We start from the raw sequence: 70580 nt of genomic DNA, 5'->3' as shown, positions 1-70580 counted from the left end.
AACTGAAATTTTTTTACATCCATACTTTTGAGGCTCATGTCATAAAATGTGCACCAATTTGGAAAAAAAGAATCAAACACATATCCAAAGTAATAACTAGCATACACGCACTACTGCAGACCCAAGAATTAGTACCGGATAAAAGGGTTGTACAACCCGCCTTTAGTACTGGCACCACGAATCCGGTACTAAAGGTGCCCACCTTTTAGTACCGGATCATTCACCCGGTACTAAAATATTTTGTGCTTAAAAAAAAATCTTGATAAGCTGGAGCATGTGGACCTCAAGAAATGATCAAATTTTTAGAAATATCAAAACCATAGTGCAGCAGTGCGAAGAATTTTTGGAAAATAATTTCTTTAGTGTTACTTAAGAAAAAAATACCTCCGTGACATCAAATCATTGCTAGAGAGCTTTCTGTAACTCTTCTTATCTCTTTTTGCCCAAAAAAAACCTTTTCTTATCTTGTTTAGAAGATGGAACTCATGATACTCATGTCGTACATGTATCTTTGCTTCTTGAGTCTGCAAAGACGAAGCAGCAGTGGCAGAGCTGTCCCCATCGTCAAATATGGCAACGTGATTGTCCTCCCTGTGTACCCATGGAGACCTGTCAAATATGACAACGTGATTGTCATTGCGACGGTCCACATCTCTGCATCATCATTGCTGTGTACCCGTGGAGACCTATCCGCACGACTAAGGTCCTATTTTGCAGGGCCCTAACCGGCTTCACCATCAGCTTCAGGTGAAGCCCTGCCAAAGGGTCATGAGCAAAATAGCTCCACCAAAGGAGCCCCGGAATCCCCACTCTCTAGAGTAGATCGGTGGATATGTGGATATGCTCACACAACCTTACCTTAACCTTATGACTGCACGCAGATCGACGTATCATATCTCTATGATTATATCTAAAAACTGTCCCGGCACATGGGATTATGAAGTTACCATATGCGCTCAGTACTACAAAATAGCTTTTTAGAGCCGGTTGAAAAGGTATTTGTTCATGCACACCAACCCACACATTGATGAGCTTGTACGCGGATGAAGCTATCAATCCATCTGAGCTTCTATTTGTTCATCTTGTCAAACATATTTTTTAGATGAAACAGGAGGGGATGATCCCCTGCTGGTTATATATTAATAAAAAGAAAAAAGAAACATACAATCTGGAGGGTACATCTCAAGAAAAAAAGAAGAAAATAAAAAAGATTACAATATATGCTCTAACCATTCCAACATTGGTTGTTTCCACTCCTCTTTTACGCGAAGGATAACCTGCGTAAAAATAGTCTTAAAACGCAACATAGCACCGTGAACTGATGGAGTGATTCCTCTGAATATCCAGTCATTCCTTGCCATCCAAATACACCAACTCATGAGAATAATGATTTCCATAAAGAACTGAACTTGAAGCTGAATTTTGAAGCTACTGAGGATATTGTAGGGCTCATCTGACAAGTTTGCAAACAGGCTTATATTGATCCAACATTCCTGAGCAAAAGGGCACTCAAGGAGGAGATGGAACAAAGTTTCCTCTCTGTTATGCGGGCATAGGACACAAGAGTAAGAGGGCAAATCCATATGTTTCCTTCGGAGAATATTTCTTGTACTCAGTCTGTCATCTAGGAGCAACCAGAAAAAGAATTTGTGTTTGCTTTGGCATTTAGATTTCCAAAGCCACCTGAAAACTGGGTGAACATGGCGATGTCCTAAAAGTGTTCGATAGGCTTTTGATGAAGAGAAGTGTTGATTGCCCCAAATATATGTCCAACAGTCTTGCTCATCATTTATTGAGATAAAATCCAAGTCGGCAGCTAGTTGTAGTAACTGATCCATGGCTTGTGCTGTTAGAGGCAAATTGAAAAGCTGGTGCAAATCTGATAGCACATAATCCTGTCTGATAGATATGTCTTCCTTTTTAATGAAGGAGTATAGTTGTGGATAGGCTTCAACAGGAACCATATTGTTCCACAAGTCATGCCAAAGTAAACATGTTACTCCATTATGTACTGTTACTGATGCTAAGCCCTTAAATTTGTCCAGAAGCTTGAAAATATCTCTCCACCAAAAGGATCCTTAGCATAATACTTCTCCCAAATTAGATGAACCCATGAAATATCTGCCCAGTTAAAGAATTTGTGGAGATATTTGAGTAGAAGAGTTTCATTTTGGGTCCGTAGGTTTAAAACACCAAGGCCACCCTCTTCCTTTTGCAAACATACAAGTTCCCAGGCTGCTTTGGGTGGCTCTCTATTATTTATTTCAGATTTTCTCCAAAGACAATATTTTCTATACTTATCCACTTGTTTGTACACTGTGGTATGTAATAAAAAAGTGCATATATGAAACATTGGCATAGCTGTGAAAATAGAATTTGTTAACTGAAGCCTTCTTGCATCTGATAGGAAATTCGATGTGGTTACCAATCTTCTCTCACATCTGGATATCATGGGCAAAAACTCTTCAATTCTGGACATCTTGTCAAACAGTTGATGGTTATTTCTTCAATTCACCTTGGTATTTCTTGTCAAGATTCCCGTTGGTAATGGACCAATAATTCAGAGAGGAGAAGCTGCTCCCGATCACATCGAGGGCAGCAAGTTACATGGTTGTGCTCACTCAGTCACTGTACCATCTTGATCAGCCAGGAATAATGTTACTGTGGGCGCGTTTGCTTCCGTTGCCTCCTCGCCTCGCCTCGCCTCGCCTCGTCGGCGCGAGCAACGAGGAGCTTGCCGGGGCGGACGAGGCGGCCCAAGTCAAATCTTGCCCGCACAAACCCCAAGACACTCAGGCAAGGGAATCAAGCAGGAGCGCGTGCTCGGTAGCCTCGCTCAGTGAGGCGATACAGGACCGAGCAAGGAAAGCAAACGCTTCCTGTGTCATTGTCAGGCACCAGCAAGCATCTATCAATGTTAGGACACTGAACACATGACCAGAAAAGGGAATACCAGACAGGTAGCCTGCGTGTTTCTGTCAGCTAGCTAGATGGGGCACCGCATGCGATGTTATTGTCATTGTCAGGAACAGTCCCGTCCCCTGCACGTGAAGCACGAGAAAGTACGATGGCTGACCTATGAGCACACCGGGCATCCTAGATTCTAAAGCATCGACGAATCTATGTTAGGATAGGCTAACTAGGAGGATTAAGCATAAGCTAATGAAAAACTAATTGCTGGAGTCTAATTCGCAAGACGAATCTATTAAATCTAATTAATCCATCATTAGCAAATGGTTACTGTAGCACCACATTATCAAATCATGGACTAGCAATTAGTTTTGTATTTAACCTTATTTAATACTTTTAATTATTATCAAGCATCCGATGTGATGGGTGCTAAACTTTAGCATCCTGAAGCTATCTCTATTTATTTCACGAGGTGCATGCGTGACAAAAAAAAAAGAGATAATGGCCTCCCTGTATTGTCCTTGCGACGGTCCACACCTATGTATTGTCCTTGATGACCAAACATCTCTGTAGTTTTCCTCTATCTCTGCAGCAAGCACCTTGAAGACGATGCACGACAAACACAATATATGTCCACGTTGATGACCAAACGCCTCCATTGATGCTCCCGCCTATTGTCGTCACCTCAGTTTTCCTTTGCAAGCAGCTGCAGCTTGACGACGATGCTGATCTTCAGACGATGGGGAAAGTGGAGGACATCTAGGAGCAAAGGCCATGGAGAAAGTCGAGGATTTCCTGGGTGCTGACTATTCAATGCACACCTAGCAAGCTAGATTTCCTAATATCCATCCAACTTCCAACATTCAATAAAATTCGAATCAAAGATCCTATACTAAAAATGGGTTAAAGTTAAACAAACATTGAAATCCCAACCACAAAACTTTTCGACATCCCTAATCTTAGAATTACATAAAGTTTTGCACTAAATTTAGAGCAACTTCCAAACCACATGCAGAACTCTCTCTTCGTGTCAACTTTATATCATATTTACAAAATTCCATTCTATATTTTTGAAAAGCTTTCAAATATCAAAAGCACAAAAAAGTTTCAAATATCAAAAGCACCTTACTTTCAGTTTCCTAACTGTAGACTTACATATAGTCGAACTTTCAACTTAAATTAAAAACACTTTGAAGTCACAAGAAGAAAATTGTCAACATCCAGACTCTATGGGTCCATATCCAAATTCCAAAACATTGCACTGAACTTTAAACAGGTCAAGATCCATACTTAGAAACCTTTAATTTCTGCATTCCCACTTTTGAGTCTAATTAGTATCGAAACTTTGTACAGAACTGAAAATTTTTTACATCCATACTTTTGAGGCTCGTGTCATAAACTGTGCACCAATTTCGAAAAAAAGAATCAAACACATATCCAAAGTAATAACTAGCATACAAGCACTACTGCAGAACCAAGAATTAGTACTGGGTAAAAGGGTTGTACAACCCGCATTTAGTACTGGCACCACGAATCCGGTACTAAAGGTGCCCACCTTTTAGTATCGGATCATTCACCCGGTACTAAAATATTTTGTGCTTAAAAAAATCTTGATAAGCTGGAGCATGTGGACCTCAAGAAATGATCAAAAATTTAGAAATATCAAACCCATAATGCAGCAGTGCGAAGAATTTTTGGAAAATAATTTCTTTAGTGTTACTTAAGAAAAAAAATACTTCTGTGACATCAAATCATTGCTAGAGAGTCTCTTTTGGCCCAAAAAAACCTTTTCTTATCTTGTTTAGAAGATGGAACTCATGATACTCATGTCGTACATGTATCTTTGCTTCTTGATGTTGGGTTATGATCCAAATTCTTGGGCCGAAGTGAAGCGGGCCGAAGTGAAGCGGCCCATTAGCGTTTAGAGGGACTACACCATGTATTAGTACCATATTGCTAATAGACGAGGTTGTGGGGGTTTTTCCTCCCTATATATATTGACCACCTCCCTCATGAAAAAGACGCACCATAGACTTCTATACGGGAAGGTCCCAAGTTAGGGTATCCCCAAGTTGTAAATCTCCATTGTAACCACACCCAGATATAGTGAAGATTGTTGCTGGCTGGCGCCCGTGGTTTTTCCCTCTCGCATTGGGAGGGTTTTCCACATTAAATCTCGTGTCTCTCTGCGATTGATCTTGTTTACTTCGTCGTTCCTCCGCCATAGCGTATAACAAGTGGTACCAGAGCTGAGTTTTTTCAGATCAGGGCAACGCGATGGCGTCAATGAAGTTTGATCTACCGCTACTCGACTACAAGACGAGATTCTCACTGTGGCAAGTGAAGATAAGGGCGATACTCGCCCAATCACAGGATCTGGATGAGGCGCTTGTTTGCTTCGGGAAGAAGAAGAAGGAAGAATGGACTCCTGAGGAGAAACGTAAAGATCGTAAGGCTCTGTCACTCATTCAACTTCATCTTTCTAATGATATCTTGCAAGAAGTGCTGCAGGTGCAAACTGCTGCAGAACTTTGGTTGAAACTGGAATCGATCTGCATGTCAAAAGATCTCACCAGTAAGATGCACATGAAGATGAAGTTGTTCTCGCACAAGTTACAGGAAGGAGGATCGGTGATGAATCACATATCGGTCTTCAAGAAGATCGTGGCCGATCTGTTATCCATGGAGGTAAAATTTGATGATGAGGATTTAGGTCTTTTGTTACTATGCTCACTGCTCGGTTTATATTCAAATTTCTGTGACACCATATTGTTAAGCCGTGATGAACTAACCCTAGCGCAGGTTTATGAGGCACTCCAAAGTAAGGAGAAGATGAAAGGTATGGTGCAGGGTGAGTCGTCGTCCTCCAAGAGCGAAGCGTTGCAGGTGAGGGGCAGATCTGAGCAAAAGTCCTACGACAACAACAATCGCGACAAGAGCCAGCATGGTAGAGGACGTTCAAAGTCCAGGGATAAGAAGTTCTGCAAGTACTGCAAGAAAACGAACCACTTCATCGAGGATTGCTATAAGGTAAAGAATAAGGAGAAGAGGAATGCCGCATATCAACAGAAAAATAAAACTGAAGGTAATGCCTCTGTGGTCTCTGGTGCTGATAGTATTGATTCAGGAGATTGCCTTGTCACATTTGCTGGTTGTGTTGCTGGTCATGATGAATGGATACTCGATTCGGCATGTTCATTTCATATCTGCATTAACAGAGAATGGTTTAGTTCTTATAAGCCTGTGTAGAGTGGAGATGTCGTACGCATGGGAGATGACAACCCATGTGAGATCGTGGGCATTGGATCAGTTCAGATCATGTCACATGATGGCATGGTTCGCACGCTGGACGATGTGCGATATATACCAAGGATGGCAAGAAATCTCATCTCCCTCAGCACACTCGATGATGATGGGTACAAGTACTCCGCTTCAGGTGGAGTTTTAAAGGTATCAAGAGGTTCTCTCATTTACATGGTTGGTGATATGAATTCTGCCAAGTTATATGTGCTTAGAGAAAGTACTTTGCATGGTTCCGCTACGGCTGCTACTGTCTCTGATAATAATACTAATCTCTGGCATAAGCGTCTTGGGCACATGAGTGAACTTGGTATGGCAGAATTGATGAAGAGAAATCTGCTGGATGGCTGCACTCAAAGTAAGATGAACTTCTGTGAGCACTGCATTTTTGGTAAGCACAAGAGGGTAAAGTTCAATACCGCGGTACATTGCTCCAAAGGTATACTTGAGTATGTACATGCAGATTTGTGAGGACCTTCTCGTAAGACCTCGTATGGTGGTGCAAATTATATGTTAACTATCATTGATGATTACTCTAGAAAAGTATGGCCTTATTTTCTGAAAGGTAAAGATGATACATTTGCTGCTTTTAAGGAGTGGAAAGTACTGATAGAAAGGCAAACTGAGAAGAAGGTAAAGCTGCTTCGTACTAATAATGGTGGTGAATTTTGCTCGCATGAGTTTAATGATTATTGCAGGAAGGAAGGCATTGTGAGGCATCGCACCATTCCGTACACTCGACAGCAGAATGGTGTGACTGAGCGCATGAACAGAACCATCATATCGAAGGCTCGTTGTATGCTGTCCAACGCAAAGATGAGCAAGCATTTTTGGGCAGAGGCCGCCAACACCGCATGCTATTTGATCAATAGGTCGCCTTCTATTCCACTCAACAAGAAAACTCCTATTGAGGTATGGTCTGGTACGCCCGCTGATTATTCACAGCTGAAAGTTTTTGGTTGCACTGCTTATGCTTATGTTGATAATGGAAAATTGGAGCCTAGAGCTATTAAGTGTCTGTTTCTTGGTTATGGTTCTGGAGTAAAAGGATATAAGCTATGGAATCCTGAAACAAGAAAGACTTTCATGAGTAGGAGTGTTGTTTTTAATAAATCTGTGATGTTTAATGACAGTTCTCCCATAGATATTGTACCAGACAGATCTGATGATGAGCAGCAGAATGTGAGCGTGCAGGTGGAGCACATGGATGATCAGGAAGATGAATTTGTTGATGACACTATTGATACTGTTCAGCACTCACCTCTTCTTTTGCAGCAAGACGATCAACCTATTGCACTTCGCAGAGCAAAGAGGAGTTGTGGGCCTCCATCCAGATTGATTGAAGAGTGTAATATGATTCATTATGCTCTTAGTTGTGCTGAACAGGTGGAGAACACTCATGAGCCGGCTACGTACACTGAAGCCATTGTTTCTGGAGATCGTGAGAAGTGGATCTTAGCTATGCAAGAAGAGATGTAGTCCCTGGAGAAGAATTGCACATGGGACATGGTGCGTTTGCCTAAAAATAAGAAGACCGTGCGTTGCAAATGGATCTTCAAGAGGAAGGAGGGTATATCTCCTAGTGAGCCTCCGAGGTTTAAGGCAAGGTTAGTAGCTAAAGGCTTCAGTCAGATTCCAGGTGTTGATTACAATGATGTGTTCTCCTCAGTTGTGAAGCATAGCTCAATCCATACATTCTTTAGCATTGTTGCTATGCGTGATCTTGAGCTTGAGCAGCTAGATGTGAAGACAGCATTCTTACATGGAGAGCTTGAGGAGGAGATATACATGGACCAGCCAGAAGGGTTCATAGTGCCTGGTAAGGAGGATCATGTTTGCAAATTGAAGAAGTCCTTGTATGGTTTAAAACAGTCTCCTCGTCAGTGGTATAAGAGGTTTGATTCATTTATGTTGTCAAATAGCTTTAAGAGATCTGATTATGATAGCTGTGTTTACATTAAATTTGTTGATGGATCACCTATATACTTGCTGTTATATGTTGATGATATGCTGATTGCTGCCAAGAGTAAGAAAGAAATCACTGCATTAAAGGCTTAGTTGAGTAGTGAATTTGACATGAAGGATCTTGGTGCTGCTAAGAAAATTCTAGGTATGGAAATTACTAGAGACTGTGCTTCTAGTTTATTGTTTCTTAGTCAGCAAAATTATATTCAGAAAGTACTTCATCATTTCAACATGTATGATTCAAAGCCTGTTAGTACTCCCATTGCACCTCACTTTAAATTATCAGCTTTACATTGTCCTAGCACTGATGAGGAAGTTGAGTACATGTCCAGAGTTCCGTATGCTAGTGCTGTTGGGTCTTTGATGTATGCCATGGTTTGCTCTCGTCCGGATTTATCTTATGCTATGAGTATGGTCATTAGATATATGGCTAATCCTGGTAAAAAGCATTGGAAGGCCGTTCAGTGGATTTTCAGGTACCTGTGAGGCACATCGGATGCTTGTTTGAAGTTTGGCAGGACTGAAAAAGGACTCGTTGGCTATGTTGATTTTGATTATGCTGGTGATTTGGATAAGCGCAGATCGCTCGCAAGTTATGTTTTTACCATTGGAGGTTGTGCTGTGAGCTGGAAGGCACATTTGCAGGATGTTGTTGCGTTGTCCACCACTGAAGCAGAATATATGGCTATTTGTGAAGCAAGTAAAGAGTCAGTTTGGCTAAAAGGTTTGTTTGCTGAAATTGCTGGAGTTGATTCTTGCATTAACCTGTTTTGTGACAGCCAGAGTGCAATTTATCTCACTAAAGATCAGATGTTTCATGAGAGGACAAAGCACATTGAGGTTAAATATAATTATGTTAGAGATATTGTTGCAAAGCGCAAGCTGAAGGTATGCAAGATTAGCACTCATGAGAATCCTGCTGATATGTTCACAAAGCCAGTTCCTGTTGCTAAGTTTGAGCTTTGCTCAAGCTTAGTTGGTATTACTGTTTAGCCCAAGAGGCTATTTGGTGCCGAAGGTGTTTTCTTTGTTTGTTTCAGGGTGAAGGTTCGTTTTATGCTACAAGAAGGAATTTGTCTCAAGGTGGAGTTTGTTGGGTTATGATCCAAATTCTTGGGCTGAAGTGAAGCGGGCCGAAGTGAAGCGGCCCATTAGCGTTTAGAGGGATTACACCATCTATTAGTACCATATTGCTAATAGACGAGGCTGTGGAGGTTTTTCCTCCCTATATATATTGACCACCTCCCTCATGAAAAAGACGCACCATAGACTTCTATACGGGATGGCCCCAAGTTAGGGTATCCCCAAGTTGTAAATCTCCATTGTAACCACACCCAGATATAGTGAAGATTGTTGCTGGCTGGCGCCCATGGTTTTTCCCTCTCGCATTGGGAGGGTTTTCCACATTAAATCTCGTGTCTCTCTGCGATTGATCTTGTTTACTTCGTCGTTCCTCCGCCATAGCGTATAACACTTGAGTCTGCAGAGACGAAGCAGCAGTGGCAGAGCTGTCCCTATCGTCAAATATGGCAACGTGATTGTCCTCCCTGAGTACCCATGGAGACCTGTCAAATATGACAACGTGATTGTCATTACGACGGTCCACATCTCTGCATCATCATTGCTGTGTACCCGTGGAGACCTGTCCGCACGACTAAGGTCCCATTTTGCAGGGCCCTAACTGGCTTCACCATCAGCTTCAAGTGAAGCCCTGCCAAAGGGTCATTTGCAAAACAGCTCCACCAAAGGAGCCCTGGAATCCCCACTCTCTAGAGTAGATGGGTGGATATGTGGATATGCTCACATAACCTTACCTTAACCCTATGACTGCACGTAGATCGACATATCATATCTCTATGATTATATCTAAAAACTATCCGGCACATGGGATTATGAAGTTACCATATGCGCTCACTACTACAAAATAGCTTTTTAGGGCCGGTTGAAAAGGTATTTGTTCATGCACACCTACCCACACATTGATGAGCTTGTACGCGGATGAAGCTATCAATCCATCTGAACTTCTATTTGTTCATCTTGTCAAATAGTTTTTTTAGATGAAACAGGAGGGGATGATCCCCTGCTGGTTATATATTAATAAAACGAAAAAAGAAACATACAATCTGGAGGGTACATCTCAAGAAACAAAGAAGGAAAAGAAGAAAATAAAAAAGATTACAATATATGCTCTAACCATTCCAACATTGGTTGTTTCCACTCCTCTTTTACGCGAAGGATAACCTGCGTAAAAACAGTCTTAAAACGCAACATAGCACCGTGAACTGATGGAGTGATTCCTCTGAATATCCAGTCATTCCTTGCCATCCAAATACACCAACTCACGAGAATAATGATTTCCATAAAGAACTGAACTTGAAGCTGAATTTTGAAGCTACTGAGGATATTGTAGGGCTCATCTGACAAGTTTGCAAATAGGCTTATATTGATCCAACATTCCTGAGCAAAAGGGCACTCAAGTAGGAGATGGAACAAAGTTTCCTCTCTGTTATGCGGGCATAGGACACAAGAGTAAGAGGGCAAATCCATATGTTTCCTTTGGAGAACATTTCTTGTACTCAGTCTGTCATTGAGGAGCAACACGAAAAATAATTTGTGTTTGCTTTGGCATTTAGATTTCCAAAGCCACCTGAAAACTGGGTGAACTTGGCAATGTCCTAAAAGTGTTCGATTGGATTTTGATGAAGAGAAGTGTTGATTGCCCCAAATATATGTCCATCAGTCTTGCTCATCATTTATTGAGATAAAATCCATGTCGGCAGCTAGTTGTAGTAACTGATCCATTGCTTGTGCTGTTAGAGGGAAATTGAAAAGCTGGTGCAAATCTGATAGCACATAATCCTGTCTGATAGATATGTCTTCCTTTTTAGTGAAGTAGTATAGTTGTGGATAGGCTTGAGCAGGAACCATATTGTTCCACAAGTCATGCCAAAGTAAACATGTTACTCTATTATGTACTGTTACTGATGCTACGCCCTTAAATTTGTCCAGAAGCTTGACAATATCTCTCCACCAAAAGGATCCTTTTCTTACTCGTCCTGGCAGCCTACCAGTAGCATAATGCTTCTCCCAAATTAGATGAAACCATGAAATATCTGCTCGGTTAAAGAATTTGTGGAGATATTTGAGTAGAAGAGTTTCATTTTGGGTCCGCAGGTTTAAAACACCAAGGCCATTCTCTTCCTTTGGCAAACATACAAGTTCCCAGGCTGCTTTGGGTGGCTCTCTATTATTTATATCAGATTTTCTCCAAGGACAACATTTTCTATACTTATCCACTTGTTTGTACACTGTGTTATGTAATAAAAAAGTGCACATATGAAATATTGGCATAGCTTTGAAAATAGAATTTGTTAACTGAAGCCTTCCTGCATCTGATAGGAAATTCAATGTGGTTACTAATCTTCTTTCACGTCTTGATACCATGGGCAAAAACTCTTCAATCATGGGCATCTTGTCAAACAGTTGATGGTTATTTCTTCAATTCACCTTGGTATTTCTTGTCAAGATTCCTGTTGGTAATGGACCAATAATTCAGAGAGGAGAATTGGCTTTCGATGCGCCCCCTTTTGTCCCGGTTTAAAGTTGGCCCGGGACAAAAGGGGGTGCGCCACGGTAGGCAAAAATGGAGGGGAGAGTTAGTCCCGGTTGGTAATTGCAACCGGGACTAAAGGCCCCCCTTTAGTCCCGGTTGCAACGGCTAGCTGGGCGGCGTCGGTGGCTGCACCATTTTATCCCGGTTGGAGGCTCCAACCGGGATAAAAGGTCCACCCTTTTATCCCGGTTGGAGCCTCCAACTGGGACAAAAAGTTTAGTCCCGGTTGGAGCTTCCAACCGGGACTAAACCTTCAACCGGGACAAAAGGTGTTTCTTTTTGTCTCGGTTGGAGTTTTTAACCGGGATAAAAACTCATCCCCATTATATACGGCCAAGATAGAGGACTTTTTTCCTCCTCCAGCCCGAGCCAGTCCAGCACATTGATAGAGAGAGCTGAGCTTCACCTACTCTCCGGTGGTGCCGAAGCAAGGGAGGTGCTGCCCGAAGTTTTTTCCCTCATTTTCGTGGGAATTTCACTCGGCCAACACAAGTGTTGTGAAGGTTGGCTACTTCATCCTCGTGTTATGCTTTGATTTATGCTTTGGAGATGGAAAGATTATTTGCTAGAATGTGATGATGAAGTAGAAAATAGAGAGGTATTTTGAGCTAGAATGTGAGGGAGATTGATGTGTCATATATATAGTATGCATTATTGCAGTGGTTTAAGAATGATGCTACCTTGTCTAGACGGTTTATGTTATCAAATTCAATATGGTTTTTCAAATCCATACTTGTTGAACTTGCATACCGTGTTCATCTCTGCGATGATGTTCTCCGCCGAGCAGCAACGTATGTCAAGAAGGAGGTTCGATTCTACGAGAAAGAGTGGATACGGACATCGTGACCGTGTCCCCTTTTCCGTAGCATCTAACCTCTTTCATGACGAAGTGCGGTGCCGCCTAGTTGAGAACATGCTCGCGAGATGATCACGGTCTTCAAGTTCAACAACTTCTGCAGTGGTAAGGAAACAATTTTTGTACATAGATGACTTCTGCTACTTGTTGAACTTATCAAATTCAATAAGGTTTTTCAAATCCATACTTGTTGAACTTGCATACCGTGGTCATCTCGCATAGGATGTTCTCCGCCGAGCAGCAATGTATGTCAAGAAGGAGGTTCGAACCGGGACTAAAGGGCATGTCCCGCGCCTAGCGTGGCAGGCCCTTCAGTCCCGGTTGGTGTCACCAACCGGGACTAAAAGTGGACCTTTACTCCCGGTTAAAAGACCCGGGACTAAAGACCCCCCCTTTTGTCCCGGTTGGTTTATCCCGGATGGATTTTCGGGAGATATGCACCCTACCAACCGGGACTAAAGGCCAATTCTCTACTAGTGAAAGTTACATGGATGTGCTGACTCAGGGCGCATTTGGATGCAGCGGCAATCCTCGTCTGGCCTTGCTTGCACAGAAGTCGGAGCAGCAAATGCATTTGGTTTGCTTGACGTGGTGCCTAGGGACCTGTACGAGCAAGTTTTTGCTCGCTGAAGCAAGCGAGCCGGAACGGCTCTCCGGCGCCAGCAAGGCTTGCCTTGCCTGGCAAAGCGAGGTGAGGCAAAGCTCTGTTTAAAACCAAATGTACCCTCAGTCACTCTACCAGCTTGATCAGCCAGGAATAATGTTACTGTGGGGCGCGTTTGCTTCCGTTGCCTCCTCGCCTCGCTTCGCCTCGCCTCGTCGGCGCGAGCAACGAGGAGCTTGCCGGGGCGGGCGAGGCGGCCCAAGCCAAATCTTGCCCGCACAAACCCAAGACACTCAGGCAAGGGAATCAAGCAGGAGCGCGTGCTCGGTAGCCTCGCTCAGTGAGGCGATACAGGACCGAGCAAGTAAAGCAAACGCTTCCTGTGTCATTGTCAGGCACCAGCAAGCATCTATCAATGTTAGGACACTGAACACATGACCAGAAAATAAAAGGGAATACCAGACAGCTAGCCTGCGTGTTTCTGTCAGCTAGCTAGATGGGGCACCGCATGCGATGTTATTGTCATTGTCAGGAACAGTCCCGTCCCCTGCACGTGAAGCACGAGAAAGTACGATGGCTGACCTATGAGCACACAGACGGGCATCCTGGATTTTGCTTCTTGGTTATTTACCTGTTCATCTCTATTCATTTCACGAGGTGCATGCGTGACAAAAAAAAAAAGATAATGGCCTCCCTGTATTGTCCTTGCGACGGTTCACACCTCTGTATTGTCCTTGATGACCAAACATCTCTGTAGTTTTCCTCTATCTCTGCAGCAAGCACACCTTGACGACGATGCACGACAAACACAATATATGTCCACGTTGATGACCAAACGCCTCCATTGATGCTCCCGCCTATTGTCGTCACCTCAGTTTTCCTTTGCAAGCAGCTGCAGCTTGACGATGCTGATCTTCAGACGATGGGGAAAGTGGAGGACATCTAGGAGCAAAGGCCATGGAGAAAGTCGAGGATTTCCTGGGCGCTGACTATTTAATGCACACCTAGCAAGCTAGATTTCCTAATGTCCATCCAACTTCCAACATTCAATAAAATTAGAATCAAAGATCCTAAACTAAAAATGGGTTAAAGTTAAACAAACATTGAAATCCCAACCACAAAACTTTTCGACATCCCTAATCTTAGAATTACATAAAGTTTTGCACTAAATTTAGAGCAACTTCCAAACCACATGCAGAACTCTCTTCGTGTCAACTTTATATCATAGTTACAAAACTCCATTCTATATTTTTGAAAAGCTTTCAAATATCAAAAGCACAAAAAAGTTTCAAATATCAAAAGCACCTTACTTTCAGTTTCCTAACTGTAGACTTACATATAGTTGAACTTTCAACTTAAATTAAAAACTCTTTGAAGTCACAGGAAGAAAATTGTCAACATCCAGACTTTATGGGTCCATATCCAAATTCCAAAACATTGCACTGAACTTTAAACAGGTCAAGATCCATAGTTAGAAACCTTTAATTTCTGCATTCCCACTTTTGAGTCTAATTAGTATCGAAACTTTATACAGAACTGAAAGTTTTTTACATCCATACTTTTGAGGCTCGTGTCATAAACTGTGCACCAATTTGGAAAAAAAGAATCAAACACATATCCAAAGTAATAACTAGCATACAAGCACTACTCCAGACCCAAGAATTAGTACCGGGTAAAGGAGTTGTACAACCTGCCTTTAGTACTGGCACCACGAATCCGGTACTAAAGGTGCTCACCTTTTAGTATCGGATCATTCACCCGGTACTAAAATATTTTGTGGTTAAAAAAAATCTTGATAAGCTGGAGCATGTGGACGTCAAGAAATGATCAAATTTTTAGAAATATCAAACCCATAGTGCAGCAGTGCGAAGCATTTTTGGAAAATAATTTCTTTAGTGTTACTTAAGAAAAAAATACTTCCGTGACATCAAATCATTGCTAGAGAGCTTTCTGTAACTCTTCTTATCTCTTTTTGCCCAAAAAAAACCTTTTCTTATCTTGTTTAGAAGATGGAACTCATGATACTCATGTCGTACATGTATCTTTGCTTCTTGAGTCTGCAGAGACGAAGCAGCAGTGGCAGAGCTGTCCCCATCGTCAAATATGGCAACGTGATTGTCCTCCCTGTGTACTCGTGGAGACCTGTCAAGTATGACAACGTGATTGTCATTGTGACGGTCCACATCTCTGCATCATCATTGCTTTGTACCCGTGGAGACCTGTCCGCACGACTAAGGTCCCATTTTGCAGGGCCCTAACCGGCTTCACCATCAGCTTCAGGTGAAGTCCTGCCAAAGGATCATGAGCAAAATAGCTCCACCAAAGGAGCCCCGGAATCCCCACTCTCTAGAGTAGATCGGTGCTGTGGGAGAAAAAAAACCGGCTCCCCGCGGCTTCATCTCAATCGCTGGGCCTAAGTCCCCGATTTGCCCCCTCCACGGCGAGCGTGGGGAACAGGCAGGCCTGGAGGCATCACGGAGCATGCACCAGCGTAGGGGTAGGTGCGGCCGGATGGTGCCAGCGTAGGGGAGGAGGTGCGGCTGGAGGGCGCCGGCAACGGGGAAGCAAGCGCACGCGGTGAGCGCCAGCGGTGTGTGGAGGAAGCAAGGTCGGAGGGTGCCGGCAGCAGGGAAATCGGAGCGGGTGCGGCGGAGCAGGGCCGAAGGGCGCAAGCATGGGCGCAGTGAGGTTGGACGGCACAGGTGGCACGGGGGAGCAGGAGAGGTAGGGGCGGCGGCGTGGCGTGGAGCAGACGGCGGTGCTGGCGTGGGGACCGAACGAGCGGAGAAAGAGAGAATGGGAAAGCAAAATAAAAGAGGAAGGAAAAGGAAAGAAAAGAAAAGAAATATAGGACAAGAAGAGAAAAAATAAAGAAAAAAAGCTAAGGGTAGTATGGACATTTCACACTATTACCTATTTTAAACAAGCAAGAGAAGCCGTTTTGCCAAACATTTTTCCAATCGGACAAGCCAGAGAGCTAAAAAAGCCGCTCCATCAGAGAAGTACAGCCGAAGCTGTTTTAGCCACAGTCATAGTGCTAACACACTGTCCACGTTGATTCCAGCCTGTAGTTTTCCTCTATCTCTACAAGCAGCTTGAACTAACACTGCCCACATTGATGACCGCACATCTCATTGGGGATGTTACTCCTCCAAACATGAAAGGGAAGGAGGGTAGAAGGGGAAAAATTTACAAACCCTCGGAGGCTCGCACACGTGCAACGTCCGTGGGATTCGAAATGGTCACGATCTCAAGCCTCACTCGAACTTTCCTCACCATCTCACTTACACAGTACATGTGATGGAGTTAGATATGTTTTCCTTTTCAAGTAATTCGTGGAAAGACTTTTAGTACCGAGCAATAACACCAACCTTCTACCATGGATTTTGGGCCTGTTTGGCAGGTCGAACCGGTAGGTGAAGCTACGGCCAGGCCTGATGGGGCACTGCGTGATCATCGGCACCCCGTCGACCCAGCAGCTGAACCGCTGCTTCACTCCATGCCCGCGTCATGAAAAGACAAAAAAAAATTGAAATTCATTTCGGAACATATTTCTGAATTGCCGGCATTAAGTTACTACAAGTCTTTCGGTGACCATATCCTAGTCAAGTCTGGATCAACACTTGTGTAGGTTTCCAATGAATTGTGATGTTGTGGGGCGACTTGTTGACGACACGAACGGCGACGGAGTCTCCCTCGGTGACCTCGATCGCCGGCCCCGGCAGCTGCCCGTTCACCACGGTGACCAGCGTCTCCTTGCTGTATGCGTCATCTTCATCTCGCTCACCTGAATATACACATGCATATAGTGATTGTGCCTTGTGTGTTCTTCAAATCAAGAGAAATACGATGAGACTGTGATGTAACAAATTCATGAAAGAGATAGGGCATCGTGTGATTACAACGAAGGTGTGCTCGACCAGCTCCGCAGCCGCAACGGAGAAGAAGAAGACGAAGGCAGCAGCGGCGATGACAGCAGCGGGGAGATTCCGGCGGCTCTTCATAGTTTGCAACTTGATCATTTCTCTGGTTTTTGCTCTGCTCTGCGATGCACGTTCACGTAACATTATATATCGAGTAGGTTTTTTGGTAGGAAGAAGGTTAGTGGTACGATCGCCTTTTATTACAAAATGAGAGCCTCGCGTGGACAGCAACGTCGAAAACTAACGCAACACGCAGAACATTTGGTGATCGATCCAAACCAGACGAGATGTCGTTACGTGTTCACAGTTAGTTGATCACGATCGATCGAGCGAGCCCAAACTTTGGACACGATCAGTGAGCAATCATAGTACATCATCCAAACCCACACGAACATACAAATCGTTATATGCATTGCACCGACGGCGATGAGGTCGTTCAATTCACTTGTCCGGCGCCGGCTTGGCGCCGCCACCGCGGCCGACGAAGCTCTTCTTGCGCTCCTCGATGAAGGTGGAGGAGCGCTCGTTGATGTTGGACGGCACCCGCAGCACGGGCGGTATCCGCGGCCGGAGCCCGCTCCGCCTCGGCACCCGCTGCTCGTCATCTCCTCCGCCGCCGACCGACGACGCCTGCCGCTTCTTGAACAGAGACCTCTTCCGCTCCAGCGGCGCTGCCGGGGCGCCGCCCTCCTGCTCGGGCAGCCGGTCTTCCTTGATCGTCACCGACTTCCTCACCTTCGTCTCCTCCACCGCCATCGCCGCCGGCGCTGGCCCCACCGGACCGTCAGCGGCGGCTCCCGTCTTCGGCTCAGGAACGTCCCTTGTCGTCGTCGTCGTCATTGCGGCGCTCTCCTCAAGGATGGTCGCCACGCTGCTGTACCCTCCGTCGCCATGGCCGCCGCCGAACTCGTAGTCGAACTCGGCCCTCTCGATTGGAATGGCGAACTCGTCTTCCTCCTCGCCCTCCTCTGCCCCCTCCATCGCAGGTTGGCCGGCGCCGCCGCCATTCTTCGGGCCATCGGCGATGCTCTTCACCCTGCTCATCGTCAAGTTCCTGGTCAGGAACGTCAGGAACCGGTCGCACATGCCACCGGCCGCCCTCGTCGCCGGGTCGTCGCTGCCTCCGCCGCCGCCTTTCTCCATTGCTTCTTCTTGTGTGATCCTTGATGCGAAGACGGAGGACGTACACTTTATAGATGCCTCGACATGTTTGCGTTCGGATAGGGAGCAACAAAGTAGCCGACAGGTAGCGTAGGGACGAAGCAGGCCGTGAGCACAGCAGCAAAGAATCCATGCGTTTCTTGCACCTGCAGTAACAAGAGCCGTCTGATGTTACCTGATGAGTCTTCAGGAGGCAAAAGACAGCAAGCGATTCCAGATGCCATAGACGGCCATCCGTTTGGAATATTGCAGGCCAAAGCGACGCAAAGTAAAAGGAAGGTATGTCGTTGGCCACTGGAATACGGCAACAAGCACCTCCGGTGAAAAGTACTCGACATTTTAGGTAAAAATCCCATCAAACTTTCAAAATGTTTATATAACTATCGAGTGTACAATGGAGGTCATGCCATTTTATTCATCTGATTTTATTATTCATGCCTTTTTGGTAAATAGTTGGTACAACATTTTTGTTCTGTGCAACACTTTGGGGGTAAATAGTTCATACAACACTTAAGACTTTTGAGGTAAAGATGCTATGGTATACAACACAGCAACACACACACAAGAGAAGCTTTCTGGGTAACAAAGGAGTTGATACTGCGCACAGATTTATTTCCCTTCTGAACCTAAAGGCCTGTGCAGAGGAATGACAACACGGGCCCCGCTCTCCGCCGGGTCCTCTCGCTCACCTTCGACTCCTCGACTAGGAGCTTCTTCAGCCTGGAGCAGCCCGAGATGATGGTCGCCACACCGGCGCTGGTGATCTGCCGGCAGTAGACCATCTGGCATGACTCCACCTGCAGGCACCCTCTGACGAGATGGTTCAGACCGACGTCAGTCACCTCCGGGCAGTGGGAGAACGCGATTTCTTTGAGCATTGGGCAGCCTTCACCTATCTCAGCAAGTGCTATGTCACCTATGATCTGCATGTTGAAGCAAGATTACATGTCATCAGAGAAAGGATGGAATAAGCATGCTCACGTTGCTATATGTATGGATAGCATACAACTGTTTATGAACACATTGCTGTATATATAGAACAAAAGCATGATTCCTATTCCGCTGTCTGTGGATTATTAAAAAAGAACTGTCTACTAAAGCAACTGAAGAACTGGTACAGTTTAAAAAATATAAGGGGGATCTATCATGGAGGTTGAGGTGAACAGGTTCTTTTCAAACGAGCTACAAGTTTTTAACACCTAGACTTGCTGATGATATTGCTGATCCCTTGCATGAAATTGTTTAGTCCAATGCAAGATTTGCTTGTTGGGTGATGCAGAAGAAATCATTTCTTGAAAAAAAATGTATTTGCATAGCTGTTATATTGTCTCAAGACTGTTGTAGTTTTACAGGGAAGAAATCCATTTGTGTTTCCTTAATCGTCTTATTCGTTATTTTCATGTTTCAATTGCACTTATTAATCCCCTATAGATGCACAGGTAACTTTTTCAAGTTACAATATTTGTGGTTTACTATAGTGTAAGCAGAGCCAAGGTATAAAACTAGTGGGTTTTTACCAGGTTTAGTACCGTGAAATGTGCTTCAAGTGTTCTTCGGGGCAAAATGGAGGTAACTTTCTAATTTGAAATCCAAACAGCTTGTTCTGTTGCCGTTGCAGTATACACAGTTTACTCAGAGTAAACTGAAGGAGGGGATTCTTTTTTTTTACTCAATTTTGGACACTTTTCAAATAAGGAATACAGTGACATAGCTAAAGGACATACCCGGAGAACACTTATATCCAGGTAGACTAGTTCAGGGCATCCTCTGGCAATTGCAGTCAGCCCACTATCAGTAATTAGGGTGCACCCGCACAAGTTTAACTTATGCAGAGAGCAGTTTTCCGCAATTGCAGACATCCCTGTATCAGATACCCTGAAAAGGATGTTGAAGATTCAAAACTCAAAATAAAGGGACGATACACATGGGAATGCCAAATAAATAAGACATGGCACATCATACATTCATGATTAGATTTACCTCTCACAAAACTGGAGTGTTAACTCTTTAAGCGATTTACAATTCTCAGCAATAGATATCAATGCTTGGTCTCCTATCTGCATACCAAATGCATAAAATTTAAGCATACAAACAGAACACCATTCAAAGTTCCAAACTGGACAGAACCAAATAAAGACTGCAAAGAAAATATTGTTATATGTCACTATGCATGCTAGGCTAGTGTCAAGTCAATGGAAACTTGGAAAGTACCTCATAACCACGCCGGATAGAAAGTTCTGTTAAGTTCTTACAGCCTTGAGCTATGTGGCACAAGGCACTGTCACTTATGCTTGAACAGTCAACCAAATAAAGAGTCCTGAGAAGGGAGCAGCCTCTCCCAATCTCCAGAAATGCACTATTTTGGATCCTTGGGCAAAAAATTAGAGAGAGCTCCAAAAGGCCCCTGTTTGAATAGGACCCCGCATCATATACCGTTGTTGTAACAAAAGTTATCAATACTGCTAAAAAACCTCTAAACAAATGAAAGAACTGTACAAGCAAAACAATTGCATTTTCACACACATATATAAAGTATGGAAGCCTACATTGTTCAAAACATGATAGGCAGGAAAACTGTGATTATTTTATGCATTCATTCTGCGAACATATTTTTTTAATCAGTCCCTTCTGCCCAAAATACAGTTCCACTTATTTGAACTACAGCACATCTTATTAATATAAGAGAAACTGTTCCAGAAAAGGATAATGAATGCCTAGGACTGTTAACTAAGGAAATTTACATTGTCACCAACAAACTTGCGGACCACTTACTTGAACTAAAGCAAAATTTATTAATATAGAACTGTTCCAGAAAAGGAGAATAAATGCCTACGAAGTGTTAACTGAACTAAGGAAATTTCAATATATCAAGTTATCACCAAGGAACTTACGGACACCATCGCCCAATGTGCTCCAGTGCAGCAGTTTCCATGTTCTGACAACCATTGACCTTCAACCGTGCTAACTTTTTGCAGCTACGAGCTACAAATTCAAGGCTGCTATCAGTTAGTAACTGGCAATCATTGAGAACAAGATCTGTGAGGTTCTTGCACCCTTTGGCAATGGAAGAAAGGCTCCTGCAGTTACAAAAGTTGGTCATCAAATCATTAAGGAAACTCACAAACTAGTTGAAGCACATGGTACAAGAATACTTGATTCCATGACAAGCATTAAATAGGGATACATAACATCCTAGTTAAGATGGGAAATATGACAATATACAAATTTCTTTATCCTAGCACATAGAGACCAATCAAAACTGATACTGGAATATAAAAATGGACTTCAGCCATTTATAAATTGTAATATTTGATTAGAGAGTGCAACTAAACTGACTACCTGTCTGTAAATCGTTCAAAGTTGTTGAGTGACAGGCTTTCTAAAAGCGAACAAAATAAGCCAATAGAATCTAAGGCCTCATCCCCAGCACTAATACACTGTAGCTTTAAAGTTTTTAACTGTCGGCATCCTTTAGAAATAGATATTACTCCCTCATCTTGAACACGATCTGATTCCACAGACAGAATTTCTAGGTTAGGGCAGTGGGATCCAACAGCACGCAAAGATGCATCAGTCAACCAAACACAAGTTGCAACTGCAAGAGAGACCAATGATTGCCCACAGCCTTTTACCAATCCAATCAAGCCTTCATCTGTGGTGCCTTCAACAAATCGCAAATTTAAATTCTTAAGTTGCTTGCATCCTTCCCCGACAGCAATGAGTCCTGGATCTCCAATATAGCAAGCCTGCAATTAAATTTTTACTCAAGCTTCAACCAAAAATATATACTAGGTCCACTTAAGAAGAGATATATGGATTGAGATAAATGGAGAATTGTGGATGGAACTAGACAAAAGGACATTTGTATCAGATTGAAAAATGTGTCATTCAGATAAGTCTTTTCTTTTAACTATTAAATAAGGAAAAGCAATAATCTGCAATTCACCAGGAACAAAAACTTCAACCAAAATTTTCCATACTGTTGCATTACATATACCATATTACATGGATCCTCTATAAGTACCCAAAAGAAAAAAAAAGATAAGACCTGGATACACAGCAAAATCTGAAGAATAGAGAACACTGAATTACCTGGAGATCCAAAGAAGTCAAATTCTTGCAGTTCTCTGCTATCCTCACCAAGCCTGTTGAGGATATGGCAGAACACCATATTAGACTTAATTTCTCGAGGCCTCTGCAACCCCTTGAGAGATGAGTCAAGCCAACATCAGTCAAACAGCTGTGTTCTGATCCATCATCACCAGCTGGTTGGTCCAATGGGAATGGGGCTATATGAACGGAATTTGAAGCAAGGGGCAGCCTCCTCCGGCGCCGAAATGGGCTACTAGTAGGCGCCTGCATTCAAGACAAGCACTATGTGTATCATATAACACAGGAGTTAAATAGCTTCGAGAAAGACTGTATTATACATTCCTGGCAAATTGGACTGCACAAGGCTTTGAGAAAACTATATTAAGAATTCTTTCAAATTGGACTGCAGCAGGCTTTGAGAAAGACATATTTAAAAAAAAAATCTATCTGGACTAGAAGAATGCCAGCAAATTAATGTAGTATGTCCCAACCATATGCAGCTAAGTTGTTTCTACTCTAGCAACCTGGCAATTTCTTGACAGCCAAGGTACATTCAAGCTAGTTAGTGAACAGACACCAATAGTTCCTTGACCTGAACAAAGTGCATTAGCATTACTGTTGCATAGCTATACACTACAAAATTCCTCTGTCCCATGGTTGAAATTTCAAAGTCAAGGAATTGTTTGATGTCTGGGGAATTGGTGTCAATTAAAGCAAAAATCCACTACATTGACCAAGTTTCCCATATATAATGTAGAACCAGCTCAAAATTCAGAACTTCCTACATATCGAACGATCCCGGATCCGCATCACTACAATATCGCCAAAAGACGCAACATTTCTCGCGATCCGCGTGCGGCAGCAAGGAACCCGGCACCAGATCCAGAAGGGACGAGTTGACGTACCTGGCGCGGGCGGCGCGACCTGGGCACGGCGCCGACGACTCCGGCCGCGGTGAGGCGCTCGTCCACCGACACGTCGGCGAGCGCCGGGAACCGCTCGGCGACGAGGCGCAGCACCTCATCGGCGCGCTCCCCGGACGCCGCGAGCCTCGCGGAGCGGCGGGAGGCGCGCTCCAGGCGGCGCCAGCGGCGGCAGACGAGCGCGCAGGCGTCGAGGTCGCGCTTGCCGCCACCGGGGCCCGCGCCTACGCGGCGGATCACGTCGTCGAGGAGCTCGTCGGGGAGCGCCGGGTTGATGAGGTCGGCGCCCCGCATCGCCGGCGGGGGGCGGGCGATGCCGGCCGGTGTGGGGGGATCAGGACAGGAATTGGGGAAGCGGTGGGCGAGGGTGTGGAGTGAGGTTTCGAGGAATTGGAGGGGGCGCGGTGGAAGAGTCGCGAGGCAAGCGTGCTCGCGCGGTAACGTATTCGGCGGTGGTTTTCGGTTTAGTCCTCAAGGTATGTGGAAACTTCAATTTTAGCTACTACGAGGACTTGATTGGTGAATTCTCGGTCTTGGAGGGTACTTCTGTATCAAATATTGAAATAATTAACACCTTACGGGTAAAAGTCTTCAAAACAGCTGGTTTGCCCGAGTGGTTAAGGGGGAAGACTTAAGATCTTCTGCACATAAGTGCGCGTGGGTTCGAACCCCACAGCCAGCAAATTCTATTTTATTTTGTTTTTCTAACCTTTCCGTGTTCTTTTACTAAACAAAAAAAAAGTCCTCTTGTTCTTTTACTATTCTTGTGTGTAGGACAGTCCGTATGTTCGCCAACATCAATTTGATTTTATGTTCTTTTTTAACCTCTATTGTTTTCTTGTGTGGAAGACTTTTTTTTAAACCATTTTGTTCACCAACATCTTTTGCGCTCTTTTTTTTTGTTTATTTTGCCTATGATTTGAACTCATTTATACATTTATTACCCACCCACAATAACGGAAGTTTAACTCTTTTTTCTCCAAGCCGTGGACTTGGATTACCATTTCTATAACTCTCTAGTGGCTAGTACAGCTGTTGCGAATAGTTCTATTTGCCTCGCAATGTTTTGTCAGGATATGGCAAGGATATAGGATGCGTTTGGTTGGAGGTATGCGATGGAATTGCAAAATTTTGGTCGTTGACTGTGGCTGAGCTGAGCATGCATGACATTTGGATGCAGGCTCCGATTTGGCTCATCCTGGCCTGCATGCCCACACGCAGTTCATTTTTTTAGACAATCATGGTCAGATCTTACGTGGCCGATCCATCCCCCAAATTTTAACTGGCCAATACCTTTGGTAGGGCACGCCCCTGACATGCATCCAAACGTCCCATAATTAATCTAAGTGGATGCCTATGCAGCATGCCGCTAGTTTGTCGAGAGGCAAATGCCAGCTAATGTTAGGCACAATCAAGTATGCCGAGTTTTTGGCGAGCCCTGATCAATAACCTCGGTTGCACAAATTTTTGCACTTATGGTAAATCAGACTTACATCTCTCGTGGTAGGGGGAGTACCATAAGTGGTTTACCACCACAAACATGGATAGAGTTCACCTCTTTTCTCACCTTATCATCTTCTCTTCTACTTTCTCGAGAGCTCCTATCTACTTCTTACTCGACATAACCGCTCCATGCAGCCATGCCACCGCCCATCTCCACCACCACTGATGGTTGGCGGCGCTCGCGACTGCTCCTTGACCTTGACCTTCCTAACCAATGCTCCTCCTTACCCAGACATCCTACCCTGCACAGCTTTGGAAGTGTGTTGGGTCCACTTCAGCCCAACATAGACATCGCTAAAGGTTGACATACCTGCCTCAATCCCTTCCCAACCAGCATCTCCTACCACCTCATTAGGCGGTGCCGCCAATGTCCCACCTCACCATTGCCGTGTCCGCCCCACAGGAAAGCTGGGCCAACAAAAGGAAGTCTTCAAGGAAATGGAGAGCAATCTTTTGCAACAGAAAGACGTCTTCATGCTCCCCAGCGCGATGCAAACCTCTCCTCTGCACCTTTGTTGTGGCAGTGAAGCCCGGGGGAGGCTGGAGTTTGGGTTGGTGACGATGCAGCCGCCTAGCGGGATAGAAGTGGTTGAATTGTGGAAGGACGTCAATAGGGGCTCCAAGAAGCAGGGGATGGTGACACTGGAGCCGCCGGCGTTGGGTGGTAGAGGCACAGCACGCAGACTTGTGAGTTGGTGGCATAGATGTCTGAGCGGATTGATTGACCCTTTATTAATAATGTTCAGGCAATATATCATCGAATATATTACATATGCCCTACATAGCAATATGCTATACAGTCGCATATCTATATTGTATCGCTAGTTTCCAAGAGCCAATTTATACGTTGGTTAAATACACTTGATGTGGGCATGAATGTGTAGACAACATATACAACAAGATAATATCCTTATTTATAAAGTAATACTGGAAGTTTTATTGCAAGATCGAATGCATTTCATGCATGCATGGATAGGTAGATACCCAACATGCAGAAAAATGTAGTACAAAGCTAGCTCCTGGCTCTGTGTGTGACACAACAATGATGGCCGGAATCATCTTTTTAGGCTCCAGTTACGTCCGGGATTTCGCTTTTTGTAGATCGGATGTCAAATTCATCCGCCACAGGATTGTTTTTACGGTAACATGTCAAAAAATCCGCTGGTGGTGGAGGGAGTGACGTGTTGACTGTTGGCCCATCCTCTACTACAAACACCGCGGCCATTCCCATCGACAGGTGGAATGAAAAGTGGCAATGCACGAACCATGCACCTGTAAAATTCACAAGACAGAACTAAATTTGTAGCTTTACTAACTACATAATAACCAAATAGACAGGTCATGAAATCTTGTATGCATGTACCTGGATTGTTGGCGACGAATCTGACAGCAACCCACCCGAGCCTTGGGACGAGGACGGTGTTCCTCACCGGTGGATCCACGAGGTTGTACTTCGCCACGTCCGTTGCTGCATTGTAGTTGCCGAGCCCTTGCGCGAGCACGAACATGTCGTGCCCGTGCAAGTGCATCGGGTTGGAGTCACTCTGCCACATCGCCGTGCTTTGGAACACCACCTCCACCACGGTGCCATGCCGGAACCGACGCACGATCGTCGCCTTCGACGTCGCCTCTAGGCTTGCCTCCCGGGGTCCTGATGGTATGAACGAGGGGTCGGTGAAGTTGTACATCCTCGGTGGTCGGTCGGGAAGCTCTCGCAGCATGTCCAAGCTTCCGGTGTTGTAATAGTGCGCTTCTAGGAGCGGTCCCGCCGCCGTAGCCGCAGGAAGCTCGAAGGAGATGTTGTTCATGGTTGCCAGGGTCAATGTCTCCTCGCTCTCCCCCCTCTTGCAAGACTGGCCTCGCTTCTTGCACACGGAGCCCAGGCCAAGCGCGATGAGCAGGTGCTCATCGACCCGTGCCGGCACCGGCAGGGACCGTGAGGGATGCAGGGCGGTTAGTTTGCCGTGGAAGTAGTACGATGTCATCGTGTCGTGTTCATCCGGCATCTCAGGTGCCACTACTGGAAGATTCCGGGATAGAGGTCCTTCGGCTCCTGGACCTGAGCTACCTCCATTGCTATGGTTCTCGTTGGTATACTGAACTATGCCTCTCGTGGTGAACGTTGGGTGCTGGAAATCGGGCTTAGGAGGCTGGTTGGGCGAAGCGACCATGTAGTACCTGCCTGGGGCGGCGTTGGCGACCACCAAGGCATCCAACGTCTGGCCAGGCGCGACTGCGAGGAGGTCTGTGGTGAGGGGGCTGACATAGTTTGCGTCGGCAGCGACCACCGTGAACTTGTGGCCTGCAATCCTGATGTAGTACTCGTAAAAGAGTGCAGCGTTGATTATCCGCAGCAGGTAGGTCTTGCCTGGCTCCACGTCCAGCGCGAAGCCATCTTCCTTGACACCTTCAGAGATGAAGCTAACACTCTATTAGTATTCAACAAAAGTAAAGCTTCATTTCTTATAAAATTATGCATGCATGTAGAATAGTTCATTACCAGAGCAGTTGTAGAGATCCCCAAGCTTGCCATTGATTGTGGCTGCACTGGGGTCATCATCAGCCGTACTGTCCTTGATGTCCATCGATGCCTTTAGAAGATCCATCTGCCACCACTCCCCTGCCAAATGAAGATCAATCACAACAACACTTCAGCTCACAAATTGCTGGAAAAACATCACGAACCAGGTAGCTTGTTGTTGACAGTGCAAACGTCGAAATTTTTTCCAAACAATTCACAGACCTAGAACGATGGGAATTTCCCTATGAGGCTCTGGAAATGGATACGAGCTGACCCCATGTCTTGGCCGGATGATGATGGCGCCATGCAAGGTTCCTCGGAGGTACGCAACATGAGCATGCCACCACAGGGTGCCTTCTTGTCCAGTGACGTTGAACGTGTAGGTCAAGTTGTTGTTTGGCCCGATCGGGCATTGGGTAATCATTGGAACCCCATCGGCCCAACAGTTCAGCTGCTGCTTCACTCCATGCCTATATAAGAAGACACAGAAAGTAAAGATTGAGTAGCAAACAAATCAATTTTTCTGTTTCTCAATTATTGCTGAAAACTAACCTATATATGTCTGAAAACTTTTTGATTTTAAGTCATTTAGTTACCCAAATAATGGATCAAATTTTTAGACAAAAAGGATCAAAAGGAAACTGCATGCATTTTGCGTATCCGTGTCAGCTTCATGGTGCCAGCCACGGTATGGATGAGATGCTCTCTAGTATTTTGTGGATATCATACCCCAACTATCCACACCCTACATATGATATGTATTGTTAGTATTTAGATCCCTATTTTCATCTCATGGCTAAGAAGCTTGTTGTACTCCAAGTATTGTGCCCTTACATTCACCCTCAAGTCCCACTCATAAACAACACATTTGTGCCGATCTCTGATGTTCACACACAAATTAAGCCTACTAAAAATTATAAGCATATTGTATTAATGGACACAAGAGAGTAATTGTTTACCAATGGATCGTTATGTTGTAGGGTGACTTGTTGACGACATGAACAACGACAGTGTCTCCTTCAGTAACCTCTATCACCGGCCCTGGGAGCTGCCCATTCACAACGGCGACCAGCATCTCCTTGCACAAATGTGTCATATTCATCTGGCCCACCTACATATATACATACAAGTTCCATCAAATTATTGGGCGCATTTATATGTTCTTGTTGCCTTGTTCAAATCCACAATGAATGCTTGTTAGCAGTATGAGGAATGGATCAATTGATAGAAAGAGCATCAGGCTTACAATGAATGTGTGCTCGACGATGGCCCCGGCTGCTGGTTGAGCCGTCGCAGAGAGGAATAAGATGACGGTGGCGGCCACCAACGCAGGGAAGCTCCGCCTCTCCATGGTCTGCATCTTTGTTGATCTGGCTTTCTCTTCGTTTGCACTTCTATGAGTATATATATAGATCTTTTGCCATGCAATGGTTGGGTGTTGACGAAGAATAGGATGCAGATCGTGTCAGCGTTGAAGAAGCTGACACATCCTTAAGCTGCTTTAATTGTGTGTCACTCTTCCAACCGACAATTTAGCTCTTTAATTCGCTAAATGATGGTTTGGAAGAATAATTCAGCATGCCTGCTTCGTGTTATTTTGTTATTTCGCTACATGTGTGATCCGATCTGATCATCAGTAGTAGACTTTGTTATTTAAACATTAAAGTATTATCAGTTGTCATCCAAAGAGCATGTGCGTCCACATTCGTCTGGCATTCCACTTAGGGATCCGAAGCAAGATGACAACAAACACACAGTACACAAAGATATGACAGGCTCATTCTGGATCAAGATCTTGGAAGATGGAATCACTAATCACGAGGAGAAACATCTGATGGTTTCTTTATTTCTCCACATGACACTTCCCAAGGGAAGATATTGAAAGGACCGTTGACCATTAGCATTCCGTGGCCTCGAAGGTTAGATCTCCCACCATTGATTTACATTAGTGCAGTGGTTTACTGCACACATGAACATACACACCATCACCATGTATGTAGGCACTTGCTAATATTTTTCGGTAGGTTCACTAGTGAATGCTGCAATTTTAGATATGTGATTTGGATGCAATTTAGTTTTGGAATAACCACTGCAGCCGTTTCTTGGTTCAAACGGAATAAGACCCTCAAGAGATTAAACTCTTACGGTTTTTGTTACAAACCAGTTGTGATGCACCATGGGTAAGTCGGTTAATTTGGGAAAAAAATTCGGTCAGTGTCTCTTGTTACCACGCCTGCTTCATGGATGTTGTTTTATTTTTGGCTACATGTGTGATCTGATCTGATCTGATCTGATCGCCAGTAGACTTTATTATTTAAGCACTAATTATAAAGCATTGTTACTTGTTATCTAGTAAGTGGCTCAAGCATGGCTGTATACTAAATGTTTAGGAAATTAAAAAACTTTGGATTAATTAGCTGGTCGATCTTGCACAGCTAAGAGAGTTTATGCAGAAACCTGAGTGTACACAACTCTGATCTTATGGAGGTTGAGAAAGCGCTTGCCATCGTTGGGTGTCTATTGCCACCATGTATTTTCTTATCTGGGACTCTTTTAAGTACCGGTTTTTGTTTTCTTTTAATATAAAACAGGTAGGAAGAGCTTTTTTTATGTCAAAATTGAAAAGAAAAGGCGCCCCCAGTGGACCGCGTGCGGAGGAATGAAAGAAAGACGAGCGTGGAACATGCACGCGCCGCGCCGCGACAACAGTTGAATGCCACCGCGGGTACGATCCTGCTCATCTCCGACGAAGTGTCCCTGTAGGCTGGATGTAGCACAGCTAGCCTGTGTGACTGCATCTGCATGGATGCAACTGGCCTGGTGGAGTGGTGTGGTCACGGACAGGTTTGGCGGATCATGACCACCGAGCACACTGCCAAGTGCCAACGATCACTACTAGAGAATTCACCTTCCATCTAACCCTTTTTATCTCGGTTGACTTTGGACCCGAAACTAAAGTGGTTTTAATCCCGCGTCAAAAATGAGTCACCGAAGGCTACCGACGGGGGAGCTTTAGTCCTACCCCCTTTTATCCCGGTTTGTAATTCCAACCGGGATAAAAGAGGGACCTATAGTCCCGGTTGGGACTAAAGGTCTCGTCTCGCCAATCAGAGCCTTTAGTCCCCCCTCTCTCTCCACCTTATCCTCTCCCCTCCCTTATCTCCCCTCCCTTATCTCGCGTAGCAGTCTCTCTTCTTCCTTATTTCTCTTCTCCTCTTCCTTTCTTACAGGCAGAGCGGACGGCGCACGGGCGGCTGCGAGCGGCACGCCGCGCGGCCGGATCCATTTTTTTATTTTTTAAAATATTTTTAGTCCCGGTTGGTAATACCAACCAGGACTAAAGGCCTCCTTTAGTCCCGTGTGAATGACCTGGGAGTAAAGAGAGCCCATTTTATTCCGAACAGTTAGTCCTGGTTATATCCTTTACCAACCGGAACTAAAGGTGAATTTTCCAGTAGTGGATGGATGCCCAATTATTCTCCTACCAGCAGTCAATCAGACGTGTGCACCCAAGAACGGAACAAAGCTTGCCATGTAGTAACGAGATATGGCTCTTGTATCTCTCCTCTTCATCTCTCCTCCACATAGGATAATTAATGACATGGATTATCTCTTGGTGATCGACATGGTCTTGTTGAAGGAGGCCGCTCGCCGTGGTGCCTGCTAGCGCGATTTCGTATAGTAAAGTCAAAGGCCTTACTGAAAACCATGCCATTGCGCAATTAAAGTCAAAATACATGCGATAGGTACTTGTGCGGACATTAATTGATTGCTTGCACGGATACTTTCGTTTGCTGAACCTCCAGCACAGATACTAAGGGTTTGTTTGGGAGGGGGCTAAACTTTAGCCTCCTCCTTTTAGCCAAATTTTAGCCCTTCTCATCCACACATCAGGCTAAAATGGAGAGGCTAAACTTTAGGCCCCCATAATCCATTAGCCCCTCCAAGAGGTGCTAAAATGGACTAAAGAGACTAAAAGTGGTCCCCTTATCCAAAATTCCACCCCTTGCCCTCCCATACTCCCTTCTCTCTCCTCCGCCTGGCACGCGCGTTCCCTCACTCCTGTTCTCATCCTGTCTCCCGTTCCTCATCCCTTTTCTCCAGTAGCACGCGGGCCGCTATCTTCTCCCCCACTCCCGTTCCACATCCCGTCTGGATCTCGCACCTCCGCTTCCCTCACCGCGCCCCCTCCGCCGGTGCGCCTCCGCCATCCTCTTCCTTCCCCTAACCGTCGTCGTCCTTTCTTCCCCACCCTGCCGCCTTCCTTGCGTTGCCACCCCGCCTCCGTCCATCCCTCCCCACCATGCGCGGCGGCGTCCTCCCCACCCCACGCCGATCCAGATCCAGAGGCCCCCTCCTCCCCCCCGAAGAGCACCGCGGAGCTACTCGCGCGTGCTCATAAACGGCCACGGCGACGACGCCTTCTCGCAGCTGGATCCACCCTTCCCTGCCAGCGGCATCGACTTTTTCTCTCAAGCGGAGTCGTACCAAGGGCCACGGTCTGGCATGCAGGCCTTGGATCTGAACTCGCAACTCAACGAGTTCCCCGGCATCACCTCGTACTCCGACTTCCTTCGGGGTGATGGCGGCGGAGTTGCTCCAGGGCGCGGCGCTCGCACCCTCAGGCTTCGCGTGCCTCGCAATGGCGGCGGAGGCAGCAGAGGAAGTGGCGGCACGAGAGGTGGCAGCGCAGGGGGTACCAGAGGAGGCAGCACCGGGGGGAGCAAGGTTCGCGTCACCGGGGGAGTAGAGGAGGTGGCGCCAGGGGAAGCAGAGGTGGCGGCGCAATCCGTGGCGGCGGTAGTGGCTCCAGCAGAGGTGGTGGGCGCGCGACTAGGTCCCTGTTAATTGGATCCACGTCTGATGGTGGTGCCAGCGGCGGTGGACGCGGTGGTGTACGTGCCGGTGGGCGTCGTCGTGGTGGAGCCATTGTTGATGAAGAAGGTTTCTTCGACGTTGACGAAGGAAATGCTCTAGATGTTGCTGATGGCGTCGGAGTGATCTTTCCTGGCTCTAAGGTATTGATCTAAACTTGAGATGCAGCTTATATGTGTATGCAATTATGCTGTGTTGATGCTTGAATTGATGGTAGTCAATGTTCTGATTGCTGTGTTGATGCTTCAATTGATGGTAGGCAATGTTCTGATTGCTGTGTTGATGAATTGATGGCAATATACAAAATAGCGGGCTATAGCGAGGCTATAGCGACGCTATAGCGTTTGATGCTAACTGCCACCACAATAGTGTTGTACTAATTAGCAGGCTATAGCGAAGCCATAGCGGTTGAGCACAGCTCTACGCTAAATCTCATAGCCCGCTATTTTGTACATTGATTGATGGTAGGCAATGTGTTGATTGTTGTGTTGATGCTTCAATTGATACTAATCTAAACATGTTATGTGCTGATTGTTGTACTCAATTGATACTCATGCTTCAATTGATACTGAAGGTGGTATGCAATGTTCCAGCAGTACTATGCAATGTTTATGTGTTGATGCTAGTAAGAGTAGCTAAGATGTCTTGTAGACTTTTTTATATCCTTGTGTGTATGCACTAGATTAAAGGTCACAAGGCATCTTGGTCAGAACCAAATACACTTTTGTTCTGTAATTTGTGTGTTGAGCAAATTAGAGAAGGGAATTATCACAAAGCTACCATGTCCGCAAGAGGTTACAAAACAATTGCAGAAAAATATTTCTTAGCAACTGGATTGAAGCATGAAAGGAGGCAGTTCAGGAATAGGCTACATGGATTGAAAACTTTGTACACTTTCTGGAGGGGCTTGCAGAAAGATAGTGGCTTGGGCTGGGCTCCAAATGGTACTGTCACTACTCCAGATTGGTGGTGGGATCATAACACAAAGGTAAGTACCATTTCAATGTTGTCCATTTGTTGCTGCCTTATGGAGTTTCGTAACCTGAACATATACTTGTTTTGCAGGGCTCCAAATCAGAATGTAAAAAATTCAAGTATGGTCCTCCAGAGTATATTGATCAACTAGAGGAGATATTCCATGAGGTTGTAGTAGATGGGTCTACCTCCTTCATACTTGAAGCAGAAGATGAAGAAGAGGAAGAAGGAGATGAAGAACTTGATGGAGATCAGAGGTTCCCTTTTGATTGTGATGACAGCCTAATTAGTACAAATAGCAGGAAGAGGGTTAGTAGTACTAGCACTAGGTCCACCGCCACAAGTCCTGGAAAGAAGTCCAAGAGCCCTATGGTTCAGGTTATGGACAAGCTAGTGAGTAAATGGGTTAAATCTGATGATAGACATCACAAAATATTGAAGAAGAAGGTGGACGAGAAAGCTACCAAGGAGTTGAAGGGAAGAGTAGAGTTGAAGAAGTGTCAAGAATTGGCCTTAGAATGTGGTGCTGCTCCTGATAGTGTTGAGTAGTATGCTTGTCTGACCATTTTTAAAGAGGGATTGCACAGAGAGTTTTTCTGCAATATACCAAGTCCTGAAGCTAGGCTGATTTTCTTAAAAAGATGGTGCGAGGAACACAAGATGTATTAGTTTAGCTATGGTGATCATTGTTGGAGGTGTCGTAATGTTAGTTTTATCATGAACTGAGTTGTTTGCTGCTAAGAACTGTTTGAATGAAATGAATAGTGTGTTGCTGTCTTAGTGATTGATATGTGCTAACCTGATGCTCTAACAATACTAACCGTTGCACTATTTATGATTTAGGAAGCTAATTCTTCAACTGAGTGTTCAAGTGATGATGAGGATAATCATACTAGGGAAGATTTCTCTAGTGAAGATGAAACTATGGAGTTCATAATGCACTGTCATAAGAGGAATCGGAAGTTCGCCAATTTTCTATTAATGTTCGGTATGTACTACAAATCTTCCATACACAAAGCTCCAAGGAGGGTTGCAACTGTGATGGGCATTGAATGGGTAAATGAAACACTGTCAAGTATGACCTCTTGTTATAGCATGTTTAGGATGAGTTGCCCATTATTTCATCAACTCCATGATTTATTGGTTGAGTCATATGGTTTGAGGGCAACTAGAGATATGTCAAAAGTGGAGGCCTTAGGAATGTTCCTATGGATACTTGGTGCACCGCACTCACTTAGGCAAGTTGAGGATCGATTTGTGAGGTCATTGGAAACAATAAGCCGTACGTTTGACAAAGTGTTATACACTATTCTTAAGCTAGAAATAGATAATATTAGGCCAGTCGACCTTGAATTTAAGACGGTGCACAAAAGATTATAAAACCCTCGCTCCATATTTCAACAACTGTATAGGAGCTATAGATGGCACACATGTACTAGTTGCGGTGCCAAGTGATAAGGTGGTTCAATATACAGGGAGACATGAATATACCACACAGAATGTGCTAGCTATTTGTGACTTCGACATGAGATTTATATTTTTTGTTAGTGGATGGCCTGGATCGGTCCATGATATGAGAGTGTTCAGTGATGCCATAAAAAAATACGGTGACAAGTTTCCACATCCTCCTACAGGTACACTAGTTTCTATACAATACAGCTTATATTTGTGCATACATGTTGTCTACTTCATTTACCTAACAAGTTTGTCTTCATTTGTAGGCAAGTTTTACCTAGTTGACTCAGGGTATCCTAACCGTCCCGGTTACCTAGCACCTTATAAGGGTACGAAGTACCATCTACCAGAGTTTCGTAATGGTCCAATGCCCAAAGGTATGAAAGAGCCCTTTAATTAGGCACATTCGTACCTTAGAAATGTTATCGAGAGGTCTTTTGGGGTTTTGAAAATGAAGTGGAGGATACTGTTGGGTATACCAAGTTTTCCAATGCACAAGCAAAGCAAAATTATTGTAGCATGCAAGGCAATTCACAATTTTATTCGAGATAATGGTATTGCCGATAGGGAATTTGATTTGTGCGATCGTGATGAAAATTTTATTCCAATGCTAAGAACATCAAACTGTGGAGGAGATGGGACGAGTACCCAAGGAGGAGACGAAGATAGCAACATGAATGCATTTCGAGATGGAATAGCTCATGCCTTGTACAATAGGTCATAAAAAATTGATCTAAGTGTTGTAATGATAATGTATTTTTAGTTTCATTTCATGGTTGTTGGATATTGTAATAGATATAGTATTTCCTTCTCTGTTTAAATCAAGAGTGAAAGAGAAAGAGAAGAAGAGAGAGAAGAGAATAGAGGAATCGATATGTACAAGAAAGGGAGCTAGCGACCAGTGCATGCATGCGAGCATGGATGGGCCACGGGTGCATAAAAATCTCCGGAGGGACAGCGCGGGAGGAGGAAAGGAGGGGTATTGGAGTCATTTTGCTCATTAGGTGCTAAATTTTAGCCACCCATCCAAACACCCTAGATGCTAAACTTTGGCCCCTTCATTTGAGTGGGCTAAAGTTTAGCCCAAGCCCCCCTCCCAAATAGGTCCTAAGGCTAATCCTAGTGGAGAATTTCATTTCGATATTTTCAAGATAGCCACATATCATCAAGAAGAAAATAAAATTATGTTTAAAACTACCCCTCCAATACATAATTTCATGTTGTTGTTTCATAGACATCACATAATATTTAATTTCATGACGCATTCAGAGTTGGTTTTGGTGCTAAGAGAGTTTCATCGAGATGAAACTTGTTCCTTCTCTCCTCTCTTAAATTTACTGTCATGTCACCATATTAGCTGATGTGGCACTACATTTATTGTGCATGAAACTCTTACGAAGGACACGGCACATCCTTGTAGTGTCGGTGAATAGGCCGGGATAGATGGGCTTTCGACAATAGTGTTATTGTTGGGCCGGCACGGATTGGACGACATGGATGAATGTTTCTACAGCAGTGATAGGCGGATGACAATTTGAGTCACCTATGGAAATGCAGGGGTCTGTTTTGAAAAATCATTTCTGAAGTAGAAAAGGAACATGGCGGATGGTTCCTTCCTTAATCATTTTTTTCTGGTGCATTCACTGTCAATGTCAGGTTTATTTATAGATTTCTTTTATTGCTCCAATACAAAAATAGTTATGGTGCATGCGCGCGCGCGTCTATGTCAATGCTAGAAGATATAAGCACATGGCAGATGCGTGGGCGAAGGAGAGCTTTTGGATTAAGACGTGATTAAAGAACTATCAGAAACAGATCAGTAGATCGGATCTCTGGCATCTTGTGCTAAGTCAATGCAGCCACATCCCACTTGCAACCTAACAGGATTCAAGAACCTAATACTGCACTACTACACACAGCACATCACAGAGCAAGTCAAGCCAAACAAAGCTACCAACAATGACGAAGTGCTAGAGGAGCATCCACCAGTAGAAAAACAACTTTCCATCCTCAACGAAAAGCTTGGTTGTTTTTGGATCCGGGACTAAAGCCGGCTTTAGTCCCGGTTGGTAACACCAACCCGGACTAAAGGTGATCTTTAATAAAAAGCTCGTTCGTGGAGATACCTTTAGTCCAGGTTGGTGTTACAAACCCGGACTAAAGCCTCCGAGGGAGAAAACTATATCAAGAATTGTGACAAATTGGACTGCAGCACGCTTTGAGGAAGACATATTTTAAAAAAAACTATCTGGACTAGAAGAATACCAGCAAATTAATGTAGTATGTCCAAACCGTAGGCGGCAAAGTTGTTTCATTCTACTCTAGGAACCTGGCAATTTCTTGACAGCCAAGGTACATCCAAGCTAGTTAGTGAACAGACACCAATAGTTCCTTGACCTGAACAAAGTGCACTAGCATTACTGTTACATAGCTATACACTAGAAATTCCTCTGTCCCATGGTTGAAATTTCAAAGTCAAGGAATTGTTCGATGTCTGGGGAATTGGTGTCAATTACAGCAAAAATTCCACTACATTGGCCAAGTTTCCCGTATCTAATGTAGAACCAGCTCAAAATTCAGAACTTCCTACATATCGAACGATCCCGGATCCGCATCACTACAATATCGCTGAAAGAAGCAACATCTGTCGCGATCCGTGTGCGCCAGCAAGGAACCCAGCCCCAGATCCAGAAGGGACGAGCCGACATACAAGGTGCGGGTGGCGCGACCTGGGCACGGTGCATTCATGCCGATGCATTTCGGTGTTTCATGAGTACAAAAGTTTAAAAATGTGTTTAGAGGACCAGATTCTTCTCAAAATTTTCCAGATTTTTCTGACAATTATTCTCATTTTTCCAGAGCTAAATCTATTTATTAGAGGGATCTATAATCCTTTTCATGAGCTCCAAGTATTTTATTTGGATTCCTGATGTCCCAATCTCTAGGAATTTTCCTAGAATTTTCGGGATTTTCAGAGTATTTTTCGTGGCTTAAATGAATTATCTAGATTTTCTGGACTTTTATTTACGTCGGAAATTAATTCTAAAAAAGAGAAAACTTCCCTATAGGCCTATAGGGCCGAGCCGTGGGCCTGACCTACCAGCCGCTTAGGCCCACCAGCTGGCCCAGCGAAGGCCCATCTGGGCTAACGACCGCAGCTCCTGTGAGTTGCAGCGCGCCGCCGCCAGGCCTTGCCTTGGCGTGCGTGCCAAGGAATGTCCCGCGCCCCTACAAATAGTTGCGTTACGGGCCTCGCATGCCCTGTTGCTCGCCCACTGCCCTTCCTCGCACGCACAGCACTGCCACCAGGCACCGCCGGAGCAGAGCGCTGCCACTGGCCCCTCTGCCTGATTTCACCGGAGTCGCTTCCCATCGGAGCAAGTCACCGGCGCCACGAGTTTCGCCAGGACAAGCTGCAGCTCCGCCGTATGTCGTCGTCCCCCATCCATGGCTTGAGCGCCGGCATCGGCAAGGAGATCGCGCTGACCGCCGTCGACTGCCGCCAGCCAAATTCTGGCTGAAATCCATCCACCCCACCACTGGTGAGCACCTCCATAAAGTCCCCTCGATCTCCTATTCCAATCCCCGTCCTTGCTGCTGACCCTAGCCGCCAGAGCGCTGAGGATTTTGCCATCCAGCCATCCAGGAGCCCATCTGTCATGGATGCTGAGCTCTGGTGCTTTTGCGCATTGGCCCCTAGAAGCTCTATAAATAGTTAGTATTTCCTTGTGTCTTATTTCATTTTCATCCATGTCCCTGATTAGATTGGATCCGTGAACCAAGTCCAACCTGAGCACTTTAACGGATCTAACCCTATGCTTTGACCTAATGGCGAGCTCTATTCCATGTTGTCTAGGGTTAATCATGACTAGGTCCTTGCAACCTTGTTTAGCTCATAGATTCTACTATGTTTTAGCTTCGTTTCAATAGGTTCTTGTTGTGTTAGATTCATATCAACTTAAATTACGCATTAGAAGCAATGCTGGTTATATTCTCTATTTTGTAATTTATTCAAAATATTAACATGATCAAATACTTATATATTTGCTTTTCTAATTAAAATCTAATTAGAGTCCAACCCCGCGTTTTCATAACTATTGTAAATTTGGTTAATTCTTATTTAAACAACTCTTCCAATTAAAAGCTAATTAGAGATATACCTTAGCTTTTTATAAATTAAACTTAATTTGATTAATGTTTATTTATTTGTTTTATGAATAAAAGCTACATAGGTTGTATCTCAATTTTTCTTTAATAAATATTAATTTGACTAATATGAATATAAATGTGTTTTTAATTATATTTGGTTAGTTCAACCTGAATCATAAAGCTATGCGCTTAGATGTTTACATATACCTTATTTTCAAATTAAATGTTTAATTTGCATAAATTGTACTTGAATGTTTGTAAATAAAATTTGACTAAGTTCTACATCATCTTTTCATATATAAATATAACTTGCTAAGGATGTTTCTCTAAAATATCTTTACATTGTTTTCTTTATTAAAATATATGAAGCACGTAAGCTTTTCTCCTTCTTTTATAATTCAAATCTCTCGATAGCTTTGTCTTTTCAACCATAGTTTCGTTCCCAGCGTTTCTTTCATTCGCGTGACCTTAGATTCGAGCCTTATCTTTTAGTGCGCTCTTTTAAACCTTTCCTATGATTGATGTATTGTTCTTAGTTGGGATTGCTATTTTTTTATATGCTTGTGCCGATGATTGTTGCGAGTAAAAGGAATGTCGTTGAGAGCTTTTAAGAACAAGAGCTGAAGATAATCTGAGCAGGTATATCTTTGAAGAAAGGCTGGTGTCCCTAGCCATCCTTCTATCTATGCTTATTTACAAGAATACCTTGTATTAATTAGAACATGGAGAACCACCTAGGAAAACAGTACAACTACAAGAACTATATAGCTCTAGTCTTGGCTAATTAGAGACTCTAGTTTGAAGTGGTCTTACCGAAAGGGCAAGAGGGGCGGCAGCAGATGGGGTATAACCTAGCCCTTAGACTGATTTGCTCTATGGTAGCTTCATAGTCCTGAGAGAGGTTTATGCTCTACTACGATCCGAAAACCTTAGTGGGCTACTTCGGAATCTTTGTAAAGGCCTTGTAGCGTCCCTATGCAGTCACACCTCAGTAGTGTGATGAGTGCCTGATCAGCACAGCATGGTTGGATCTAAAGTTCTTCTAAACTTTTACGCAACTTGTGGGTAAATATGTACAACCTCTGCAGAGTGTAAAACTAATATATCAGTCGTGCTCATGGTTAAGAGCGGCCTTGATCCTCACATGATAATTGAACTTGAAGATGGACTTAAATCGTTATTCTGGTTATTTCTCGTGGCCTTGCTAAGTACCAACCATAAGTGTACTCACCCTTTCTTATTGCTGCTTAGAAGAATAAGGTGTGTGAAGTTTTCTGAAGAGATGTTGAGTTCTAGGCGTACGCAGCCCCTAGTCAATTGCCTGTGAAGTTTGGAGCCTCCGTTTCCAAGATTGAGCTACATATCTCTGATAGACTCGTAAATCATAAATTTATATTCCTTTACGTGATACTGTTACTGTTATTCACTGATGATGTCACTATATGTATGAAACTAGATCCGGGCATACCTATATGTAGCACTTGGTTTTGTTTTAAAACCGGGTATGACACAAGCCATCGACTAGGATTACCATTTCTATAACTCTAGTGGCTAGCACAACTTTTGCGAATAGTTCTGTTTTCTTCGCAATGTTTTGTTAGGACATGGCAAGGATATAGGGCGCGTTTGGTTGGAGGTATGCGATGGCATTACAAAATTTTGGTCATTGACTATGGCTGAGCTGAGCATGCATGACATTTGGATGTAGGCTCCAATTTGGCTCGTCGTGGCCTGCGTGCCCACATGCAGTTCCATGAAGACACCTTTAGTCCGGTTGGTGTTACTAACCAGAACTAAAGGGCCCCCCATGAGTTACTACAGTAGGATTGCATTCCCTACTCAGTCAAATCTGTTGTGTAGGTGAGATGTTAAGGAAGCTTCGTGCGAGGCTTCAGGTCGTGGTTTCGAATCCCACGCACCGCACACGAGCATATTTCGCGTGAAAAATTGCGTGACTTGTCTTGCGATGTACGCGTGTGGGGGGGCCTCCCGGGAATTTCTATTTTTTTTATGTAAAACCCTTTAGTCCTGGTTGGAAAAAAGACATGGCTTTAGTCCTGGGTGAAAGACTTGGGAGTAAAGGCTGGGACATTTAGTTCCGAATGATTAGTCCCGGTTGGGAAAACTGAGATCTATGAGGTTTCCCAACCAAGACTAATGCTCATTTCTCTACTAGTGGTCCCTGCAACAGTTGCAGCAATTGTCGCAGCTGCCATCTTCTTCCTCTCCGACATGGCTCCGATAGCGGTCATGGCAGACACTGTCGAGCACACCTTTGTTGTAAGCATAATGCTCCTCGATAGTGGTGATGTTTTTCATCATGCATATCTTTAAAAATAAATTTAATATTAATTTGATTAATGTCTATTTGAATGCCTTTTCTGAATGACAATTTAAGTATCTCTCACATAGTTTCCTTTAACTGAAGTCAGACTTTGATATTTGAATACCTCGTAATATTTTTAAACTTGTATGCATCTCAAATTTTTGGTACAACCATTTTTTGAATAATATTAGAAAATATTAAGTTACATTTGCAATTGTTATGAAAAAACACGTTTTTATATTCTCTATTTAGGTGGAAGAAAATAAGACATATGAAAATGATCCAAGAAATGGCAATTAGAATACAAACAAATGCCATTAAATGAAATGTTGTGATTTTAGAAAAATGCAGGAAAAGGAATAATAAAATTTGGAGTTCTTATAAGGAAAAAATACCAATTGAAAATTTTAATTTCGATTAAAAAGGAAAGATGAACTATACCTCTGTTCTTCATTATTGGGGCACCGTACAAAGCAACACGTACAAAAGGTTTTCTTACCAATTATTATCACCACGGGATGTCTGTTGTAGTGGTAAAGTTTGTTGCATTTGCAAACCTGCAACCGTGGTTCGAGCTCCGTTTGCTTCCACAATTTAAACCCCCATCCCAGAGCGGTCCCCCATCCGAGCTCCGCCGGACGAGCAGGTCGTGGCGTTGGTCACGCGCCTCCGCCCGGGCTACACCGCGTCCGACCTTGCCGCGGCCATCTCCACCGAGCCTGACTCGGACCTCGCACGCGCTCTGTCGCTGGGCCAGGCTTTGCTCAGGGTTCCACCACGCGCCCGAATCCTACTTCACGGGGGCCTGTTTGCTCGACCTCCATCTCTTCAATGCCTGCCTCCGCTTCTGTTGTGACCGCCGCAGCCTATTCCCGCTCGCCTTCGACATGTTCAACAACATGCCCGCAATGCCCGCGGTCGCCGGATGCCACCCCGACATCGAGACCTACACGCTCCTCCTCAGCACCGTCGTGCGCTGCCCGCCGGCGTCGATGGTCTACCTCATTGCCGTCCGGTCCCTCTCCCGCCAGTCCGGTCCCTCTCCCGCCAGATGAAGGCGTTTGGCGTTGTCCCGGACACCTTCCTGCTGAAAACATTTAACAGTTCGAGAGCATAAATGATTTTATGACTGACCCTTATTACTAGAAACTAGATGCTGCTTTTACTTTTGTCGTTATAAGATAGTTCGTCTAACATCTCAGGGATACATTGTTCTGAATCGGCCGTGGGTATGTGTTCAGTGGCTCCAGAAGGCAGACATAAAGGAAGAGTAAGTTTACTGTAAGTTTAGTTGATAATCAGTGATGATTCTCCAGACTCAATAGTTCAATTAACTTTATACTATGTGCAGGTATATCTTGATGGCAGAGCCTGATCATATTATTGTCAAGCCTATCCCAAACTTGTCAAGGGATGGCCGCGCAGCAGCTTTCCCTTTCCTCTATATTGAGCTGGAGAAAAATGAGAAAGTGTTGCGTAAGTTCTTCCCTGTGATAATTGAGAAGGTGAGATTTCCGTAACTAATAGTTTCTCCCTGATTTACTAGGAATCTCTTGCAAGGATTGCACATACATGGTGAATCTCTTGCAAGGATTGCACATACATGGGTGAATCTTTCAATTGCAATGAAAAAAGATCCTGATGCAGATAAAACTTTTGGTTGGGTTCTTGAAATGTAACGTCCTGCCAAATAATTTCTTTTTCCTTAGGTTGTTTAAACTTCGATCTGGACTTTTAGGGTGTGTTTTCTTTGGAGACGAGATGGGATAGGTTGGTCTGTCCCAGTTTTTTTGGATGGAATCGTCCCACTGCCACCGAATTGGAGCTTGCCTCGGCCCAATCGAGCACCAGTGCCGCCGAATCGGGCCCCGCTGCCGCCGAATCGGAGCTCCCCGCAACCGAATCGGGCGTCGCCTCCGCTGAATCATGCCTCGCCACCGCCGGATCAGTCACTGCACCGGATCAGGGGTCGGAGCAGGCGCCACGCTGCTACTGCTCGGCTCGTCAGGACCGAGTCCGCCACCATTCGCTGGGGCTGCGATGCTGCTCGGCTCGTCGGGGTGGAGGTCAGGGCCAAGGCTGTGCTGCTGCTCCACTCACGCCAGGCTCTCCGCTCGTCGATGCGCTGCTGTTTGGATTTGACAGAGGAGCAAGCTGCTTGCTTGACCGGTGAAGAGTTGAGCAAGAGAGAGAAAGGGGCAGGCTGTTGGTTTGCTTATTGCGTGAAGAAATCATAGGGGGAAATAGAAGGGCCGGCGGCGGTGGATAAAGTGAAGAGGGGATAGAAGGAAAGAAATAAAGGGAGACTGACACATGGGTACCAATCACAAGGGTATAATATATTTTTCACAATAAAATCATCTATTTCTAGAGTTGGATCTATGCTTTAGCCAAGCATGTAGACAACTCTATAATTTTTCTGGAGTTCGTAGGGTGGAGTTGAAGTGGAGTGCTGCCAAACATCCCTAATTAATCATTTAAAAGGTAGTAATAGTCCATCCAAATAAGGTTTAACCTAAGCCACTGTACCTACAACGGGATGTGCATGATGGATAAGTTTGAGCACGCCATCTCCTATTTGATGAAATACTACGGTGCATGTGAAAAGATATTACATGGCCAGAAGGACTAAAGAACGTCGGTGGCCATCAGAGACTAATTTAATTCTCTTGCTTGAATAATTTTTTTAATTTAATAGGTATTTGAGTTCAAGAAAATAATTAAGTCAAAATTCTTTCGGTTTTCTTTTAAATGTGTAGACATCCAATAGGTGGAATAAAAATTTAGTGATGGAAATAAAAAATATTATTAGTTTGAAAAACACAATTGATCTTTTTACCATAGCAACACATGAGCATTTTGCAGTACTGAATAAAATCACAAATGGAGGCATAGCTCGGTGCTAAGGAGTGCTTTGCTATGGTTATAAGTCTTGGTTTCGAACCCTGTCCGCTTTGGTTAAATTCTAGTAGGAGTCCGCGGCCGGTGACATGGAGCTGGCGGCGGTGGCCTTGTGGTCGCCACGCGAGCAACACAGCAAGAGAAATGTAAGGAAAACAATAAATAGCAGGATAATGAAAAAAAAACAACAAGTAGCTCAATTGGTAAGTCTAATGCTTCGTAGTAGGGAGGTTCCAGGTTTGATTCTTGGCCTCCGCAACGTGACGTTCTCCGCAGTGTGGGAGCCTCTGGCTGTTCAAAAAATTCTTTATTTTTTGAGCTACCGATGGTTAATACCAACAGGTATACTAATAGGTACCCTTTAGTACCGGTTATTTTACTCGGTACTAAAGGAGGCTTGTACAGAGTACATATCACCTAGTACTAAAAAGCTCCTCGTGTCTTTAGTACCGGATCGTAATTAATACCACCTGGTTATTTGACCCGGTGCTAAAGGAATGTAGCAGTACCGGTTGTACAACCGTTATTAATGGAGGATTTGGCACCGGTACTAAAAGTGGCATCCCCGGTGGTGCTACTCCAAGATTCCTCAGTGGTGGTACTCCAAGATGCTAGATTCAAGATCGATCAAATAAATTATTGTGTAAAATACATTCATAAAGAACCGACCGAGGGCATCTTTGTTTAAATAAGTCTACGGGCGTGCTCCTGACACTAATTAGGTCACTACAATTGCTTAATGCCAAATTATTAAACATCAAATTGTACTGGTGATCGGATCTGGTCAGACAGAAGTAAACTGTTATTTCCAAAAAGAATTTCTAGCGAATAAAATGACAGAATTGCCGGTTGGTAAACTGGCATGCAATTAAATGATGTGTCATCAACTTCAACTCTGACAACTATCACGTAGTCATGTAGCATGTGAGACAATTATTATCTTATTCTTAGTATAAAGCACCTGCCTTGGTGGCTTTAATACCGGGTGATAATTAATACCTCCCAGTACTAAAGGAGATGTAGTAATATCGATTGTGCAATCGGTACTGAACGAAGTTTGGCACCGGTACCAAAAGCGGAATTCTGGGTGGTGGTACTCCAAGATTCCCCAGTGGTGGTACTCCAACATGCTAGATTCAAGATCGATCAAATAAATTACTATCTTATTCTTGGTATAAAACACCTACCAACGGCTCGGCAACAAATGGCCAGACTACTTCCCTAGCATTGCAAGATTGATACCTTCTTATCTTTCCATTGTACGATTTTTCTGGATGGACGGCTCTTATTGTTTCCAATCATCGTAAAAATCCTCAGGTACATCACCGATAAAACTATTTGGTTAAAGTTACAGACTATGAAGTGGCTGAGTATCCACGGCTCAACCATCAGCTGGGGCCATGGGTCGAGCACACACATTCATTGTAAGCATGATGCTCTCCCGTTTCTTGTTTGATCCCCACCATTGATCTCCTCTTCGTATTCACCTTTGCGAATTCGACGTATACGGTGAAAACTTACATTTGCACACACTAGATTCGATGGAACATATAAATATGTAGGTGAACCAGATGAACATGAAGCGCTTGTGCGAGGAGATCCTGGTCACCATGGTGAATGGGCTGGGATAACATGGAGTGTCGAAGGCGTCACCTGGGCGAGAGCCTCACAACTCACTACTAGAAAACAGACCACTCATCCCTAGCTTTAGTACCGGTTGCATTTGGAACCGGTACTAATATTAGTATTAGTACCGGTTCCAATGGATACTGCCTGGAGCGTGCCACGAAGACCCCTTTAATACTGGTTCGGGGCAACAACCGGTACTAATGCCCCACCCACCCTCTGCAAACAATCAGTACTAAAGGGGCACCCTCTATTACCAGTTGCTTCCACCAACCGATACTAGTGTGGCACCCCCCTCTAGTACCGGTTTGAGGCACCAATCGGTACTAGAGGGCATACCTTTAGTACTGGTTGGTGACCCCAACCGGTAGTAATTTCCTTTCTATAAATACCCTCTTTCTTCCTTCAGCCCGAGCCAGATCCTCCAGCTCGAGCTTCACCCTGTCCATGGTGCCATAGAGGGAGGTTTTGCTGGATTTGTGACCATTTCTTGAGGATTTCACTCATTCAAGTGTTCTAAAGGCTAGAAACTTCATCCTCCGTTGATACCTGGATAGTAATTAAACTTTAAAAATCAATCCATGTGTATATACTTAGAAAAATTAGACTAAGTATTTCAATTCATTTTTCTTATAGTTCAAAGACCAATCCATTTGTAATATTTTGTAGATGGATCGGCAATGGATGTACAACGCAAACAAACGTTCCATGGAGCACATTAATGGCTTGCATTGTTTTCTCGATCAGGCAGAATCCAACAAACTGCTGTCTGGTTTCATTTGTTGTCCATGCAGAAATTGCAAAAATGAGAAGGATTACTCATCCAGCAAGACTATTCACGCCCACATATACAGTTCTGGATTCATGGAAAACTATTTGGTTGGGACCAAGCACGGGGAAAGAGGAGTTATTATGGATGATGATGAAGAAGAAGAAGATGACAACATTCTTGACTGGAATTAAGGAAGTGCCTTTGTAGATGCTCTAATGGGCGAGGCTGAAAAAGAGATGGGCGAGGTCGAAGGTCCTCTCAATGAGCTAGGTCACGTGTTGCGAGATGCAAAGGAAGGCTGCGAGAATGTGAATCAGTCAAAACTGTTCGATCATATGTTAGATGATCATAATAAATTGTTGTACCTAGATTGCAAACAAGGGCAGAAAAGTTGGGTACCACACTGGAAATGCTGCAATGGAAGGCAAGAAATGGAGTTTCTGACAAGGGTGTTGATGAGTTAAAGAAAATCATAAAGAACGTGCTTCTCGAGGGGAACGAATTGCCGTCGCCAACGTACGAAGGAAAAAAAGTTGTCTGCCCTCTGGGCTTGGAGGTACAAATGATACATGCATATCCTAATGACTTTATCCTCTATCGGTGCAAGGAATACGAGAAATTGGAGGCTTATCCTATATGCAAAGTGCTGCATTAAAGATCAGGCGAGATGACCCTGGTGATGTTGAAGGGGAGGCCACCAAGAAGAAAGTTCCTGCGAAGGTAATGTGGTATTTCCCTGTAGTACCCTGGTTGAAGCGCTTGTTCAGGAACAGGGCACATGCAAAGTTGATGCGTTGGCACAAAGAAGAATGTAAGAAAGATCAAATGATCAGACACCCCGCTGATGGGTCCCAGTGGAGAAGAGTTGATAGAGAATTTCCTGAGTTTGAAAAGGATGCAAAGAACATACGATTTGGTTTAAGTACGGATGGATTCAATCCATTCGGAGAGTTCAATAGTTGTCATAGCACTTGGCTGTGACCTTATGTATATTCAACCTTCCGGCATGGTTGTGCATGAAGCGGAAGTTCATTATGATGCCGATAATTATTCAAGGCCCAAAAAAACCTGACAACGACATTGATGTTTACCTAAGGCCGTTTATTGATGAACTTCTACTGTTATGGAACGAAGAAGGTGTACATGTGTGGGACGAGGACAAAAAGGAGACATTTAATCTATGAGCATTGTTGTTCGTAACCATCAATGATTACCCGCGCTTGGTAATCTGTCCGGACAGTCAAACAAGGGATTCCGAGCCTGCACGCACTGTTTAGATGATACTTGCAGCATGTATTTGAAGCACTACAAAAAGATCAGATGATCAGCCAAAGTGCCACATTGTTCTTCCAAGGAAAAGAAAAATCATTGGAGTTGAGGACAAGACTGACATTTTAGAAGATTATGATTAGTTCGATGATCTTCCTCTATTTTCAGTTGAGGTTGACCCAAGCATCCTATTAGCCAAAGAGGACGCTCCATACTTACGCCACGATCAAAACCAAGGGACATTTGTCAAGAGGAGGGTTATTAACATTCCATTAGATGATAATGCGTAATGTATTTGAACAATTATCAACAAAAGGTATTAATGTAATTATGAATGATTAGTGATTAGATCTTGTTTTTCCAAATACAATTCTCATGTATTGTTTAACTATCTTGTCTGGCTAAAATATTGTTTAACTAATTTTTGCATGGTTAAAATATTAAATATTTCAATTTTTTAAGCACCATTAAAAATTAAACAATAAATTTACGTACAATTAAACAACAACATGATTAAGTCATGGTAAACATGCTAAGAACACTAGAGGCACTATTCTTCTAAATTTTTGCATGGTCAAAAAATCTTTTTTCTCGAATTTTAAAGGTAATATAAGTATTATGACCATTATAACCTATTACTAAGTTAAAAATAATAACTTTACCATCTTTGATATTTGACCGCATCAGACATTTTTATAGTTTATATCTAATAAACATGAAGCTACCAAATTATTGTTACAATTTTTATGAATGTTATTTAATCTACTATGCAATAAATTAATATAATAGCAATTGTAAAAGAAAGAAAAAATAAAAAGATGGCAGGGGAACTAAAACAGGGGCATGCAACCCCTCTAGTACCGGTGCATAACAACAACAGCTATTGGAGGGGTATTTTCATTTCACGCGCAGGGAATGTGGTACTAGAGGCCTCCCTAGTACCGGTTGTAGTTTGCACCCGGTATTAGAGGCCCTCTGTTACCGGGTGTAAACTACAACTGGTACTAGAGTGCGGGTGTTAAGCAGCACTGCAGGCTTCTTCCTTCACAACACTTAGCCATTTCACCCTCGCACGTCGATCCGCCTCCCTCATCGATCCACAGCCGCCGGCCCTCGTCGATTCGCCACCCCCGGCCCCATCACCATTCCTGCCGCCGTCGGCGTCACCGCCATTTGCCCCCGGCCCCGTTGTCACCTTCTTGCGTCGTCGCCGCCCTCGGCCTCCATCGCGGCGCCCGGCCCCTTCATGGGCCCCCAACCCCATCATCGCCTTACGGCCCGTCGCCACTGCCCCCTGCCTTCGTTGCACCTAGCCTCCGTCACCCCCGGCCTCACTCGCGCCCGGCCCCTTTGCTGCGCCGCCAGATCTTCCCCGTCGCCTCCGCCCACCGTCGACCACGCGCCTCTACCTCCGTCATTCCCAGTCGGCCTGCCCCATCACCCCGGTGCCATCGCCGCCCACCTTTGTCGCCTCCAACGTGCCAACCATGCCGCGTCGTCCTTATTGCGCCCCTGACTCGTGGTGTCATCTTCATGCTGATGTAAGCTCGCGGCTGCCATGACGTCATTAAGATTTTTATCTAAAATTGTTGGAAATTATCTAAAATTGTAGAAACTTATATAAAAATTGCAAGAAATTTGTATAAGTGTTTGAAATTAGGGAATAGCTAGAAACAAAGAGAGCACGAGGCAAGTGTGGTAAAAAAGAATTATCTTTGGAGATTGTACAAGAGAGAAATTAAGATATAAAATCATGAGAGTCTCAGATCGGCATCGTGTTCTTGGTCAAGGCAGCCACTTGCCGTTCGGGTAAAAACTCAGCCACATGCCCATAAAAATGGCAGCCACTTGCCCTTAAGAAAAAAAGGCAGCCTCGTGCTACACGTTCAGATCGCTTAGTTGCTCAAGATCGTCATATATATACTGATACCTAGAAGTACACTGCGGATCGGAGCAAAATTAAACCGGACAAAGCTGCAAACTGCGAAAAGCGCAAGCGTCCATCCCTATGGCGGCCACCGCTGCCATCATCTTCTTCCTCTCCGCCATGGCCCTCTCTGTCCGCGCAGCTGTTGTCGAGCACACCTTCGTTGTAAATAAGCATCATGCTCTTCCCTGTTTTTTATCTATATATCAGTTTGAACAATGCAACGATGATGTATGTATCCCTATGCAAGCTTGATTTGTTTGAACATGCAAATGTAGGTGAGCCAGGTGAATATGACACACTTGTGCAAGGAGACGCTTGTCACCGTGGTGAATGGGCAGCTCCCAGGACCTGCAATAGAGGTGACGGAAGGAGACTCGGTGGCCGTTCTTCTTGTTAACAAGTCACCCTACAATATAACAATCCATTGGTATTTAATCTTAAGCACCTGATTAACTGATTCCATTATTTTCAAGTACTTGATGATCGGACAAAACAAGTTTGTTATTCAATTCTGTTTTCGCTATTCACTAATAGAGAATTCACCTTCCATCCGTCCCATTTTGTCCCGATTTAAAGTTGGCCCGGGACAAAAGGTTCACCAACCGGGACTAAAGCTCGGTCACTGGTGGGGGGCTCACCAACTAGGTCCTTTTATCCCGGTTGCAAAGGCTAGTGGAAAAAAAAGACCCTGAGAGGCCTTTTATCCCGGTTTGAAATACCAACCGGGATAAAAGACCCTCCCCTTTTATCCCGGTTGGTAACACCAACAAGAATAAAAGGGTCGCGAGCCTTTTATCCCGGTTTGTAATACCAACCGGGATAAAAGGGGGTCTTTTATCCCGGTTGGTATTTCCAACCGGGATAAAAGGGTCCCCCACGAGTTAATACAAAAGGATTGCATCCCCGATATAGTCAGATGTGCAGTGTAGGTGGGATGGCAAGGAAGCTACGCACAAGGCTGGAGGTCGTGGGTTCGAATCCCATGTAGCGCGCACGCGCATATTTCGCGTGAAAAATCCCGTGACTTGTGACTTGCGCGTGTGGGGGGCCTCCTGGGAGCCTGGGATTTCGTTTTTTTTTTGCAGCGCCTGCCATGGCGACCAATTTTATCCCTCTACCAGTGATTCTAGAATATATATTTTTTGTTGTCTGGCGTAGGCATGGAGTGAAGCAATGGCTGAATTGTTGGGCTGATGGGGTGCCAATGGTCACGCAACGCCCCATCCTGCCCAACCACAACTTCACCTACCGATTCACCGTCGTCGGTCAAGAAGGCACCCTCTGGTGGCATGCTCACGTTCCATTCCTCCGGGCAACCCTGCACGGTGCTCTCATCATCCGGCCGAGACATGGGGCCGTCTCCTATCCATTTCCAAAGCCTGATATGGAGGTTCCCATCATTATAGGTTTGTGAAATTATTCATCTTTACATTGTCAAGCTTAGGTCCGTTCGAACATATAAAAATGTACTGTTCCTACCCGAATCGAAATGTTTTGGCACCAGTTTCTGATCCTGATGATGTGGCAGGGGACTGGTGGCAGCTGGACCTTCCACAGGTGTATCGGAGCATGAAGAATGATTCCTTTGATTTCTTCGCTAGTGGTTCCACAATCAATGGCAAGCTTGGAGATCTTTTCAATTGCTCCGGTAAGCAAATTACAGAATATGCATGTCTGTGTCGACGACATGTTGCTTTATTCTTTCTGTACAAATAAAGTGCGTGTTTCAACTTCCAATTCAACTCTGAAGGTGTGCCGGAAGTTGGCTACGTGCTGGACGTTGTGCCTGGCAAGACCTACCTGCTACGAGTAATCAACGCCGGTCTCTTCTCAGAGTTCTACCTAAAGATAGCTGCGCACAAATTCACAGTGGTCGCTGCCGATGCCAACTATGTCAGCCCCTACACCACGGATGTCATCGCGATCGCGCCTGGCGAGACGGTGGACGCACTGGTTGTTGCCAATGCAACCCCGGGCAGGTACTACATGGTTGCCCTGCCCAACCAGGCGCCACTGCCGGACACCCAGACCCCAGAATTCACTACTAGAGGGATGGTGCAGTACAGAGTCAACCACAGCTCCATGACCAATGGTGCAGCTGCACTAAGGTCAAGACGTGGCGCAAAAGAAGAAGAAAATGATGAAGGTCCATCAGGTGATGTGGCATTAGCTCCTCAGATGCCTGACAAACATGACACCGTTACATCATTCTACTTCCACAGCAACTTGACGAGCCTGTATCACCTGACGGTTCCTCAGCAAGTGGACGAGAACCTGTTCCTAGTGCTTGGCCTCGGCTCAGCCTGTAGGAATGGCCAGCAGTCCTGTAACATTCGTGGTAAAAATGATGACAGTATCACTGTCGCAACCATGAACAGCGTCTCCTTCCAGCACCCCACGGCGAATCTGCCACTACTAGAAGCGCACTATTACCACTCCGGTCTCATAGATGTAGTGCAAGAACTTCCAGATAGGCCACCGAGGGCGTTCAACTTCACTGACAAAGCCTTGATTCCATTTGGACCAAAGGAGTCGCGGCTAGAGCCGTCGTCCAAGGCCACAGCGATGCGGCGGTTCCAGCACGGAGCCGTGGTGGACATCGTGTTCCAGAGCTCGGCGATTCTGCAGGGGGACTCCAACCCAATGCATCTACATGGTCACGACATGTTCCTGCTTGCCGAGGGGCTTGGTAACTACAACGCAGCGAAAGACGTAGAGAGGTACAACCTGGTGAACCCACCAGTGAAGAATACCGTTCTCGTCCCAAATCTTGGATGGGCTGCCGTACGATTTGTTGCAAACAATCCAGGTGCGCAAAAGATTTGTTTTTTCCCCACTGTATTCGCTATGAAAACTTCAAATTCAGTGGAAACATGGAGAACACGTTTTCATTTAGACTTTGCATCATTTCAAAATAATCTTTGTGAAGTTTTGACAAGGTTAGCATCTTTGATACGAATTTTTGTTTAGTCTATCTTTTCTTTTCCAACAATGGATTTCATGAACACAGTTACATTGTTAGGTACTCCCTACAAACAAAATACATTAGGCTTCGAGTTGTTTGCATTGACTAGGAAAGCCAAGCACATGATCTTATAATTTGTTTAGAAGAGGCCAAACAAAATACTATATTTTCTACCTTATTCGTTGGATGCAATAGTATGTCCGGTGAGTTCTAATGCTTTATCTTATATGCTGTAATTACAGGGGTATGGTTCGTGCATTGCCACTACGAGTTTCATTTGGCGATGGGTATGGCGGCAGTGTTTCTTGTAGAGGATGGCCCAACTGTTGACACATCTCTTCCTCCACCACCTTCAAATTTTCAAACGTATCGTGACCGTGACGAGAATCTCCTGCCAGATGAATTGTGCCTCCAAACAAAGAAATCTGAAGCCCCAATGGAGTCTACAAGATAACCTCAACATCAAGATTCCGAATAAACTACCAGGGTGGCCCACAATTTTTTTCCTAGTATCAAGACTCAATTATGCATATGCTTGTGTCATTCTGAGACGGTGTCAGTAGTCCACCAGGGGTAATACCTGTGGTGGTAGATTGTTTAGAAGGGTTCACCGGATATGGACTTCAATAGTATCATAGAGATGTAAGATTTTAAGGCATTGAGCGGAGCTCACAGATGGGGCCTGGATTTAGGAAGGGTAAAATTGTATTTTTCCAACCACACATAACGGTACATCAATGAAAAGATGTATGGAATGATGTTGAGGATATAAATCAAAATTTCAATGGGGCATTGAAGGGATTTCTCAAAATTTTGTGGCATGCAAGGAAGTCGTCCAAGTTTCTATGGCACTAAGAGAATTGATTCATTATTTTTTGATGCATTGTGCTTGTGAATTGTATCCTCGCTATGATATATATATATATAGACACATACACATTTGATTATTGTAATATTAATTATTGTGTAGTCGAATTTGTGCCTTGATTTCAATTCAAATCCATATAAATGAAAATGAATATCTCCTCCGGTCTGTAATAGTATGCACCGGCGGCTGAAAGGGGTTCTCAATGCCGGTTCAAGACACAACCGCTGATATCAAGTATACAAATGCGAATCCGGATTCAAACTATTCGTTTTGTATTCAAATTCGATAATATTCGTATTCGAATTAAAATGTGGTAAATAGTGCTATCCGAATTCGATTCCATACGTATCCGATCCAAATCCATCCCTAGGTATGTGGTGACCAGCGTAGCGAGGAGGTGGCTGTGGGCTGGGTGGAGGAACTTCGAGGTGGCGCGACCTCTCAGGCAGGGTGGGGAAGCAGAGCGGCGGGAAGGAGCTCCAAGGGCGGACAGAGGTGGCAGTTGGGAGGACCTCCCGGGCAAGCCGGAGGATGGGGCGGCATGGAGGAGCTCTTTGGTCGACGTAGGAGGGTGTGACGGCTAGGAGCTATGGACCTAGCGGAGGATGGGGTGTGTGGAGGAGCTCCAGGTCCGGCAGAGGAGGGAACGGAGTGAAGCTTCTCGGGGCTGGCAAAGGATGGGGTGGCGGCCAGCGGGGAGGAGCTTCGGGCAGAGGAGAAAGAATGGAGAGAGAAGGCATTGAGCGGAGCTCACAGATGGGGCCTGGATTTAGGAAGGGTAAAATTGTATTTTCCAACCACACATAACAGTACATGAATGAAAAGATGTATGGAATGATGTTGAGGATATAAATAAAAATTTCAATGGGGCATTGAAGGGATTTCTCAAAATTTTGTGGCATGCAAGGAAGTCGTCCAAGTTTCTATGGCACTAAGAGAATTGATTCATTATTTTTTGATGCATTGTGCTTGTGAATTGTATCCTCGCTATGATATATATATATAGACGCATACACATTTGACTATTGTAATATTAATTATTGTGTTGTCGAATTTGTGCCTTGATTTCAATTCAAATCCATATAAATGAAAATGAATATCTCCTCCGGTCTGTAATAGTATGCACCGGCGGCTGAAAGGGGTTCTCACTGCCGGTTCAAGACACAACCGCGGGTGATATATGTCCATTATCACCAGTCTGTTGAACCGACGGCAGTGTTAATGGACATATCACCGCCGACTTGTGTTGTGAACCGGAACCGTGGGATAATGATTCGATGGTGACAACGACTCCTATCATTATCAACCTAACTCCAACGGGACCCAAACTGACGGTGATGAGGTGTCCTGGTCCAGCGTTGATAGAGGTCTGCGAACTGTGGAGTAGTGCTTCTGTGTTGACATCAGTAATGCTACTCCATTCCTTGTTAGGTGTTTCTAGGTGCACGTTTGATTCGTTACCGATTACAACCATTAAATTCCAAAAATTTGACGCTGGCTAGTTTTAAAATGAACTGAAATAATATGAGTAGGACGGAGTACCTCTCAGCATTGAATGCACTTTATGGTGCCTATCAACGGAAAGCTCGGCCTTGTTTAGTTGGTCAAATTGCATTGGGAGGTGCCAAATTACTGTGCTAGCACTGTAGCACACTGTAGCGTTTCGTTTGTATTTGTGAATTATTGTCCAAACATTGACTAATTAGGCTCAAAAGATTCATCTCGCAAAGTACAACAAAACTGTGCAATTAGTTTTTAATTTCGTCTACATTTAGTACTCAATGCATGTACCGTAAGTTTGATGTGATGGGGAATCTTCTTTTTGCATAGTGTTAAAGTTGGGAGTTGGGGTGAAGTAAACAAGGGGTCAATATACGAATATGACGGCCGCGAACCAACCTACTACATAGGCACATAGAGCAATTTTAATTCAGAAAATGGTTGCTAACAACAGCAACTTCGTGCAACACACAAGCAGTGCCGTCTTCGGGGCGTGCTTCGCCATCGCGTGCTTCGCCTACTCGCTGGGCTCGCAATCCCTGCCTCTGTCCACGTCCGCCGTGCTGCAGGCGACGCAGCTCGCCTTCAACGCCATCTTCGCGTTCCTGTTCGCCGGGCTCCGCTTCACCCCCTTCTCCGTCAACGCGGTTGTCCTCCTCTCCATGGGCCCCGCGGTGCTCGGCGCCCGTCCGTTGCCGGAGGAGCATCTTGCCAGTAGAGGCTCGTGGGCGTACTGGGCAGGGTTCGTCGAGTGCCTGATCTCGGCGGCGGTTCTGGGGCTCGTCCTGCCGCTAGTCCAGGTCACCATGTCGAGGGGGCACGGCCGCCGGAGCGGCGCCGCCGAGACAGCACCGCCGCCGCCGCCGTCGTTCGCGATGGTGATCCAGATGCAGGTCCTGATGGGCGCGGCCGCCACGGTGGTCTCCCTCTGGGGCTTCGTCTCCTACCTTTACGGTGAGAGCTTGGAGAAGAAGATGGAGGCAGGAGAGAAGGAAGCGGAGTCGATCTGTAGCCCATTGATAGTCCCTTGTGATTTTTAAATGTTTTGCCACTGTCGAAATTGCTCTGAGAATAATTGTTTAGGATGACAGGCACATTTTGGCGTGTTCATCCCAGACTTAAGCTCAGGCCCCGGCAAGCAAGGGATAAAACCGTAGTTAAACCGTGGCTTCAACAGTAACTCATCCTTAACAAAGAGCAGACAACATGGAAAAAGAAAAACAAAAGAGTCTTTATTGTTATAGCATCTGCAGGGTAACTTTTGTCTTTTTTTCATTTCACATCTTCCTTCCAGTCCATTGCATCCATCTTGATCTTATTTACGAAAGGGTGGTCACTGTTAGAGTATATTTGATAGTTGTAGATATACGTATCTTAGACTGCGATATGTATCGAGGGAGCTTTGCCCCCCAAGTCTTGGACTCAATATATACCGGCCGAGAGGCTCAATGCAATACAATCCATATATTATACACAATCTATTCCTCCTACATGGTATCACAGGCTTAGGATTTTTTAGATCCTAGCCCGAACTTCCGCTGCCCACCGTGGCGCCTCCGGGGAGATCGATCTCTACCAGGAGCAGCGCTCTTGTTTCATAGGGATCCCATCAATCCGCCGCCATCGTCGTCAAGCACCAGTGGATCGTGATGGAACCCACTTGGGTGCCATAGTCCATGGGCTTGCCTCAGCGGGATCGCTGTCATCATGCCGCTCGGTGCCGTCGTCGTTGCCGCGCAGGCATGGGGCTGCTACCCCAACATCAACTCCTGCCCACCCGAGAGCACTTGACGTCGCCGGTCGGGCAACCGCGTCTCTGCGTCTTCAACGCTACGTTGGGCTGGTCCGCACCATCGGGATCAACCATGATGGGGCCTCCACATCACGCGGGCCCTGGGCACCAGCCGGCGGCAGTCAGGCCATGTGCCAAGCTGTCTGGTGCTAGACGGCTCCGGCGGGATGCACCTCCGCCGAGAGGGACCGTGCAATGCTTCGCTGTCACCTTCACCTGTCAAAGATTAGAACACTGTTGCCTATCTTGGCTCAATGTGGTTGCATGTTTATATAGGGGGAAAGTCCCAACAAATTACAATGGAGAGAGTTACAGATAGAGGTCCAGCTGGTGTTCAAATACAACAAGAAGTCTATCTCTATCTCTATCTATCAGCTAGACCATAATCCATAACAACAAATATCTCTAACAATTAGAAACCGCGTCACATACGACGACAACTTCTAACAGCCCCTCTCAATCTAAACTTCTCTTCCTTTTGAGATTTAGATTGCTCTTGAATGCCTCTAGCATCCCACATAGCAATGCTTTGGTGAACCCATCTGCAAGTTGATCTTTGGAAGCAACCAACCGTACTTGTAGTTGCTTATTCACAACACGCTCTCGAACAAAGTGAAAGTAAATTTCTATATACTTAGCTCTTGCATGAAACACTGGATTCTCCGATAAGTATGTGGCGCCCATGTTGTCACACCATAAGCGAGGTGGCTGATCTATCCATATCCCAAGTTCTTTTAATAAGGACTCCAACCATATCAACTCAGCAGTGGCATTTGCCATAGACCTACATTCAGCTTCTGTGCTTGATCTTGAGATAGTAGCTTGCTTCTTAGCACTCCAAGAAATCAAATTCGGACCCAAGAAAATAGAAAAACCTCCGGTGGACCTTCTATCATCAATACTTCCTGCCCAATCAGCATCAGAAAATGCACTAATCAAGGTAGGAGGTGACGCGTGGAAATTCAGTCCAAGATCCAAAGTAGACTTGATATACCAAAGTATCCTTTTCACAACAGTCCAATGCATAGTAGTGGGAGCATGTAAAAACTGATAGACTTTGTTCACTGAGAACACTAAATAAGGCCTAGTAAGCGTGAGGTATTGTAATGCACCAACAACACTTCTATACCTTGTACTGTCAACTGAACTCAAACAATTCACCTTCAAATCTTTTTAGGCAAAGTCTTTTTTTAGATCAACTAGCAATGCCGCAATAGCTTCACTTGATGAACTTGTGACATTAATAGCATCCACATAAATCAACATATAAATTGTGACTTCCATCCTTTGATAAATGAACAATGAGGTGTCTGATTTTGACGCCACAAAACCAAGAGCAATGAGCTTAGAACTCAATCTTGCATACCACGCTTGTGTAGCTTGCTTCAAACCATAAATAGCCTTGTCCAACTTGCAAACAAGATGTGAAGCTCCTTTACTTTCAAAACCCGAGGGTTGCCTCATATATACCTCTTCTTCCAGAACACCATGAAGAAACACATTCTATACATCTAACTGTTTGAGACACCATCCTTTTGAAATAGTAATTGAAAGAACAAGCCTGACAATTGCAATTTTAACCACTGGACTGAAAGTATCTTCGTAATCAATACCATATCGTTGTCGAAAGCCATTTGCAACAAGCCTTGCTTTATATCTGTCTATTGTCCCACCTGATTTTCTTTTAATTTTGAACACCCATTTGCAATCAATAATATTGTTACCCTTCTTTTCTGGAACCAAATGCCAAGTCTTATTTCTGATGACAACATCAAATTCATTTTGCATAGCTTCCTTCCATCTAGGATCACATAGTTCTTCATAAAAATCTTGTGGTTCCCTAGTAGCCAAAAATAAACCATACCTGACCATGTCCTTGAATTGTTTTGGTTTAGTTATGCCACTTTGGAGCCATGTTCTCCATCTCAGTGGCGAAGCAGAAACCATCAACACATCTCCAAGCACCAGATCAGCATCGGACAGCGACGAGGACTCGGGCGCTAGCGCAAAGACCCTCCACGTGGTGGAGTCAGGGAGGCTGGATCTGGCGCAGTCGGGGCGGTTGTGGTCCAGTCAGCACGCGCGTCGCGCTCGAAGAGGTTGGGGGCAGTCGTGGTCGGACTAGAACGCACACCAAGAGAGGTCAGGGTGGGCGCAGTCGGCGCGCGCGTCGTGCTAGAAGAGATCGCGGCGGCTGCGGTCGGTGCACGCGTCGCTTCAGGAGAGGTTGGGGTGGGCGTGGTCAGGCCAGAACACATGCCAGGAGAGGTCAGCGCGGTCGCGGTCGGTGCACGCGTCGCTCCAGGAGAGGTCGGGGTGGTCACGGTCAGGCCAGCGAGAACTGTGGCAGTCGTGGTCGGAACAGCAGGCAGAGCAGTGCGGGTTTCCATGCCGGATATGCCTGGACTGTGCAGCAGATCATCCTGGGAAGTACCGCCAGGATTGTTTGCACCGCCTGTCGCCCAGCCACGTACTGATTGTTCCTGAAAAACTTTTTGCAAAGTGCTATCAAGCAAAGGGTCAGTAGTATTAGTAATATGATCATTGAAACTTACATCCCCTGGATGAGGGAGATGATCTAGTAAAAGAAAGATCTCTTTTCTAAGAAGGGCGTCTGCATTGGGATGTAGGTGAGCAAAAGGAAACACTGATTCATCAAAGATGACATCCCGCGAGATGTAGATCCTACCAGTGGTGGCATCTAGGCATTTATAGCCTTTATGCATGGAACTCTAGCCAAGGAAGGTGCATTTGATAGATTGAAAGGCTAGTTTGCAAGTATTGTAGGGCCGTAAATTCGGCCAACAAGCACACCCAAAGATGTGAAGGGAGCTATAATTGGGTTTTTCATTGAGCAGGTGTTCTATAGGAGTTTCAAAATTAAGAACCTTGCTTGGAAGAATATTTATAAGATAGGTAGCTGTCAAGAAAGCTTGATCCAAAAATTTAAGAGGCATTGAGGTGTTTGCAAGGAGAGTGAGGCTGACTTCTACGATATGGCGATACTTTCTTTCAACGAATCCATTTTGCTGATGAGCATGGGGACACGAGACACGATGTGCTATGCTGATCTGTTGAAAAGAAGAGCTTAATTTTCATATTCACCTCCCCAGGCGAATTGCATAGACACAATTTTCTTGTTGTGCTTTCGCTCAACCAGATTCTGAAAGTCTTTACATTAGATTTCTTTTTTAGAAGATAAATCCAAGTGTATCTACTATAGTCGTCAATGAAGCTCACATAATAAGAATGACGACCAATAGACATTCGTGTAGGGCCCCAAACATCAGAGTGAACAAGATCAAGTGGAGCTTTAGAAGAATTTATTGAACTCGAATATGGAAGTTGATCGCTTTTAACCATTTGACATGAATCAAAAACCGACTCAAAACTAGTAGTACTATCACAAGGAAGATTATTATGACTAAGCACACGCTGAACATTAGGGAAAGTAGGATGCCCTAAGTGACTATGCCACTTAGAGGTGGATGGTTTAATGGCGCTATAAGCTTCCTTACTGCCGGCCTCGTCTGAAGAGATAGACTCTAGTGGATAAAGACCTCCTTTGCATCTACCTTGATGAAGGATTTTCCTCGTTTCCTGATCCTTAATAAAGAAGAATTTAGGATGAAATTTAAGAAAGGCATTATTATCTAATGCTAGTTTATGGACCGAAACAAGATTCTTGTGAGCACTAGGAACATGGAGAATATTTTTAAGATGCAATTTTCTACTAGGGGTACGTAAAGTTGAATGACCAATATTACTAATTTTCATACCTAAACTATTGGTTGTTTGAACTTGTTCTCGGCCATTATACTTGTCTTTGACTGTCAGTTTGTCAAGCTCTCCAGTAATGTGGTCGGTGGCGCCACTATCCGCATACCAATTAGTATCATAACCAAAACCAGTGGCTGTAGCACTGGCCATCTTTGTGTTTTCTTGACCGTCATCCTCGTATCTATACCAGCATCTTGGTGCTTCATGACTGACTTTATTGCAAATCTGGCACACAGTTTTCTTGGGCTGATTTGGCTGATTGGTGCTGCCACAGTTTTGTCCACCATGGCCACCATTATTGCACCCACGACCGCGGCCTCCATTGCCACGTCCTCCATTTCCTCATCCTTGAAATCATCTACGATATGCTGAATTTGCTGAAGACATATACTGACCCCCTTCGTTGTAAGCCTCAAGACGCATCTCGTAAGACATCAAGTGAGAGTATAGCTCGGAGAGAGGAAGGGGATTCGATCGACCATGCATCAACGGGACAAAAGGATTATATTCAATATCAAGCCCATTGAGAATATGAGATGCCATCTCACCGTCATGAACTTCTTTGGTGATGGAGTTGAGTAGGTAGCTTAGGAATTGTTGATCCTTGGCCACCCATAGATCATACTCCAAGTTGGCAACTATTTATTTCTTGTCGTCGGCCTTCACCACTTCCATGGTCTTGGCCGGTTCCTTGATGGATCCATCTAAGATCCCCAAGAGCTGCGCACCACGCACAGCAGGAAGGAATTGTGCCTTCCATAAGACGTAGTTCTCCCGTGTAAGCTTCTCCGCAACAGGAGCTCCAAGCGGCGCCGATGATGGGGTAGAAGACGACGACAACGCCATGAGAGAGAGGGATATGGTTTTGAGTGAGGTGGTGGTGGTGTTGTAGATGTACTATGGAAGAAGTGCTCTTATTACCATGTCAAAGATCAGAACACGGTTGCCTATCTTGGCTCACCGTGGTTGCATGTTTATATAGGGGGAAAGTCCCAACAGATTACAAGGGAGAGAGTTACATATAGAGATCCAGCTGGTGTTCAAATACAACAAGAAGTCTATCTCTATCTCTATCTATCAGCCAAACCATAATCCATAACAACAAATATCTCTAACGATTACAAACCGCATCACACACGACGACAACTTCTAACATCACCTACCGCGCCTGTGGGTTTGGTTCGCCCTGCCCTGACTTTATCTCTCTCCCTCCGTCTCACATTGTGGCCGTTGACCATCGTGGGACAAAAGGAGAAGAAGATAGGGGGATGAGGCCATTTTTGCTACACGTACCCTTTGGCTTCGAAGCGAGATGTTGCTGCTGTTTTTTTCTTCTCCCGATCAGATATCAGGTTTGTGTCGCCTGCTGCCATATCGACTCCGCATACTTCTTTCTCGACATCGTCACCGGACGTCTTCTCCAACACCCATGCAGCATCGTCATCCATCATCTGGTACATGTGCGCTCGATCTGATCAGCCGATCAGCGCACAGTCGCGACATGTGAGGATTTGGGGCGGTTGTCCTAAGTACGATACACCACCACCGACACGAGGGTTGTGGCTGCGTCACCTCTTTAGGCAGCAGCACCGCCCTCTCCCTGGTCCTCCTCGCTGTTGCATCTTCATCGCGTCTTCAGGCAGCAGCGCCGCCCTCTCCCTGGTCCTCCTCACTGTTGCATCTTCATCGCCATCGACTACGTCGTTGACCACGTCCACGCTGTCTTTCTCGACAGCATGTGTGCCCCATCCACCACTACGTCATTGTGCACATTGCGTGCATGGTTTTTGTCAAGCTGTTCGAGTTTTTCACTGTCTCCTTCGAGCTCTACCGCCACGTCATCCGGATCATCAGGACTTGTGCCAGATCATCTGGGTCTACCTCCTCACTTTGTCCAGCACTACCTCATCGCCAACACATCATCTCATCTCCACCTCGTTCGTCTACTCCAGCAACAGCAAGCTGCATCGGCACCTTCTACCCACGCCACTCTATGTTAGCAACTGTCTTGCCGGCCTCCTCTGCTAGTCCCTCGGACGCTGACACATGGTCGGTGCCCTCTACCTTGCACGTCTGATATTGGCAATACTGGTGCGTGCCATCATCCCCAATGCGTTCTTGGGCATGGCAAACCCAGGAATGTCTCGCCCATTTCCCTAACTGCATTGACTTCGGCATTGACCTCCTCAACAGTTGCATCAACGCGTCACCATCCTCGTCTTTGGTGTCTTCCCCGTTGTGCCACCATCCTCATGGTGCCTTCTCGTGCGCCCGCGGCTTCTTGTGGGGCTTCCTCGTCTTCGGCAACCTCGGCTTCTTGTGCGGCTTTCTCGTCTTCGGCAATCTCGATAGATACGTCAACCACGGCTACTCTATGCATGGCATCCTCGACCACGGCTACTCGTCCTCATGCTCGGCTTCCTCGACATCGGTACAAAGGGCTATCATCCGCATGAGTTACTCGCCAGTTTTCTCTTCAGTCGCAGCATCCACACCGCCCTGATGTTACAACTGCGGGGGGATGTCAGTCCGTCGGCTCCTGTCTTCACCTTCTTCTCCAATCTCACCGTCTGTAGTGCTCCCACTGTGACTGCGTGGAGATGTTAGAGTATATTCAGTAGTTGTAGATATACGTATCGTAAACTGCCATATATATCGGGGGAGCCTTTGCCCCTCAAGTCCCAATACACAATCTATTCCTCCTACAGTCCGGAACGCCCTCTCCAAGAACATGCACCATGGGCGGCCGGGCTGCGTCTGTATGCAAAGTCCCCTGGAACATCGGCATCCACTACTTTGTACAGTGCCAGATTCTTCTCAGTATCACCTTGATGTCCGACAATCTCTGCTTGTGAAACGCAGAATCATTTCTAGTTAACCATAAAGTTCAAACTCTTAGAGAGATTTAGTTTTTGGTTTCAAGATTTTTATTTGATAACCATCTACTAGTCATTTTAAAATAATCATTCACGGCGAAACCTAATAACCTTGACTTATATATATCTCCACACACATCGTGCAATTGCACACTCGAAAAACGAGTGTTGTACATATTCATCTTCAGAGCAGAATTGACGGTTCAATGGTTTCACTATGCCTCTCTTCAGGAGATTGCCGATAGTTATAAGCTTGCTTTGGGATGAGAGGCACGTGAACCGTACACACTTGGTGGTACCTTGACCGTCCAAATAGATGGAACAATCATAGGCTGCACCCCTCTAAACTTTATGATGGCGTACAAAGATTGGATAGAGGACACACCCCTGCAATCATAAAGCCACACCAAGGAATCCCCATCAGAGAGATGTCCACGAATATGAGGATTTCTAGCAATTTCGGGACAAACTATGAAACAAGGAGAAAATTCATCCTACCCTCTCATTAAACAAAGCCAAAAAAAATCAAAGCCATGGCCGTGCGTAGAACCAAGAAATTAGCAGCAGCACATTCCCCCTCTCTCTCTACATTATATCTTCACTCCCTTTCCTTATGCCTTCACTCGGTGTGCGACATCTTTCTTCCCTCTCCATTATTTCTTCTCCCTCCCTTCATGTTCTATGTGGCGTTGTCATGCGACAGAGGCCCCACTTTGAGGCGCAAGTGGCGGCCACTCGTATGGCAGCACTGGACTGCGTCAGGGGAGCGGGGTGGTGGCCACATACTTTTTTTATTTATTATTTGGTAACAATTTTTTTGACTGGTTAGATAAACTGCCTTTAAAAAAATCTTATTTGGAGGACTGATTACATAGGAGCGGTAGCAAAAATTGGCCCTAGAAACCTGTTTTCACAGGCGCTGTGAATAATTTGTGGCATAGATCTTCTATAACGTTTGCTGTGATTTGGACATTGGGTGCAGCCTGGATAGGCCTGCATCCTCATCCATGCCGAACAGGTTGTTCCAAATGCAAGTACATATGGTGACAGATGGGAACGACGGCATTAAGTGACGTTTCAGGTTGCACAAAGCGATTGATTGTGTCGACGCCATATGGTGACACTGGTAGAGAAACAAGCATTAGTCCTGGTTGAAAACCTCATAGATCTCGGTTTTCCCAACCTGAACTAATCATTCGGGACTAAAGGTCCGGTCTTGACCTTTAGTCCCGGATCTTTCACCTGGGATTAAAGGATTTTGCACTAAAAAAATATTCTAAATTCCCGGGAGGACCCCCACATGTGCAGGTCGCAAGTGACAAGTCACGTAATTTTTTACACAAAATATACATGTGCGTGGTGTGTGGGATTCGAACCCACGACCTTAAGCCTCACGCGTAGCTTCCTTACCATCTTACATACATAGCACATCTAACTAAGTAGGGATGCAATCCTTTTGTAGTAACTCGTGGGTGACCACCAACCGGGACTCGGTTGGTAACAGGTTGCTGTTACCAACCGGGACTAAAGCACTTGGAGACTTTAGTACGGGTTTGTAACACTAGCAGGGACTAAAGATCACCAATCGGGACTAAAGGTGTCACCACGGACTACGAAATTTAGACCCGGGACTAAAGCCTCTTTAGCTCTGGGTCCAAGAATAATCGAGATTTTTGTTGAGGATGGAAGGTGGTTTTTCCACCAGTGTGAAGAACGTTCTGGCGGGCATGAATAATTATTCAATAGTAGCAATAACAATATACATGATCCACCCGCAAGGAGATACATCCATACCCATGAGGTACCCAATGGCAGTTCATCACCAAGAAGATGAATGGTTTATTAATTTGAAAACATATATAAAATTAGACTGCCTGCTTACCCAGGCTGCAAGCTCAGAACAACTGGTAAACATGCATGTCTACTTGGTAAACTCAAGAGCGTAAATGTTGCAGAAGATATAGGTCTTCTGGAAGCCAGCAAAGCCTGCAGCCGTGCCAAGCTTGGCTGCTTTTACAGCAGCACCGGACTACGGCAGTGGCCAGCTGCTTTTTTTATTTATTTTGCAACGATTTGTTGAACTTGTATAACGTTCTTTAAAAATAGCTTAGGTGTAGAACCGATTACGTAGGACTGGTTGCAAAGCCTGGGAGCTGTTTTCACCGGGGCTATAAATGATTTATGGCACCGTAGTCCGTCGGCCCATAGAATCTACTATAATGTTTTCTGTGATTTGGGTATTGGGTCGTCAGATCTTCTATAGCTTATTTGTACGACCGATTACTATCATTGTGGCCTTGGAAAAACATTGTGGAACGGATCGGAGCTAGAACATAAAACGATCCGGTAACTATCAATAGTAGGAATAACACTTTATTAAGCAGTACATAATCACCCCAAGGAGTTACAACCATACCCATGAAGTCCGCAATGCCAGTATCACCAAGAAGATGCATGGTTGCAATCTGTTATACAACCATACCCATGAAAACATAAAAACTAGCCTGCCTGCTTACCCAGGGAGCAAGTTGTTAGTCAACCGAACAACCGGTAAACATGCATTTCTACTTGGTAAACTCAAGAGCGTAAATGTTGCAGAAGATGTAAGTTTTCTGGAAGCCAGAAAAGCCTGCAGCCGCGCCAAGCTTGGCGTACTCCTGCTCCGTCCTCTCCTTTCCTCCCTTGAAGTTGACATATATGATGATATCCATCGTGTACGAATCTCGCGCAGCCGGAGTCGACTCTGGGGTCTCCGGCAGGATGCTCTGAATGACGATCACCTTCCCGTTATCTGGGAGAGCACGGTGGCAATTCTTCAGGATCAAGATGGACTCCTCGTCACTCTGCAAATGGATCATCCACTACACACACATGGACTAGTCAGGTGTAATCTTGTATTTTGTTTATTTATTCGCATGGTAGGTTGGGATGAAAAGTTCGTGAAATTTAACGGTATATGTTCAAACTTACCTTCATCAAAATTGCATCTCCAGATGGTACGCTTTCAAACATATCTCCAGCTACATGTTCCACGCCTGTGAAATTTTATTAAAAAAACGTGATGCGCACCACTGTATCCCATGCACTGTCTTAGCCACAATTTCTGAACGACTTTGATTCTTGCTTAAATAAACAAACTCTTTTCTGGATTATTTGTTCAGTTTATCGTCCGAATCTTACTAATTCCTTTAGTCATCAAATGCAAGTAAGAAGTAGCATGTACATAGACGAGGGGCTACCTTCAAGGGACGGAGCCTCAGAGACTACATGAGCTAGGTCCATGTTTATGCCCCTGATGTGCTTGTACCGGTCTCTGATCAACGCTAGCGTTTCACCGGTGCCCCCACCAACGTCGACGAGCACCCCAACGCCGTCGAACACTTTGGGATGCTCGACCAGCTTCTTGATCACCAGCAGTGACTGCTGGGCCATGGCTCGGTCGAACAGCAGGCTCAGACGCCGGTTCTTTCCAAAGTACTCGAACGCCGGCGTGCCCCCATGGGCAAGCTCGAACGGCGTCTTCTTGCCACCACCGGCCACTGCATCCGCAATGTGATGCCTTCATGGGTAGAAAAACATAAAGATCGGGAGATGCATATATTTTGTTAGGTTCTCAATTGCATCCTTGTATTATAATTAATAAAACATATCGTAAATGTTAGTATGAAACTAGAACGGACCAGGACGAGAAGTTGTCCTCATCGACGGCGAACACAGCCATTGGGCCAAGGGACCCCTCACCATTGTTTGTGGTGAGCCACCGGCACGCCGGTGCAGGCGAGTACCGCCACAGCACCGTGCCGTCAGGAGCTTTGTCGGCCGAGCACCTGACGACGTCGAAGGACGCCAGGAACCTGAGGATCCGGCCGATCAGAGAAGCTGACTCGGCCTTGTCCTCCACCTGGACTAGTTTGCTGGCTAGCTCCTCGGCGGTCAGGCCGTTGCCGTCAGCGGCGCTGAGGGCGTCGATGAGGCCGAGCTTGACAGCCGCCTTCACGGCCATGCTGACATTGTAGGCGTAGACCAGTGTTTGTGCGTGCAAGCAAGTCGAGTCCTCGTCGACGCCGGCACCATTGACAAACCCAATTTTGTCCATGGCTAACAACTAGTTGTGTTCTATGTGGTAACGTGCTTTTCCTTGTGCGTGCATTCCGTTGCTACCGACTGTGTGCATATATAGAGAAGGGTTCTGTTCGAGGGAATCCGTAGTAGTAGGTAAGATGGGCGGTTGGATATGGGTCGTCGCTGGTACATCCTCCCCTGCCTGCCAGTGCCAGCAACAACGAGGCCCCGATGGCAAGAAACTATGATGGCATCTAAGCCAGCCAACAAACTAGATAAGATTAACTAAACATGCAGTCATCTAAGTTGTAAAAGACTAGCATACCGATCTCATCTCACGTACCCAAGGTTCCTAGATTCAAGCTAATTGCTGACGTGAGCATGTTAATTCCTTTCTAATTTATTGCCTTACGTAAGGCAACTAAAGATGTTTTTCTTTCTTATGACTACTGCTGGATGGCACAACCGCGGAGACCGTCATTTGCTTGGGCTCATATGTGCCGGGCGGAAGTGTACAGGCGCATTATGTCCTTTCGCACCGGTGCGGAATACAACCGACACAAATAGTGAAGTAATCGTACCGGTGCTTTTGTACACCGGCACGTTAAGTTAAATGTACTGATGTCATTCCACACCGCCACATATATTCTCATACGCTAGCCGGCTTGAAAACGCACTGGTAGAAAATTGGCCTTTAGTCCCGGTTACAAGTCAAGCGAAATATGCGCGTGCGCGCTGCGTGGGATTCAAACCCACAACCTCCAGCCTCGCGCGTAGCTTCCTTGTCATCCCACCTACACAGCATATTTGACTATATAGGGGATGCAATCCTTTTGTATTAACTCGTGGGGGACCTTTTTATCCCGGTTGGAAACACCAACCGGGATAAAAGACCCCTTTTTATCCCGGTTGGTATTACAAACCGGGATAAAAGGGTTCGAGGGATTTAGTCCTCTTTCAGCCACCTCGTTGGGGACCCTTTTATCCCGATTTGAAACACCAACGTCACCAAGTCCGCAAGATCAGCTACCGCAATCTCAGTCTTATCATGGCTCGCCTAAAAGCAAGCCATCAAGCCTCGATAATATATACATAATGCTATATATACACAACCATGTCTACTTCCATTTTATGGACCCCATGACCCCATGTGGCAGATACGATTGGTAGACCATGCCATGCACAAATTATGCGTGTGCCTCCGGTACAGTGCGTATGATTCAAGTCTCGCATGTAGCTTTCTTACCGATTCACCTACACAGCAAATGTGATCTTAGTAAGAGGTGATTTTAATAAGAGATGTTTCCCTTATGAATTCACCCGTACCCTTTAGTATCAGCTGGTACCAGCAACCAGTACAAATGGCCCCAAGCCCATACATCCGCCACAATTATACCAGCTTAAGTTACACCCATTACTAATGGTAATTAATATTAGTATCGAGTCTTGTTTTAGCTGGTATATTTTTTGGGATTTATAGTGGTTTCTCTAGTAGTGAGTCCTCGCCGGTGAGAATTCCCCCTCTTTCTTCCTCTCTGTTGCTTTGCTCAACGTAGTACATCTTGCGGTGGTTGGTTCCTCTCTGTTGCCTCTAACTGGCAAATCTAAATAGAGACCCAGTGTCAATGCGTTTGGCACCTGTTAAAATCCTATTAGTACCATTTTTTACTCTACATATATATATTTATATATATACAGTGACAAGCTTTAACGCCTTGTGGAATTAATTGGATCTACGTGCCTCACTGTAATCCTGCATGCCCTTGGCTGCTAGCCCTGCTACTCGTGGACCACGTGGAAAGGAATATGCCTAAAAAACGTGATCCTGTTCTTGGCTGCTAGCCTGCTACGCGTGTACCACGCGCAAAGGAATAGACGTCAAAAAAAAAAAAGAGAAGGATCGATGTCCAGAGGGTGCTTGGTCCTCGTGCAATGAATCTGAACGGGATGCATTGCTCAGTTCTTCAGCTACTAGTGCATTGCATTGCATGAGCATCAAGATAGTAGAGAGACTGAGCTGAGCGAGCACATGTAACACTACTGGAGATTCCGCCCGTACTTTAGGCCCTTTAGTTCTACTAACTTGTTTTGCGCCAAAAAAGAAAGCCTCGCGTCGTGCGCGGTTTGTGGGATTCAAGCCCACGACCTCAAACCTTGCGTGACCTTTCGTTGCCATCCCACCTATGCAGCACATGTGATGGAGGTATATATGCTTTCAAAATATATGCTTTCCTTTTGAAGTGGTGTTATGACCCGGTAGTAAAAGTTCTAAACTTTTTGATACCAGGTCATAACACCCGGTACTAAAGAAGAGGCCTTTAGTACCGGGTGGTGTTATGACCTGGTACTAAAAAGTCTCTGGGGGTTCTAAATTTGAACCGGTACTGAAGGAGTAGACAAAAGTTCGTTTTTGCCACCGGCTGAATTATTGGACCATGACCAACGGTGAACAGTAATGCCAAGGCCACTTCAGGACTCGTGGTAATAGACAACAACTAATTGAAAAGAAAACACTCGGGAATCTCGGAGATTTTCTAGCGTTCAATGTCTTCTAGCAGCTTGTCTCCTAAGCTGAACATTGCATCATCTAAGCAAGTAGAAGATGAGAGGGATTTACAGCTACATCTACACAGAATATCTTCCAGGATTCTCGAGTATTTTTTTATTGCCAATGACCATATAGCTGCCCTCTAGAAATTTCTTCAATAGGCTAGGGTTTTGGCCCCTCTAGGAAATGTTTCTATTTGAGTATAACAACCTCGACCACTTAGAAAATGATGAACAAAGACAACAATCGGTGGCGTTTGAAGAAAAATAAATTGAAGGTGCATTCTTAGAAATTTTAAAATGATATGAGGCCACAATCAGTAACATAATGATGAAGGTAAACATGGATGCGTAAGCAACATTACCTTCTCTTGTTGTACCTTTGGACTGGCTAGATGGTCATATTTTCTAAATACATGTTTATATGACGACTTATGAATTTGTTCGAAAATACATGTTCAAATTTGTTCACCATGGCACCCGCTGATTCCATGATGAGAATCGGTCATGATCTTCATGATGTAGGATTTTGGATAAGATA

At 44.9% G+C, this 70580-nt stretch overlaps 6 protein-coding genes and 1 non-coding gene across 7 annotated transcripts; 3 read left to right on the top strand and 4 right to left on the bottom strand.

The window, feature by feature from the left end:
* Positions 1 to 17441: 17441 nt before the first annotated feature.
* Positions 17442 to 18440, bottom strand: LOC117867047 (uncharacterized). Its single transcript, XM_034751364.2, has one exon. It carries the CDS (start codon positions 18312 to 18314, stop codon positions 17613 to 17615), a length of 702 nt encoding a protein of 233 aa, XP_034607255.1. The 5' UTR covers positions 18315 to 18440; the 3' UTR covers positions 17442 to 17612.
* Positions 18441 to 18720: 280 nt separating this feature from the next.
* On the bottom strand, positions 18721 to 23744 carry LOC117867039 (uncharacterized). Its single transcript, XM_034751355.1, has 8 exons — positions 23330 to 23744; positions 22425 to 22688; positions 21672 to 22078; positions 21224 to 21409; positions 20544 to 20736; positions 20313 to 20389; positions 20057 to 20207; positions 18721 to 19255 (listed from the first exon to the last, which is right to left on the bottom strand). The coding sequence occupies exons 1-8, from the start codon at positions 23639 to 23641 to the stop codon at positions 18959 to 18961; spliced, it is 1887 nt and encodes a 628-aa protein (XP_034607246.1). The 5' UTR covers positions 23642 to 23744; the 3' UTR covers positions 18721 to 18958.
* A 202-nt stretch (positions 23745 to 23946) lies between these two features.
* TRNAL-UAA (transfer RNA leucine (anticodon UAA)) lies at positions 23947 to 24029 on the top strand. Its single transcript has one exon. It is a non-coding gene; the product is annotated as a tRNA-Leu (tRNA).
* A 1713-nt stretch (positions 24030 to 25742) lies between these two features.
* Positions 25743 to 28769, bottom strand: LOC117867040 (laccase-15). The gene is made up of 6 exons (XM_034751357.2): positions 28618 to 28769; positions 28331 to 28482; positions 27594 to 27841; positions 27351 to 27470; positions 26214 to 27257; positions 25743 to 26122 (listed from the first exon to the last, which is right to left on the bottom strand). The coding sequence occupies exons 1-6, from the start codon at positions 28729 to 28731 to the stop codon at positions 25914 to 25916; spliced, it is 1887 nt and encodes a 628-aa protein (XP_034607248.1). The 5' UTR covers positions 28732 to 28769; the 3' UTR covers positions 25743 to 25913.
* A 20882-nt stretch (positions 28770 to 49651) lies between these two features.
* Positions 49652 to 53425, top strand: LOC117867041 (laccase-15). Its single transcript, XM_034751358.2, has 6 exons — positions 49652 to 49811; positions 49925 to 50076; positions 50808 to 51055; positions 51178 to 51297; positions 51400 to 52458; positions 52857 to 53425. The coding sequence occupies exons 1-6, from the start codon at positions 49728 to 49730 to the stop codon at positions 53066 to 53068; spliced, it is 1875 nt and encodes a 624-aa protein (XP_034607249.1). The 5' UTR covers positions 49652 to 49727; the 3' UTR covers positions 53069 to 53425.
* A 1916-nt stretch (positions 53426 to 55341) lies between these two features.
* On the top strand, positions 55342 to 56225 carry LOC117834614 (purine permease 1). The gene has a single exon (XM_034714152.2). The coding sequence runs from the start codon at positions 55420 to 55422 to the stop codon at positions 56020 to 56022; it is 603 nt and encodes a 200-aa protein (XP_034570043.1). The 5' UTR covers positions 55342 to 55419; the 3' UTR covers positions 56023 to 56225.
* Positions 56226 to 65787: 9562 nt separating this feature from the next.
* Positions 65788 to 67591, bottom strand: LOC117867045 (3-aminomethylindole N-methyltransferase). Its single transcript, XM_034751363.2, has 4 exons — positions 67111 to 67591; positions 66670 to 66989; positions 66401 to 66465; positions 65788 to 66291 (listed from the first exon to the last, which is right to left on the bottom strand). The coding sequence occupies exons 1-4, from the start codon at positions 67524 to 67526 to the stop codon at positions 65995 to 65997; spliced, it is 1098 nt and encodes a 365-aa protein (XP_034607254.1). The 5' UTR covers positions 67527 to 67591; the 3' UTR covers positions 65788 to 65994.
* Positions 67592 to 70580: the final 2989 nt, after the last annotated feature.

The sequence above is a fragment of the Setaria viridis genome, chromosome 8 (assembly GCF_005286985.2).
Source record: "Setaria viridis chromosome 8, Setaria_viridis_v4.0, whole genome shotgun sequence".
Taxonomy (NCBI): domain Eukaryota; kingdom Viridiplantae; phylum Streptophyta; class Magnoliopsida; order Poales; family Poaceae; genus Setaria; species Setaria viridis.
Note: the sequence above shows the minus strand (reverse complement) of the source record. Positions and strands in the feature narration are given on the sequence as shown.

Coding starts and splice junctions, on each gene's coding strand:
- LOC117867047 (XM_034751364.2), bottom strand. CDS start 18,314: ATGGAGAAAGGCGGCGGCGGAGGCAGCGACGACCCGGCGACGAGGGCG.
- LOC117867039 (XM_034751355.1), bottom strand. CDS start 23,641: ATGCGGGGCGCCGACCTCATCAACCCGGCGCTCCCCGACGAGCTCCTC. Junction 22,689..23,329: donor GGTCGCGCCGCCCGCGCCAG/GTACGTCAACTC, acceptor TCTTGAATGCAG/GCGCCTACTAGTAGCCCATT. Junction 20,208..20,312: donor ACACTCCAGTTTTGTGAGAG/GTAAATCTAATC, acceptor CATCCTTTTCAG/GGTATCTGATACAGGGATGT.
- LOC117867040 (XM_034751357.2), bottom strand. CDS start 28,731: ATGCAGACCATGGAGAGGCGGAGCTTCCCTGCGTTGGTGGCCGCCACC. Junction 27,842..28,330: donor TACAACATAACGATCCATTG/GTAAACAATTAC, acceptor CTTCTTATATAG/GCATGGAGTGAAGCAGCAGC. Junction 26,123..26,213: donor ATTCGTCGCCAACAATCCAG/GTACATGCATAC, acceptor TGAATTTTACAG/GTGCATGGTTCGTGCATTGC.
- LOC117867041 (XM_034751358.2), top strand. CDS start 49,728: ATGGCGGCCACCGCTGCCATCATCTTCTTCCTCTCCGCCATGGCCCTC. Junction 50,077..50,807: donor TACAATATAACAATCCATTG/GTATTTAATCTT, acceptor TGTCTGGCGTAG/GCATGGAGTGAAGCAATGGC. Junction 51,298..51,399: donor AGATCTTTTCAATTGCTCCG/GTAAGCAAATTA, acceptor TCAACTCTGAAG/GTGTGCCGGAAGTTGGCTAC.
- LOC117834614 (XM_034714152.2), top strand. CDS start 55,420: ATGGTTGCTAACAACAGCAACTTCGTGCAACACACAAGCAGTGCCGTC.
- LOC117867045 (XM_034751363.2), bottom strand. CDS start 67,526: ATGGACAAAATTGGGTTTGTCAATGGTGCCGGCGTCGACGAGGACTCG. Junction 66,466..66,669: donor TGAGGCTCCGTCCCTTGAAG/GTAGCCCCTCGT, acceptor AAAATTTCACAG/GCGTGGAACATGTAGCTGGA. Junction 66,292..66,400: donor GAGATGCAATTTTGATGAAG/GTAAGTTTGAAC, acceptor ATGTGTGTGTAG/TGGATGATCCATTTGCAGAG.